Source organism: Anoplopoma fimbria, chromosome 18 (assembly GCF_027596085.1).
Source record: "Anoplopoma fimbria isolate UVic2021 breed Golden Eagle Sablefish chromosome 18, Afim_UVic_2022, whole genome shotgun sequence".
Taxonomy (NCBI): Eukaryota; Metazoa; Chordata; class Actinopteri; order Perciformes; family Anoplopomatidae; genus Anoplopoma; species Anoplopoma fimbria.
The window spans coordinates 2,616,135-2,678,302 of NC_072466.1; the positions used below are offsets into that span (position 1 = coordinate 2,616,135).

General features: G+C 39.2%; 6 protein-coding genes across 8 annotated transcripts; 3 read left to right on the forward strand and 3 right to left on the reverse strand.

The window, feature by feature from the left end:
* The first annotated feature begins 3,221 nt into the window (after positions 1-3,221).
* atf3 (activating transcription factor 3) lies at positions 3,222-10,106 on the forward strand. Its single transcript, XM_054618560.1, has 4 exons — positions 3,222-3,322; positions 6,496-6,754; positions 6,848-6,955; positions 7,352-10,106. The coding sequence occupies exons 2-4, from the start codon at positions 6,497-6,499 to the stop codon at positions 7,655-7,657; spliced, it is 672 nt and encodes a 223-aa protein (XP_054474535.1). The 5' UTR covers positions 3,222-3,322; position 6,496; the 3' UTR covers positions 7,658-10,106.
* An 11,129-nt stretch (positions 10,107-21,235) lies between these two features.
* batf3 (basic leucine zipper transcription factor, ATF-like 3) lies at positions 21,236-23,842 on the reverse strand. The gene is made up of 5 exons (XM_054619040.1): positions 23,806-23,842; positions 23,254-23,330; positions 22,699-22,803; positions 21,786-21,830; positions 21,236-21,679 (listed from the first exon to the last, which is right to left on the reverse strand). Exons 1-5 carry the CDS (start codon positions 23,840-23,842, stop codon positions 21,545-21,547), a joined length of 399 nt encoding a protein of 132 aa, XP_054475015.1. The 3' UTR covers positions 21,236-21,544.
* Positions 23,843-23,902: 60 nt separating this feature from the next.
* nsl1 (NSL1 component of MIS12 kinetochore complex) lies at positions 23,903-27,360 on the reverse strand. The gene is made up of 6 exons (XM_054618754.1): positions 27,133-27,360; positions 26,155-26,227; positions 25,894-26,027; positions 25,496-25,550; positions 24,869-24,936; positions 23,903-24,776 (listed from the first exon to the last, which is right to left on the reverse strand). The coding sequence occupies exons 1-6, from the start codon at positions 27,319-27,321 to the stop codon at positions 24,528-24,530; spliced, it is 768 nt and encodes a 255-aa protein (XP_054474729.1). The 5' UTR covers positions 27,322-27,360; the 3' UTR covers positions 23,903-24,527.
* Positions 27,361-27,441: 81 nt separating this feature from the next.
* Positions 27,442-33,462, forward strand: tatdn3 (TatD DNase domain containing 3). 3 transcript variants are annotated; one of them, XM_054618496.1, is made up of 10 exons: positions 27,442-27,588; positions 28,358-28,390; positions 28,671-28,744; positions 29,320-29,404; positions 30,286-30,348; positions 31,555-31,664; positions 32,001-32,056; positions 32,139-32,251; positions 33,104-33,211; positions 33,307-33,462. In XM_054618496.1, exons 1-10 carry the CDS (start codon positions 27,532-27,534, stop codon positions 33,448-33,450), a joined length of 843 nt encoding a protein of 280 aa, XP_054474471.1. In that variant the 5' UTR covers positions 27,442-27,531; the 3' UTR covers positions 33,451-33,462. The 3 variants fall into 3 exon arrangements, with proteins under 3 accessions (XP_054474471.1, XP_054474474.1, XP_054474472.1); XM_054618499.1 differs by having other exon boundaries at positions 33,131-33,211; XM_054618497.1 differs by having other exon boundaries at positions 27,442-27,574.
* Positions 33,463-34,746: 1,284 nt separating this feature from the next.
* Positions 34,747-35,420, reverse strand: LOC129107116 (spermatogenesis-associated protein 45-like). The gene has a single exon (XM_054618500.1). It carries the CDS (start codon positions 35,069-35,071, stop codon positions 34,763-34,765), a length of 309 nt encoding a protein of 102 aa, XP_054474475.1. The 5' UTR covers positions 35,072-35,420; the 3' UTR covers positions 34,747-34,762.
* A 2,064-nt stretch (positions 35,421-37,484) lies between these two features.
* On the forward strand, positions 37,485-51,206 carry flvcr1 (FLVCR heme transporter 1). Its single transcript, XM_054618611.1, has 10 exons — positions 37,485-38,223; positions 40,062-40,206; positions 41,797-41,937; positions 42,423-42,490; positions 43,813-43,916; positions 45,182-45,292; positions 46,512-46,617; positions 46,793-46,904; positions 47,013-47,080; positions 48,742-51,206. Exons 1-10 carry the CDS (start codon positions 37,561-37,563, stop codon positions 48,904-48,906), a joined length of 1,683 nt encoding a protein of 560 aa, XP_054474586.1. The 5' UTR covers positions 37,485-37,560; the 3' UTR covers positions 48,907-51,206.
* Positions 51,207-62,168: the final 10,962 nt, after the last annotated feature.

Here is a 62,168-nt window from a genome sequence, read left to right on the forward strand (position 1 = left end):
GATGGATTAGTAACAGTGTTTACGGCTCTAGCTGCTGTCTGGTATGATGCATGACGTCCCAACACACAGAATGTGGAGGATCTCCGGAATGGAAAGTCACACACACACACACACACACACACACACACACACACACACACACACACACACACACACACACACACACACACACACACACACACACACACACACACACACACACACACACTGATGGGAGAGGTGGAAGTTTCTACATCAGTCATGTCATAAAGTCATATTTCCTGTTGTACAATTCATTTCGAGTAAAGCCCTCATGATACCAACATATAGAGGGTTGAATTTGACATTTCACAATTTCTAAACTCCTTTAAGAACGTCTGAAAACTGGATTTAGTGAAAGTGAAAGAAGAAGGCAGAAGAAACTGGAAGTTTCTAGATTACAGCAGTCAGAGGCTTCGAGCTGGAAATGACAGGAAATGAGTGATGAGGAAAGAAATGAAAGAGGAAAGAGCTCTGCTATTCATCTGCCAATACACTTGTTACTACTTGTTCTAGCTCATATCAGGGTGTCTGTTCTTGTAAAGGTGATACTGTATAATGTAACATAATGTCTGAACACAAAACACATTTAAGCACAATCGCTGTTCTATATGGAAGATAACAAACCAACTTACAATTTGTTAAAGGTTATTCTATTGGCAATTTACGTTTGTTAAGGCAAGACACCTCTTCTTTTACTGGTCAATTTCAGATCTTGGTCTATTTTACTTCCATTTAATGTCGTCTTTCAGATTATTTTTTACTACTTTGTCTATTTGTGTCTTTAGATTTCTCCCAAATTCACCATAAGTTACCTTTAGATAATGCCCAATTTGCATATTTAAACATAGCATTGTACTACAAAACAATATCATGTCAATGTAAGTTATCAACTGGGGAAGTTTCATGGTGATATGTTTTATCCTAATCACCTGTTTCACTAAAACAAAAACAACTAACAAACGGACAAGGTTCTAAAATGTAGAACAACATCTATAAATAAATAAATAATGGAATAAGTGACATTGCAGTTTACGTACTACTACTAGTACTGCTGCTACTGACAGTCATAATAAAGTCACCACCAACAGAACTACTACTACTGGTAGTAGTTACTAACAGTACATGTCACACTTGTAGTACTATAACTAGTACTGCTGCTGTACTAGTTGTAGTAGTCGTGTATTTTTAGGTTAGAAACTCCTCTCAAGAAATCCCTGTCTGTCTCAGTAAATGAGATCAACCGATTAAGACCAATTAAGACACACAAGAGTAGTAGATTAAAGTAAAGCCACTCCAGCGCTACCACATGTTTCGGACCGCCATCGGATCATGAGCAGCTTCTGTACAGCCGAGTTCATTTAGGAAGAAAACATGCAGGACAATATTGTCTTTACCCACCAGCTGATCTTCAGGATGATGTCACCTCGTGGGAATGATACCTTCACCTTATGAATTAAGGGAAAACAGCCGATAACGCTCCATCCATCTGCCTGTTTCTCTGTCTAAACTCATAGTTTTATACCAAGCAGATGAGATGTAAGCCCAGAATAAATAACCCGTGTGTCATTCAGCCTGACTCGTTAGTGAGGAATGTCTGGAATGTAAATCCACGTCCGTGTGGAAACGGGGAGAAGGGATGGAGACGAGGTTATGGACTTATTTAGTAGAAATCTGACTGGTTTTATTTAGGTTTTTTAAGGTTGTTCTTATATATAAAGAGGTATTTATTCATCTTAGTTTTGAGTGTGAGGTCGGAGGGGGTGAGTAAGAAACGCTGAGGTAATGAGAGAAAGAAGAAGGATGACAGGGAGAGGAGGAAAGGACTAGAAAAAGTTATGAAGAGGGAGTACAGATGATAAAGTGGAGAGAAGGAAAGAGGGATAGTGATGGACATGAAAAGACAGATGAAAGAAAGAAAGGAAGAGATAGAAGAGGGGGGACGAAAGGAATTAAAAAATAGAGAGAGATAGAAATAAGGAAATGAGGGAGGAAGGAAAAGAGGAGACAGATAATAGAGAGAGAGGAAAAGGAAAGGAAGTAAAAGAACACAACGGGAAAGGAAATTAGGACAAAAAGGAGGAAGGAGGTTGAGGGATGGAAGGAAGTAAGGAAAAGGAGAGGAGACGAGGAGAGGTGGACGATGATAGGACAAGAAAAAAAGAAAGAGAGGATGGACGATGATAGGACAAGAAAAAAAGAAAGAGGAATGGATGGAAAGGAGAGGAGAGGAAGAGAGGGAGGGAGGAAGAGTAAAAAGAAAAACACAGGGTAGGGAAGGAGGAAGAAAGGAGGAAGGAGATGAAGGGACAAGAGAATAGGAAAGAGGGATGAAGAGGTAGGCTATAAGGAAAGAGGGATGAAGAGGTAGGCTATAAGGAAAGAGGGATGAAGAGGTAGGCTATAAGGAAAGAGGGATGAAGAGGTAGGCTATAAGGAAAGAGGGATGAAGAGGTAGGCTATAAGGAAAGAGGGAAGTTATCCTAATAAGAGGGGATGAAAAGACTGAGGAGATGAAGGAAGGAAGCAAAAGGAGAGAATGACAGATGAAAGGAAGTAAAAGAACAACCGGAACGGAGGAAAGGAAAGGAAGAGGAAGAGAGGGAGGGAGGACGAGTAAAAAGAGAAACACAGGGTAGGGAAGGAGGAAGAAAGGAGGAAGGAGATGAAGGGACAAGAGAATAGGAAAGAGAATAGGAAAGAGGGATGAAGAGGTAGGCTATAAGGAAAGAGGGATGAAGAGGTAGGCTATAAGGAAAGAAGTTATCCTAATAGGAGGGGATGAAACGACTGAGGAGATGAAGGAAGGAAGCAAACGGAGAGAATGAACGGAAGGAAAGGAAAGGAAGAGGTAGAAAAGAGAATGAAAAGAAAGAAGTATTCCACATCGAAGAGACGGGAGGAAGAGGAAAAGACTGAGGAAGCATAAAGAGAGGGATGAGGAAGAGGAGGAGGAGGAGGAGGAGGAGGAGGGGAAGCCTGCCCTGTTATGGCTGAGCAGCTCGGGGTAGCTCGATTGCATCATCGCAGTATAAGCTGTCTATAAATAGGCTGACGTCACCCTGCTCTCCCTCCTCCCTCCTCCTCCTCCTCCTCTTCCTCCTCTCGTACAGCATTCCTGGTTGCGTCACCGCGTCACCGGCTCCTCCTCTCGGCCTATAAAGCTCCAGTGATGCAACGCAGCGGCCACAAGCGCAACTTTACGCAGGAAGAGGAAGAAAGAGACTGAAGAGGCTTCACACAGCTCTGGTTTTACCCCGGAGTCAAGCTCACCTGATCCCCGGGACACCCAGAGACCAGACAGGTAGGACGGACCCCTGCTCACCTGGGGGGAGACCCGGGATTGGAGGTGGAGAGGCCGGGGTGTGCGCGTCAGAGGACCGGTGCCATCCTGGGACACTTCACCCAAAAACTTATAAAGTTGTTTCTACTTGTGCTTGAATGAAAACAGAGAGGAGGACATGTGTGTAGTTTAGATTTAAGTTGGAATTAATGATTATAAAGCTGGTTATATTTTATATATATAATAATTTTAAAAACTTCTTCTACTTGTGCTTAAATGAAAACAGAGATGAGGACATGTTTGTAGTTTAGATTTAAGTTGTATTTAATGATTATAAAGCTGGTTATATGTTAAATAGTTTATATATAATAATAATTTTAAAAACTTCTAAAGTTGTTTCTACTTGTGCTTAAATGAAAACAGAGAGGAGGACATTTTGTAGTTTATTTAAGTTGTAATTAATGATTATAAAGCTGGTTATATTTAATATTTTATATATATAATCATTTTAAAAACTTCTAAAGTTGTTTCTACTTGTGCTTGAATGAAAACAGAGAGGAGGACATGTGTGTAGTTTAGATTTAAGTTGTAATTAATGATTATAAAGCTGGTTATATTTTAAATATTTTATATAATAATAATTTTAAAAACTTCTAAAGTTGTTTCTACTTGTGCTTAAATGAAAACAGAGAGTTGGACATGTTGTAGTTTAGATTTAAGTTGTAATTAATGATTATAAAGCTTTTAAATATTTTATATATTTTATATATATAATCATTTTAAAAACTTCTAAAGTTGTTTCTACTTGTGCTTAAATGAAAACAGAGAGGAGGACATGTTTGTAGTTTAGATTTAAGTTGGAATTAATGATTATAAAGCTGGTTATATTTTAAATATTTTATATATATAATAATTTTAAAAACTTCTAAAGTTGTTTCTACTTGTGCTTGAATGAAAACAGAGGAGTTGGACATGTGTGTAGTTTAGATTTAAGTTGTAATTAGTGATTATAAAGCTGGTTATATTTTTTAATATTTTATATATAATAATAGTTTTAAAAACTTCTAAAGTTGTTTCTACTTGTGCTTAAATGAAAACAGAGAGGAGGACATGTGTGTAGTTTAGATTTAAGTTGGAATTAATGATTATAAAGCTGGTTATATTTAATATTTTATATATATAATCATTTTAAAAACTTCTAAAGTTGTTTCTACTTGTGCTTAAATGAAAACAGAGAGGAGGACATGTGTGTAGTTTAGATTTAAGTTGTAATTAATGATTATAAAGCTGGTTATATTTAATATATAATAATAATAGTTTTAAAAACTTATAAAGTTGTTTCTACTTGTGCTTAAATGAAAACAGAGAGGAGGACATGTGTGTAGTTTAGATTTAAGTTGGAATTAATGATTATAAAGCTGGTTATATTTTAATATTTTATATATATAATCATTTTAAAAACTTCTAAAGTTGTTTCTACTTGTGCTTAAATGAAAACAGAGAGGAGGACATGTGTGTAGTTTAGATTTAAGTTGTAATTAATGATTATAAAGCTGGTTATATTTTAAATATTTTATATATTTTATATATAATAATCATTTTAAAAACTTCTAAAGTTGTTTCTACTTGTGCTTAAATGAAAACAGAGAGGAGGACATGTTTGTAGTTTAGATTTAAGTTGTAATTAATGATTATAAAGCTGGTTATATTTTAAATATTTTATATATATAATCATTTTAAAAACTTCTAAAGTTGTTTCTACTTGTGCTTAAATGAAAACAGAGAGGAGGACATGTGTGTAGTTTAGATTTAAGTTGTAATTAATGATTATAAAGCTGGTTATATTTTAAATATTTTAATATTTTATATATAATAATAATTTTAAAAACTTCTAAAGTTGTTTCTACTTGTGCTTGAATGAAAACAGAGAGTTGGACATGTGTGTAGTTTAGATTTAAGTTGGAATTAATGATTATAAAGCTGGTTATATTTTAAATATTTTATATATTTTATATATATAATCATTTTAAAAACTTCTAAAGTTGTTTCTACTTGTGCTTAAATGAAAACAGAGAGGAGGACATGTGTGTAGTTTAGATTTAAGTTGTAATTAGTGATTATAAAGCTGGTTATATTTTAAATATTTTATATATAATAATCATTTTAAACACTTTTGAGCAGAGTTGAGCCTGATGTGATTGTCTGCTTGGTTTTCAGTTCATACATAGTGATAATGATGATAATAAAGAAATTAAATTAACAAAAAGAATAATTAAAATAACAATAATAAAACAGGTTATAAGGGGGTTTGCGATTTATATATTTTGCGAGTTAGAGTTAAGTTTATTTTTATTTTAAACGTACGAATGATGACAGATATTCAGAGGTTTATGGGAAATAACTGTATTTATTCTCGGACGTGTTTTTTTAAATGATAACCTTTATAAATATATAGCAAAACCGGAGAAACATGGATATGAAAAGACAAAAAACTTGCTAAACGAACTGCGAATCAGTTGCAATGTTACATTAAGTCGCAAATCAATAATAATAACTTACCATGACCTATAATAATAACAACAGAGTGCCTTATTATGACACCTTATGGGAATATTATAGGGAGAATAAGCTGTTTTAACTTTACTTTTACTCTATGAATGTGTTTGTTTTGATCTAACAGCTGATAATCATTTTATCATACTTCTCCATGAGTCACTCCTCTGTTTAGATAACACATGAATGATTCTCTTTAATGTTTCTTTGAACAAATATGTGTTTAAGTTGGGTGGGTCTCCATTAAGGCTCGTTTGTTATTCACTCCTCCTTCTCTATGTTGCATCAGATAACACGCACACTTTGTTTATATGATATACTTGTTGTGCAATATTTAAGTGCTCTGTCATTATTACTAAAATAAATATCACTCTAAGTTATAAACAAGTGCCCTAAACATGCTTTAATGTATTTTAATTATCCTGTAATATCACTGCAGCAACTTTATGTGTGTTTGTGCAGCTTGATATTGAGATAAACTGAGTTTTATTGCATTTTATTGATTCATTTTATGACTATAATATCTTTATAGGCACTTAATATAGAGGTTATTGTAACTTTTTTTTGTTAGTTGTATTGCTCTGGTGACTTTGACCGGCATGATAATAATCTGTTGCCTCTTGATGTTTGTTTTTGTCCAGAATGATGCTGCAGCACCCGGGTCCCTCGCTGGCTGACATCAGCTGCTCCGCCCTGGTTCCCTGCCTCTCCCCGCCGGGCTCGCTCACCCTGGACGACTTCACCAACTTCACGCCCATCGTGAAGGAGGAGCTGCGTCTGGCCATCCAGTCCAAGCGTCTGTCCAACGGGCTCAGCGTTGACATGAGCTCAGACGGAGCCAGCTCCAGCTCAGACCGGGCCTCGGTGTACCACCCTGATGGATCTGCAGTCAAGAGAGAGGTGAGGTGGAGATGCGGGAAAAAAAGCTTCAGAGTGGTGTCATGTGTGGCTTTTTGACTTTTTCAAATATTGACATTTTATCTCTGGTTTAAGGTCACACCTCAGGAGTACGAGAGGAGGAAGAGACGGAGGGAGAGGAACAAAGTCGCTGCTGCCAAGTGCCGCAACAAGAAGAAGGAGAAGACGGAGACTCTGCAGCAGGTAGTTTTCAACTTCTATGGAATTTACAAAAAGAAAACTGAACTTTTACATCAGTTTTTTCATAGAAACGCACAGCTTTGTTTGGCAATTTCCTACTACAAAAATACCTGGTTATAAATTGTCTGGCTCAAGGAGAAGAAACATGTTAATATTATAATATGGGATTTAAAAAAACAAACATTAATCATCCCAAATTTCAACAATAAGTATTTAAAGAGGAAAGACTTTTAGCCGTTCAATGTGCCAGCTTTCTGTTTTTGTGACTCCGCTCTTAGAAATGTTTTTATTTAACTGCCTAAAGTAGAAAGAAGCTCCCCTAACAAAGCTGTAACCTCCAACATAAAAGCACAACATTAATTTATTTGCCCTTTCTCCCTCCGTCTCTCTCTCCTGCAGGAGTCAGAGAAGCTGGAGAGCGTCAACAGCGACCTGAAGGCTCAGATCGAGGATCTGAAGCAGCAGAAGCAGCAGCTGGTCTACATGCTCAACCTGCACCGACCCACCTGCATTGTCCGAGCCCAGAACGGCCAGACCCCCGAGGACGAGAGGAACCTCTTCATCCAACACATCAAGGAGAGCACCCTGCAGCTCCACAACATCACCTCCTCCACCACCACCTCCTCATCGTCCACATCCATCTCCACGCTGTCGCCTCTCGACGGGGGACTTCTGACCCTCGATCACATCCACTGTCACCTATGAGCGACCGGCTGCCACTTTTCTAAGACTTGCAATGCCGCCAATCGATGCAGCACAGAATGTCAGAGAGGACTTACAGTCCGAGAAGGACAAGTGACTCTTCATAAACGCCATTCTGGATGACTCCTCGGTCTCATTCACTGTCCACAACGCTGCTAGAGAGACCTCAGAGAGACATGTATTACGTTTTTTCTTTGTTTTTAAACATTACAAACAGTCATGGCCAAGGACAATGCCAAAGCACTAAAAAAAACATCTCTTTTTCATTTTTATTTACTGTTATTTTGAATAGAAGAAAGTTAGATTTTTGTACCAAAGTGTGATTTCAAGGTGATCAAGGCACATGATTTAAAAGTTCACACGAAACAAAAGTAGATCGTAGTAAAGAGTAGTAGTATATCGACTGTCTGAGTGTGTTTTGAGCTGCAAGACTTTTAAAAAAAGACTTTGTTGTTTGTGCTTAGTGTATGGAAAATTGTATATTTATTTAGTATCTACTGTATAACATGTCATTGCCGTATCAACCCTGTCTGCTTGTCCTTTATACAACGTGAACTACTAAATTTGCTGCTACTACTAACCACTCAGGACCTGTGCTATTCTCTAGAAGTTCAGGCTGTTTGCTATCAGGGCAGCAATAGCAATTACAAAAGTGAAATGTACTTTGCAGGCAGGGCTTTAAAATGATGCACTTAATAAAAAAGCATAGTAAAAAAAATTACAATATGATCCTCTATGCAGATGATACCTTACTTTTCCAAACAAGTTCAAATTTGCTGGCTAGCAAAATTGTCCCAAAAAATATAAAACTGTATAGTATTTCACAATAACACTTTATTTTATCACTGCGTTCCCTCTTAAGGTACATAGAACTAGCGTTGATTTATAAATCTTCCTTGACGATGAAGCTCCAGAAGTACAAGTTTTATGTTGATTTCTAGAAACATACAATTTTTTCCCTCCCAGATACCGATTTCGATACCTGAACTTGCATATTGGCTGATACCAACTACCGATTCGATACCAGAGCTCTAAAAACAAAAATCATGATGATGTTATAATTCACCTTCGCCCAAAAACATTTGTTTTACTGTATAGCGCTTGAACGCATCATAATGTCATTTTAATGCAACCTCCGTACAATAGCTGGGCCGCTCAGCTGGCTGCTAACAGCTAACGTTAACTAGCTCTCCTCCTGCCAATTTCAACATGGCTTTGTTGTTCAGAATGTAGCATCATCAGGGAAAAAATAGGGTGAACAAGAGTGTTTAACCGCAGGTGATCAGATAGCGAGTAATGTGTTGTTGTTGTTCCCGTGTTTATTGTAAATGAGCTGATACGTGATATGATAACGTGATATGGATTGGTTTGGTTTGGTACTGGTCAATGCGGAGGCGTTTCTGATACTGGTATTGGCATCTTTTGTTTTGGAATATTGTATGGACTGTGCGTTAATTCTGTGCTACTGTATGTAAACACTGGATGCCTCGTTTTGAAAACCAAAAAAAGATTGTTTATTTTCTAAAATGTATTTTTATTAACAAGATTTGGTTTGGAAGTTGTGTTCGCTTGATATCGTTAGCTAGGTATTGGAAGTGTTCATCAGTCAGCTTTGGGCTGGACCTTCAACGCGCCTGACTCTGAAGATATGCACGATGACGTGAGATGTTATGCGGCGTGTTGCAAACTTTATCAGTAGCCAGGCTTCAAGTCACTGCCAAATAATTCCCCAATCCTTCCGCTCCCCTTTTCTTTCTGTGATCTGGTTTTAAACTAGGTTTAGGAGCATTTTTTCTTGTCGATTGGTAATCATAGCTTCAACCTAAAGTGTCCAAACATCTGCGAACAAGACGCTGAAACCCTCTTCTCAGCTCACACGTCAAAAGGGAAACTCTGCTTATCAAGTATTTCAATAATCGTCAGTAAGCCTGACTGAGCATTGAACATCCTGTTAGCATCATTAGCTTCTAAGGTTATCTTAAAAGGTTTGTCACTGTTGGGGAAATATCGTCAGTTCATAATAAAAGAGTAATAATTTATGCAGCACATTAATATCACGTCGATGACTGAAGTTTTATGTTTGCGTGGTAGAAGAAGGTTTCCATCGTCTGTCGTGTGTTATAAAAGCAGAGAACTTGAGAGTAACACGGTTAAAGGGACGCCGGCGTTCATAGTGTGTTTGTTGTTTTTGTGGTTCCATGTCCTGTCATGGCTAGATAGCTAATAAGCACTGAGTTTCATGCGTATGTATTCTATTGTGCCTTCTTCTACTGGAGGCTGTCTTTGTTCGTTTGTTTTGCAGCCACTCGACTGTTGGAGCATCGTGGCCTAAATGAATGATACCGTAGGCTGTCAAGTACAATAGCACTGCTACTACCAATGTGTACTTCCATCTTTGTGATCTGTCAACTTTTGTTTTTGATACTTTGTTAATTAAAAATATGTATTGCAAATGTAACCGTGGATGGTCTTGTTGTTTTTTTGTGGGGGAAATAGTCACATTGCTTTAAAAGGATATTATTCCATTTGATTCAAATGGTAAATAGTCGTTGACCCACAACTATTCTGTTGATGAATAGAAATGTTTAGTGCTAATTAATGCTGTCAAGCTAGAGTACTGATTGAGTATACTGATTTCATGTAACAATTTACATTAAGGGGAGACACTACAGGCGAAAACATTGTTTTTCATGCACTCATCAATTTTGAGATAATGGTCGCTTTTGCTTCAATAATATGTCTTCTTTCAGACTAGTGGTGTATGGGTCAAATACAAACTGACCTTTCACCTAAAGGAGACTGGAGTTCGTTCCCCATGTGAAACAGGAAGTCAACATTGATTTATTTTTCACACAACGTACGTACTTCATTAACGTTACTTCCAGGGTTATTTAACTTTCTTCCCCTAAACCTAACTCAGTAGTTTTGTTGCCTTAACCTAACTAAGTATTTCAAAATCTTTTTCTAAACCTAACTCAGTAGTTTTGTTGCCTTAACCTAACTAAGTTGTTTACTGTGAAGAAGAAATTTTACTTTGAAAAGTCTGTACCCATGTAACGAGCAGAAAAGAACAAGTGTTGCCGGACTTTTGTAGGAAAACGAACCAAAACGAATTAGGAGTAACTTTTCATAGGATATCATATGAACTGCTGTATGAGTAAACGTTGCATAATTTGTCCACGTTTATACACACACTCCAGACAGGGAAGCTGCTGTAAGAGGAAATAAACCTTTATTTGGGCGGGTCATCCCTTCAGGCGCTTCGTGTAGAAAAGTTCATAACAGAGACATGAGTTCACCTCATAAACGTTAGTCCTGCAAGTGAGCTCAGAGCAGCTGTGTTTGTGCTGCAGAGAGAGAGAAGACTGGACATCAGCTGATCAAAGAGAGAGAGGGACGCTATGACCGAATCTGAGTTATCTGTGAAGATAAGCTGAGAAATACTGTTCAAAGAGCAACAAACCCACCAAGACAAACTAATATCAACACTGGATATACAACTTAAACTCTAAGTGGCCAAAAATAGTCAACCACTCTTCAATGTGAAGAGGGTTAGCTTTAAACTTTAAGGATATGACCTATATATATATGTTTGCAGTTGTCAAGACTCTGCAGGTTTTTGAAATTAGACACAAATGCAATCATTTGTCAAATGGAATTTAATAAATACCTACAATTTTGAGGTCCTTGTAGTATGAGTATTTCCTTTTTATGCATTCTTAAAACTTTCAGAGTGAAATAATGTACTTTTTACTACATTACTTTTATTTGATACCTTTAGATACTCAATACTTTTCAGATATTATTAAAACTGAATATAAATCAGTTAATGAATTAGGTGTTTTAAATAAAATTAAACTAAAATTAGCTCCAGCTGCAACATTAACATCATGAACACTTTAATGCATCAATGATCATAATCAAATAATATATAAGTGGCTTTCTGCATACTTTTGGCCCTTAAAGTATATTTTGATGCTAATACTTATACTCAATTAATTTGAATGCAGGACTTTTACTCCTAACAGAGTCGATTTAAAGTGTTGTACTTCAAAGTACTAAAATAACTTTTTCTTCAGATTTGTACTGGGAATTAAAATGGTTGAAAATATGATAAGCTTCGTGCAAATTTCCAGTTATTTACAGATTTACCACATCCTAAATGAGTGAGGTTCACCATGATGGTACAACTATGCATGAGGTTCTGACAATCCCACTAAACTTGATGCAAGTCAGTTTAATTCAATTATTTGTGACATTTAACGAATTCTCGAATTGCACAACCAACTAATGGGCCTGAAGCAGTAAACTCCACCCTCCTGCCTCACTGACATTTTAACAAACAATGAGAATAACGTGATCCAGGTTCGTCGGTTTCAGCTTGAAAGGTTACATCTGGTGCGGTTTCACCCCGCCCGTCTAGAATGAAAATGTGATGCAAGCAAACACAATAAAATATGGCATTACGGTTTGATAATGTACAGCTGTTAACAAGTATTTCTATAATTCTTTTGGCTGGCCGACCCTGGATAGCACACCATCTTTGGTTTAAGTCCTTGCAGATATCAAGCCCTAAAACTTCATTTAAACATACGTTAAAGAAAATCTAAGCGTTCAAGGAGTCAAAAATAAGTGCAAAGTTTACTACATAATGTGGGTAGGATCCATTCAGCCATGTGAGAGTGTGGGCGGTGTTGATTGCTGGAGGGAAGTGTTTCAACCTGCTTCGGTATTGTTTGATACACGACTGGTATGTTAATTACAACTTATGACATACCCATTTATCATATCCCCCTCAGCTCTCCTTTGGTTTCCTCCTTTACCTCTTCTCTCAGATCAGCCCAGTCCCGAGGGAAAAGTTGACATTGGATGTTCTGCAAACCCTGAATACATTGCATGTGGGTGTTTTTGCATTCAGTGAGAGAAAGTAACGTAGAACAAAGAGAGACTGTCATAGTGGGTCAAACAAACACAGGGCCCGCACCCAGAACACCACTGTTTAGGTCCTGTGTGTGAAACTAGAAGTAAACGTTGATTTTACGCTTATTTCGTGACTTGACGTAAGAAATTCCGCTAAGAGTGGTTGGTAAGTATTTACGCTAGTTAGGTTGTTACTCCACGTTGTTAGGCTACGTTGTAACGCTACGTCGTAGGCAGCAAACCAAGTAGTTTTCACATCTTTATTCACGTGTTATTGTGCGTTTCTGAAAGTGTGATACGAGGCTTATATGAATCAAATTTTTGGTTCCGAAACGTCAACATTAGTTAGATTGTTATTAAAAATATTGGACTCCCAAAGTTGACATTTGTAGCAGGGCTATTGTATAAGAAAATGGTTGTGATTTTGGCTAATGCTAACCATTACGATAACAAGGCTGCTCACTTATATTTATTTTATTGGAATGTTTTTATTGAAAGGGAATATCCTTGAATACAGATGCATGTTCATTTGCTCTTGTTCTATCTAGCAAAAGGATTACTTAAAATTGGATTTGATATTTCATCTGATTATGCTTTCAGAGGTGAGCCAAGGTTCAGCTGTCTTTCCTGCAGGCTTTAATTAAAAGGTTTGATGGGACCGCCCTGAGCAGAAGCATTGGTGGTGTGAACAGGATCTGACACGAAGGAGTTTGTGATGCAAATGTGACTTGTTTATCAGAATCTTTGTTTATCATTTCCTCTGAGAAATCCTCCTGAAACACAACAGTCAGTCTCTCTTTTTCTGGTATGCAGTCACGGGGAGTGTTGCTTAACTCTCAAATGCAGATTTTTAGAATTGAAATCATACATTTGCATCTTAAAAAAGCTCAATTCAATATCTTTGCGCATTCAAAGCAATGGTGGAGAAAGCTTTCAGATCTTTTACTTTGTATTTTATGTGAAAATACTATGTTACAAGCAAAAGTCCTGCATTTAAAATGTTCCTCAATTAAAAGTATGTAAGAGTAGCAGTCTCCATTCATCTTAGCTGAATGTAACAGTCCCCTGAGTTGACTGGAGGGTTATTCAGGTCACCTGTTGAGCAAGACTTGATGCATTTCACCTCTCGGCCAATCAGGAAGAGTCGTCCTTTTCTTCAGGGTTTAGGTGAGGTGAAGAACTGAACATTCAGCCAGAAACTCTGGTCTTTAGGCATTTTAAAGACTTCTTTGTTGTCTTAACTTTTCTGATTGAGGGAGCTTTTATGAAACTTAGCTGGAGGGAATGTTAAAGAACACCTTGACATTAGGTTACATGCGTCACAACGATAAGTTAAAGGAGACATATCATGCTCACTTTGAGGTTCACACTTGGATTTGAGGTTTCTACTAGAACATGGTTGCCTATTCTAATGGAAAAAGAAAACCTTTTTTCCCCATATGGTCTGAATTACCTGTATTCCACCTCTCTCTAAAACACTTTGTTTTAAAACCTGTCTCTTTAAGCTCAGTCTCAAAAACTCAAATATTTGTATTTATAACACCTTTGCAAAGGTATTTTCCAAGCCGTGGGTGGAGATCCTGAGATGGGCTTGGTGTATTCTAATGAACTTGCAGGCTTTATTTAGTTTATTTGTTTATTGCTTTATTTCCATTGAAACGCTAACATGTCTTTATTATCAAAGAGGCGTTCTAATATTAGTGAAGGGGAATTCTTTCGTTATTACTAGGAAGGCATTTCTTCACTGTGAAGGCACTTGTTAGATTTGTTTCTCGAAGTATTTCCTTATAATGTGTTCTGAACTGGTTCTCAGGCTTCTTTTTGATCAGGGGGAATTTGGGAAAACTGGTAAAACCACATGATTAAAACCAGAATCTTTTATTTTGTTAATGTAATCATGCAGAAAAAATATCCCCTGTGACTGTTAGATATTATATGATAAGATTATTATTATTACTCATGCATTAATATAAAGCAGCTAATGATCATGTATAAACTGGGTTGTTTAACTCAAAATGAGGCCATGTTGTTGTTGTTGTTGTTGTTGTAAGTGTAATTCAAGTAAAGTACAACTACGGGAGATCAGTACTAATTGTACTTATATCGACGTTACACAAACAGTGGTCTATCACTAAACTATATCAAACAGTTTACAGAGTGGGTTTATATTTGTTCTTTTCATTTCATTTTTTCATAAGCTCTTTGTGAAGAAGTCCAGTCTGTTTTCACTTGAAGCAGAAGCAGAAGTGGGAAGTTTCAACACCGCTCAGTGACACAGAACAGGGCAGCTTATTCTCGGGTCAGCTCGGGGTCACGAGTTGAGGTCGCTGATAGTTGCTCTCTAACCAGGTTAAGTTCCAGGAAGTGGTCACTGACTTTCGATCCCATTGATTAAGCACCAGGATGTTTCCTGCTGGGTTTGTCTTCTTTTCGCTAGAGTGAAACCTGAAATCTTTTTTTGTGCCGTGGCCTGAACGGCTGTTGGCCAATATGGTGCCAAAGTACATAGTGGAGGGGAGGGGGGAAGATGCTTTGCCACTGAGGGGAAAAACTGATGCAACTCAGTCACAAGTGGAGGCAGGGTGACTGATGCAACAGCGGTGTCATAATCTTTGACATCCTGTGTGGTGGGGTCAAAGGTCACAGCTCAACACACAGGCACATTTGGTATTATTATCAGATAACCAGATCACAGAGCACTGGTGCTCTGTGTCTGATACCGACGCACAAAGCACCCTTTATTGTCTGTATGTGACACCCTGGACTTTCAATGTAAACCCATCTGTGTCATAACTAGACCTAGGGCAACAGGAAGAAGTACACTCATGCTTTTATTGTGAAAGCTAAAATTGAGAGATCTTTACTGGTGACGTTAGGCAGGCTGTTCTCATACAGCATTCCTATGAAAACGAATGTGCTCAAAATCACTTTGTATGTAATCCAAGAAATTGTGAAGCAGGATGTGTCAAAACTGCAAAACCCCACACAGGACAGGTGGCAGTTGAGGTGAATCGGTCAAAGAAAAAATGTTTTCATGTAAAACGAGAAGTCAAAGTTTATTTATTCGTCATGTAACTTCAGTACTTAAGTAACGCAACTTCCTTAGTCATTTTAACCCAAAAGATGACCTTTTTCTTAAACCTAACTAAGTATTTCACAATCTATTCCTTAATGTAACACACAGATGTAGTTTTGTTGCTTAAATCTAACGAAGTTGTTTCCTTTAAAAACTGATATTTATTTTGAAAAGACTGTATACATGTAACTAGTGGAAATTAATACATGTTTCTGGACTTTCGTAGGAAAACGCACAAAAAAGAAAAAAAATTTGTAAGATATCATGCAAACTGTTGGATGAGGAGACGATGCGTCACGTATGAAGTGATGCTACGCCTCATCCTTAGCTTAAGTTACATTTAATGCACACTTGTTTTTTTTAACCCTAACTTCGTAGTTTCGACGCCTAAATATAACGTAAATGTTTCACAACATAAACGACATGTATCAACATTAACCGGCAACGTTTCTCAATGCTAACCACATGCGAAACTCCAGCTGTGAGACACGACGCAAAAGGCTGCCGGCATTATATTGACGCTGGAGGCTTCTGCACAAGCGGCAAAATATGATGAATTATGATGAAAACACGTTGAATTATCTGATAAGACTAATACCGTTCAGTTCCTAAACAATCCGGTTTTAATTGCAATACATATTTCTTCAAAAAGGCGGCTTGTCCTATTCCCTTAAAAGACAAATATACATAACAGAGTACACTGATTGTGAGGAACAAAACATTTACAGGGAAAAAGCCTATGGGTCCACTGGGTATGACACATGAGAACTGCTTACTCACATACGGACACATTAACAGAGTACAAGGAACAAATAAATCTGTTTAAGGAAGTTGCACTGAACTAAATAGAAAGCACAAGATAAATGAAGCATTAGCAAACTGTAAGCATGATGCATATGCTTAGAATTAAATAAATGTACGAGTTTAACAACTATCATGTGATGTCACCAGTATTCATCAATTTCTTTAGAACTTTTCAAACCAAAGAAAGGCCGTTAAAGACACGAGGAAGTAAAATAGGGCAGGAGAAATATAAGCGGGAAGAACAATTGGAGACAAGATAAGTGAAAACAAGGGACAAAGTACAAAGTAGGAGCAATAATAACAACAACAGCACAAGGAAGTTAACCTACTATGAGATTCTAAAGAGCTCCTAAAATAGAAAAGGGACTCCGATGGGGAAAACCGATCATCTCAGTTAAAGAGAAAGATGTTGTCTGGAGGTTGTATTTGCATTTCTGTCTCTTTTGTCTGATAGAGGTAACAAGGACAAGTTATTGTGCAGGTAAGAAATGCACATGTGGTTAACAGAACAGCATATTACCTGTCAAAGAGACTTGTTTCCCAACCAACTAATAAAATTGATGTGCTCATCAATTAACATGCAAAACCACTATGACGCAACATGACTTGACAGATCTTGTTTGCTTTGCTGGAGAAACTCAAATGAACCCTGCTGCTTTATTTTTGATATTCTACCGATGTTGCTTCACCTTAAAAGCCTCCAGAAAACCACTGGGAAAACTTTTATAGTGAAGGAGCAACACGGAATATAAGATTAAATAATCACATGGAGATCTAAACATTTGAGGAAGTGGATTAGTCTTTAAATATTACAGAAAGGTAAAAAAAAGAAAAGGTAAAATAAGCAACAAGCAAGGCGTTTTTATAGGTTTTCAAAACTTCTGAATAAATCTATCTTGAATTTTCTTATAAATCCAACCAGCTGTTTCAATTTAAGAATGTAAAGTCAAAACCTGCCTACATTTCAGATGTTTTAATACCATTATTTCCTTCCCGATACCAATGCATTAAAAACAAAATATACAGTTTGTCGCTAAAACATCTCCTTTTAAAACTGTATTTATTCCAGTTTCTCACCAAGATTACATTTTACAAGATGACATGTGAACACATCATGATAACTTTACAATTTACTTTTGCCTAATACTAATTTTCACGGAAGGGAGCTTGAACGCGTCATAATGTAACTCAATGCAACCTCCGTTAACGTTAGCGGTTAGCTCCGTTAATAAGCCAAACAGGACTGTGCTGCTAATGCTAACTAGCTCTCCTTCTAATTTCAACACTCAACACAGACTTTTTGTTCACGATGTAGAAAACTAGGCTGCACAAGAGTGTTAAAGAGTGTTAAACCACACATTTTCAATGCAGGACTTTAACTTTCACAGTGTGGTATAAGAACTTTTACATCAGTAAAGTATCTGAATACTTCCTCCACCGCTGCTCAAACCCAACATAAATGCAACATTTAAGACAACATCTTGCATCACAACATTCAGTAAAGACGTTTTCTATTAACGTATTCAGTAGTAGAGTTCCTGAGAAGAGGCAGCTTTAACTTCCATGAAGATAATCTTCGATAACTGGTCAGTACAACTCGAGACAGGACGAAATAAGGAGTGCCAGGAAAATTAACTACATTAAAAGTATTTGTATCTGTGACACTCATCGCAAACCTCATAAAAACCTTGAGTTCTCTTCCAGTGAAGTTAATCTGAATCCACTTGGAAATTCAGTTGAAGTGTGTGCGTGTGTGTGTGTGTGTGTGTGTGTGTGTGTGTGTGTGTGTGTGTGTGTGTGTGTGTGTGTGTGTGTGTGTGTGTGTGTGTGTGTAAGGGGGATGGGAAGTGTGTTGCGGTGTATGAATTGATAAAGGATTGTATTTGCTCAGAGATAATTCATTGCTTCAGTGTTGCAATAGGATGAATTTTGTTCAGCAAAGTTTTACCTTTAGCGTCCTTGATGGTCAGCATTGCGTAAATCCGCTCATCACGGGGTGTCCACATGGGCCCTGTGCAGACCGACGGCTAATTTGTTGTGACATGTGCGATCTAGTAGTAGTTTAGCAATCTGGGTTTTGGTGCAAGTGCAATTTTCAGCTACTGTTGACGACACTTGTATGTGTTAATTTGAAGGTTTTTGCAACAAAGAGACACAAACTGACTACAAACTGACTACAAACAGACACAAAATGACCACAAACGGACACAAAATGACCACAAAATAGACAAAAAAAGAAGAAAAAAAACAACAACAAAGAGACACTAATGACGACCAGGAGACAAATGACCACAAAGGGAAATAACAAGACTAAAAAGGGACATTAAATGACATCAAAGAGAAACAAAATGGCCTCAAAATGACCACAAAGAGAGTTAGAAAGTGAGGCCTTTTGCATAGCTGGGAAACAACCACAAAATGACAACAAAGAGACACAAAGCGCCCACAAATGGACATAAAAAGAACACAAATGGCCTCAAAATGACCACAAGTAGACTTAAAAGGTGAAGCCTTTTGCATGTCTGAGCCCAGGGCTCCATTGTCTCATGATCTGCATATGTGCGTCACCTGGGTCCACCTGAGCTCCAGCTCCGGCTCCTGAGGCAACGGGGCCGCACCTCGTTCAGAGCTCTGTCTGAACGAAGCCTCGAATACTTAAAGTACTGAAAGATGTTATCTCATCTCTGATGTTAGTATTTCATTTTCTACCACAGAAATGTCCAAGAAATGAATTTGAATTTCACTAGAAGTCAGTCAATATGGGTGTGTGTGTGTGTGTGTGTGCTAAGGACAAATGCTGTATCCCTGTCCAGGCATGTGTGGTGGTGGGTGGGAGGCGAGTATCTATGAATTAGAAGTGTTCCTTTCATTGTGTGAGTGAGTGTGAGTGTGTGTATAATTGCGTTTGCTTACAGTGTGTACAGTGGAAGCTGTCTGTGCAGGCCTTCTTACTGTATTCCTCAGAACCACTCTGACAAGTCCGCTCCTTCCTGAATCTGCAGTGTTCCCTGGGTTGCTAAGCGACCTGTGTTGACATGACTGTGGTGAATTTTGGTTACTCATTTAGAAACTGATCTGAGCTCAGTTGTCACAGTGACCGCGGCGCCGGTTTCCTGCGGAAGTCTATGAGGGTGTTTGAAGGAGTGAAACCCAAATACGGTTTTCCACAAAACTCAGCGTTTGTTGAAACCGCAGACTGGATGAGACGTGGATGAAGTCTCTGTGATGTCAGCCAGAGGCTTCTGAAGTGCAAAAAGAAACTAAGCTCAAAGTTGGCGGTGCCAGCTGAGAGACAATGTCCCTCTAATCCAGGTTCTCATGAAAGAAACTGGATCAAATAAGTCCATTTTGTTTAAAAAACAGATGTGAAGACAGGTTTGCGTAACCTGTTGCAGCTCTGGCTGGCTGTAGATTATGGCAGGAAAAACTTGTTTTTTTGCACACGCTATTCATATCTGTGAATAAATGTTTTGCAGTTTGACTAATTAAAACTGACAATTGCATGTGACACATAATTGCCTTATGATTTTACAGATCCCCTTAAAGGCTTTCAGGGGGTCTTAAATGTCAATCAAGGGACCTCGAAACTCGTCATTCTCCCGTATTTCTCACACGGGTTAAAACTCCAGTGAAAAACAGTCATTCACCATGAAGAACACGCCTCTTCCTTTCTTCTCTCCTCTGCTCTGTCGGATCAGTGTGTAGAAAAAGAGTCTGTCTAGTATTCAAGGATTTAGGCAAGTTTCATGGACATAATAGTTTCTGATATGCTGTTAAAAACTTGTGCATATCGGCCACTAGGATGGATTCCCGAATCAACGGTACAAGCAGCCTCATGATACATCAGATATTTGACTAAAGCTGGCATGAACAGTGATACTATCTCTAGAGACCTGCTGTAAACTTGTTTATTTCTCCTCTAAAGTTCGTCCTTTTAACATGGAGGTCAATGGGAGATCTACTTGCTTTTGGAGCCATTTGAGGGACTACATTTTCTGCCGTTGGCTTCATTCCTATACTTTGTTTTAACATGCTTGGTAGAAGCGGACGGGTGGAGTTAGACAAACCAGGGCAGTTGGATTATGTTTTAGTCACAGAGAAGTAGACAGACTCAACTCTTCTGTGCTTTATAGTCATTTTTATAAAGTTTTGTTATGACATTTTCACCCAAGGTGTGTGTATCCGGTTAGAGAAGCCCCACCCATCTGGCATTCACCAAGGTGAATAAATAAACAAAGGCACCAGGCTTTTCAAAAATCACTCCAGTTTTTCCAGAAGTCTGTTCAGACGTCATCAACATCTTCGACGTCGAGACAAAGTTTCAATTGACCTCCGCATGGAAGAGGAAGGAAAAATATGACGAAGAAACCAGGGGGAGACAAAGTCTGATGTGATTGTGGTCTTATTATATGGAAGTGTTCCTCTCAGTGAGCGTCCTCTAACGTAACCAAACCACAGCGTTATTTGCTGATGCAAACACACAGAGATTCAGAGTTCATGGATCCTCTCTGTGACCTCAACGTGACCTCGAGAGCTTCGGTAAAAATGAGGAAACATTCCTGGGGCTCTACGATGTTTGGGAAATATTGCCGGAAGCTTACGACACACGAGAGGGTTTTTTGTAGTTTTCATACATCAGTTGTCATACATAGAATATCTGAGTTATATAAACTAGTACATGATAATAATATTCAAAATGACTATAAAGTGATTTTTTTATCAGTTTAATTTTGTCAAATTAAACACTTTTTATTGATATTTATGGAGAGATCGGTGAAAATGTTGTTCTTTGTTACAGCTGAATAGAATAAAAGTCACTCGAAGTAATTCTACAAATAAAGTTTCAAATTACATTTAAAAATATGAACTTTTACTTTTTTTTTTATCTGCGAGCTGAAAGAAGAAAACATCAATATCAGTAATGTGAATGAACTGTACATATTTACATTATGGACACGAGCTGCTGCATAAAACGTTTAACCACTAGAGGACACATGAGATTATGGGGTCATCTCACAGTGAGCAGCGCCCTCTACTGGTCTTACTGGTGCATTACACCAAGAGCAGCTTCAGATGGATTACATGTTGCCTCAGACTGACTGAGCCTCCATACAGTCAGGCTGCAGGCTGGACGAGGTAAAGGAGCAGTGCATGATGGGACAGAAGCGCTCGTGGGCCATGAGAGTCTCTGAGAGAAGACGCTGCTCCTCAGACAGAGAATCCACCTGAAGACGAACCCACACACATTTCATTACTGTCACTATAGTGTAGATGTGATCTTCTTTTTGTGTTCATGTATAAAATAAAATGTGCAGTCGTTAATTATTATACCTCTCTCCTCAGCTTCCTGTTCCTCTGCTCCAGCAGCTCACAGGCCTGGGGGAGAGGAGAGAAGGGAGGAAGGAGAGGAGAGAGGAAGAGGGAGAAATGATGAAGTTGGGTTTTCATTATGTTACATTTAGTGCAGAAACACTGGTGATACTTGACTTCATGCGTTCCCTACATTAAAGCCAGGGTAGGTAATGTGTATTTGGTTTTGTTGTGTTTGTTGAGTTCTAACGATAGCCATGTTGTTTGTTTTAATGATGCTACTTTTATTAGAGAAGAGTTATCAAACTGGGCTGAGTTTTAATGTTGGATCCTTTTTTAACTCTAGCTTTAGGCCTTTACGCACCGTAAGCATCTTTTCGTTGCGATTCATTTGCAGGTATGTTTTCATACTGATGTTTTCGGCGTGCATACTCTCACACAAAAAGTTGATATTACGCAGCGAAAAAGGGACATGATTGATTTAGAACACATAAAAGCATCAGCCCAATCAAGTTGTGCCTATAATTAACATGGAGGCTCCGTAGTCTGAACCAAGGAGGCAAACTTTATTACTTCTTTCCACAGGCTATATCCACTCCTTTCACAATAAAAGCCCCAGACACATAACATTCTCAGGCAGGTGTTTCGCATTTTCTTGCTGTTAATTCATCTTGCAACCCACCAAGTTACATTACCAGTAATGAGTACAGTAACAACTGTTGTATAATGACTTCAAACTTCTTTATAGATTTAGTTACCCCTAAACGTAGGTCTTATAAATCAAGATATAACTATAAGCAACCATTTGAAGCAGTGAGGGACACACAAAGTCCTTACTGTCAAGGTCTACACACACACACACACACACACACACGCACACACACACACACACACACACACACACACACACACACACACACACACACACACACACCTCATGCAGATGGTCAGCTCTCTGTGTTTGTCTCTTCCTGCTCTTCTGGGCTGCAACTCTGTTCTTCTCTCTCCTCTTCAACTTCCTGTCTCCATCCTCTGAACCCTGAAGGCACACACACACAATATATATATATATAAATATATATATATATATAAATATATATATGTGATTAATAATAAGAAAAGTTCAATTCCTAGTCTTATTCATTCCATTGGCAGGTCACGTGTGCAGTTCTTTATTCCAACAATATATTTTTGAAGATTGCTTCATTTGTAATTTCCTTTTCATTTAACAGCCATTATTTAAATCTGAGGCCTCATAGAGAATCATTTCTAAACATCCTCCTCTTTCTCACAAACTTGATTCTGCTTCCTATTGTGCCAAGAGATCACCCTGTAGCCAGACGATGTTGCTTTAAATGTTTGCCAGCACAACCTTGACCTATGACCCCCCCCTTTAAGATTAGCAGCAGGCTGCAGCAGAAAAAGAGAGCAGGTCCCTATAACGTTAAGACGCCACAGACACAACAACACAGCATCAGTGTGAGCTCACCTCACACCCTCCACAGAGGAAGGCTTTCCTGTCGTTCTGAGGAGATCTGCAGGAAGAGTCACCGTCTGACATCACAGCTTTTTTTTTTTTTTTTTTTTTTTTTTTTAAAGTTACATTAAATAAAATTAAAAAAAACGAGAGGATGTCCTGCACAGCGGCTCCGTCAGAAAACTAAAAAGCTGTTTGTGGACTGGACATTGGGGTCTAGAGAAGTTAAAACAAGCTGGGCTGCGGTTTCACTTCAGCTTTCTTTTACACTTTTCGTTTCCTCTGGCGCTTTAGAAGAAGCAGCAGCAGCGGAGGCAGTTCAGATAAGTCACATGGTTTCCTTTCATGCCTCATATCTACCAGATCTACCATCCTGTAGATACACACCTGTGCAGAGGTTGCCGACCTTTTTTCTTTCTTGAAGCCACGCCTACTCTTTAGCAAAGAAAGGTTAAGCCCCTTAAGATAAGAACAAATCCTTGAACGAAGTCCTCAATTTGAATAAAGTGATTCAGCGTATTAAATGAGTTATGAATAAAGAGGCAGCGTCCTGATGGATTTTACTTTTGGACACACGTTGGAAACAATCCTTCGCAGCCATCCGACGCTGTGCACAAATACCAGCTTTAAACAGAATGTGGACTTTTATTTTTGACAAACAATTTATATACAGACTTTTGAAAAAAGTATCCAGTTAAGTGTGTTGTTATGATTTTTGTTATGCATGCAAATCGAATTTTGAGCAGACAAATCCCAGCGCACCATTTTGGTCTTTGGGAGGCCTCAGACTAAAGGTTAAGATATCACTGCACTACAGCAGATTCACACCATATGTGTATTAGTCCCATATAAATAGTTATTATTTCATAAACCCTGATACATTTAAAGAAAGATGTATAGGTGTAAAAAAGCACACAAAAACAGGATAGATGTAAATGTGTAAAAGGGACTGATCCAATATAAACAGAGTAACAAGAGGAGTTTTAGGATTTCATCTGATTCAGTTTAGTCCTAAAGAATATTACTTAACTTTGTTTCAGTGGTAGAAAAAAACTTTTACTTAAAATGTAAGACATTTGTTATGCTCTTTCAATACTCAGCCCATTAACAGTCCTCTTTGTTTACGGGAAATCATAGTAATGTTTCACTATAAAAAATATGTGAGACTCCACGTTTAAAATGACTAAACCTCAAGAAGAGTCATTTTAACCGCTGCTTTCTATTGTTTAAAAAAGAAATCATATTAGTCCGTCTCCTCTGGCGTGTGGTGGTGGAAGCAGGAAGTGTCACTCTGGTTCACTCTCTCCCACTGGTTTCTTACTGAGAGGCACATAACAGTCTGCAGCAGCCGCCTCCTCTACGGCTCTCTTGATTGGCTGCCTGCTCCTCGCGGCTCCGCCCTCGGGAGGCGGCGGCGCGTCCGATTGGCCGTCCAAACCGAAGACTTCTCTGTGGATCTCCAGAGTGGCGTGACTCGGCTTCATGTTGAGGATCTCACAGAGGCCTTCGGCTTGTTTCTGCAGAGTGTTGATTGACTAGAAGAGAAGTAAATAAATAAATGCATCAATAAAGCTTCTATGCATCCGTTCATGTATTAAATGATGGTGTGTTCAGGTGTGTGCGCTACCTTTATGACCTGGATGGCCTGTTTCACCATCACAGGAGCTGCTGCTGACAAGTCGTTCATGATGCTCTCTGGTGAAAACGAACACGAGAACAGCAACGTTAACTGTGGCTGGTTTGTTTTACATCAAAACATATGCAGAATCACATTAAATAATCAGGCTAATAACCTCAAAACAATGAATCGTGTTTGACTCTTATGCATAACCATACATGGGATAAAACTCAATTTAAAAAAAAAACTGCAGTTGTGTTTCATATATCAAAGTCTACTGAAAGTGATGCATTCAGGTGTTTCAGTTCATATAGGTGTTTTCAAATGTCCAGCTATAAGAGAAGTAGCTCTTCCTGACTATCAGACAGGAAGAAAATGTATCTGATGCAATAGGAGAGGGTGCACAGAATTTAAAATGCTTTAAACCAGAGGAAAAAAAGTACAAACAGCAACACTAAATATGAATATTTAATCACTTTGCTTGCTTTGTGGACGCGTCAACAAAACAAAGACATTGCTGCACATCTTTCTGTTGATCTCTCATTACTCCTCAAATATCTTTGTCCTCAGAACCTTAAAGAACACTAACACTCAAATTAGAAATGTGTGTGTATTAAGTGATTAAAAGGGAACAACCTTGACCCGGATCTTTGAGCACCTCTTGAGGTTTGACTGCGAGCTCGTACAGCCCCTGAAAAACAAACGGCAGACGACAGATGAGTGGAAACATCTGCTCTGGATGGTGAACAGCGATTGCATTTCCTGTTTCAATAGTTGTTGTTTCTTTGTGTATTTAAACCTTGGACCATATGGATAACTTTTCAGGGATAATTAAGTTAAACCCGTCTTGTTAAAATACATTTAAAAGGTTTTATCACCGATCGTTATGTAATCGATACTAAATCAAATGATGCACATCTGTTTTTTGGAGCTGGGACTGTGCAGATTTCCCTCCCACTCAGCTGTGTTTATTTTATGAAACTTTCTGCACATTTATCCGCCCTGAATGAAGTTAAAGCTTCTGTGGAACCCACCATGAGTTTACGCTCAGCTTTGAGCGAGTGGACCACGTGAGGCAGGATCTTTTTCGGGTACGTGCGGCGCCGCCTGGTGGTCTCGACTATGGTGTCGTCCAGCAGGCTCTCCAGATCCAGGGCCTCATCCTCCGCTGGGTGGTGGAGGGAGAGGAGAAACAGGAATTATTAAATAGGAATTCATTTTAAACAACATCAACATTATTAACTGATTAAGGATGTTATGTAAACCTGATTTTTAGAGTTTACAGTGTGAATCACCTTCAGCATCAGGTGCCTCCTCCCAAGGCTGTCCGTTCACCAACACGTTGTCCTGAACAGCTGCCTCAAAGTTCTGCAGCGGAACAAATACTTATACTTTATACTTACTCAACAAACAATAAAGCAAAGTGTCCATAACACATTATGAACTGTATCTAGGCATCATTTTTTATTATTGATGAATCTGCTGATTATTCTTTCTTAAATTCATAATCATACAATGATGGAAAATAGTTCTAAAGCTCAAAGTGATGCCATCAAATGTCTTGTTTTGACGAACCAAGAGCCTGAAATCCTCAGATGTTCAGGTTACTACCGAGGCAAACAGCTCGTTTTGAGAGGCTGAAAATTGGGAATATTTAATAGATTTGCTTAAAAGGTATGTTTTATCTCCTCCCCAAATATTCTTTATCAGTACACTGATTATCATACAGGAATTAGTGCTATCAACTATTCTTTTGTCATTTACTTTAAGTACATTTATATGTTTGATTGATTTCAAGTTAATCCAATTTAAAATGTCTAGTTTTCACTTTCAGAACACTTTAACCTTCTTAACAAGTATTTTTACCTGAAATAATGATTTGAATGAATGCATTGAGAAGAAATCCCCCCACAAAACTTCTAAACCCTTTTTAGTGAGCAACATTTCAACTGTTTACTGTCTCATATAAAGTTCATTTATTTAATGAAATAAAGAGCTGTTCTCTCACATCTTTAAGCCGAATTCATCAATGCAACTGACCAAACACAAATGGGTCATTTATTGTGTTTTTGCATGTTTCTATGATTGTTTACAGCAAATCAAACATTAAATTAAAGGTTTTTTTAATGGAGTCTGGTGTTGAATGCACCAAAGAGCCACAGAACCCTCCACTCATCGGTGTGCTGATGCCTGACAGGCTCAGTGTGATGGTCAGTGGATTACATGAATGCTCAGGTGGTAACATGAGGATGTAAACACACAGGAGGACGCACCGCCAGCAGCTCCTGCAGTAAAACGCGCTTCGTCTCTTCTGGGACTTCCGGCTGTCCGTCAAGCACCGTCTTCAGAACGTCTTTATATTTACTGATCTGCTCCGTTACTTGTCTCCTGGACGTCACCTGAACTCTGAACTCCTCATTTGTTCCATCGCTGGGTAAGAGTTCAGTCTCCAAAGGCTCCATCTTTACCGCCAACTTGTTTTTTTTTTTTTTTGACGCAAACCGGAAACACATGTGTGACCTCCTGGTCCGTCTCTCTATGTGGTCCCCCGAGCAACAAAGCTAGAGGCGCAGAAACGTTCCGCCTGGTATGTTTCGAAAGCAAAAATGGAGAAATGTCGCAGTTTTTCTGCATAGTTTGCGCTTCTAGCTCTTTTTATTTATATTGTATCAATGGAGGATGGCTTTGTGGACTGTCACTGTCACATATCAGCCTGTGAGTTTGAAGAGGTAAGCTCTAAGTTATTTAAATAACCTAAACAAACAGCCTTTATTACATCCGCTGTAGGCTGCTGATAAGTAACTACAGCATGTGTGGACATTACACATATCATAAAAGCTGTTTGTACAGAACCAGTCAAAAGGTTGTTCACACCTTCTCATTCAACTACTGTGAAGAATCTAAAATATAAAACATATTCTGGTTTGTTGAGCATTTGTTTGTTTACCACATAATTCCATATGTGTTCCTTCATAGTTTGGATGTCTTCAATATTAATCTACAATGTAGAAAAAAATAAAGAAAAAACATTGAATGAGAAAAATAAAGAATATAAAAACCATTGAATGAGAAGGTGTGTCATATATATATATATATATATATATATAAAAATATATATATATATATATAGGATTTTTATATTCTAAAGGCTCTTTATATATACACACCTTCTCATTCAATGGTTTTTCTTTATTTCTTTATTGATTTTTTTTCTACATTGTAGATTAATATTCAAGACATCCAAACTATGAAGGAACACATATGGAATTATGTGGTAAACAAATAAATGCTCAACAAACCAGAATATGTTTTATATTTTAGATTCTTCAAAGCAGTTGAAACTTTTGACTGGTGCTGTACACAATAACATGTTCGCCTCCGCTCACTGTTCACACAGTCTGTTACAGTTAGAAGCTACAGTCTTTCTTAAATAGTTAGATTTTTGTTAATATAATATTTGTGTCTGACCAATGTGTAAACTTCTTTTTGTCTTTCTAGGATCTGGAGGATGTGATCCAGAGGAGCAGAGAGGTCAGTTTAGTTTGTATGGTCAAAACAATGGAAATTCACCATGCACACACACACACACACACACACACACACACACACACACACACACACACACACACACACACACACACACACACACACACACACACACACATGATAGTAACATGATGAATTTGAAGCCATGCTGAGTTATTGACCTCTGAAGGAAAATGTGACAAAAGACATTCAAGTGTGTGTGTGTGTGTGTGTGTGTGTGTGTGTGTGTGTGTGTGTGTGTGTGTGTGTGTGTGTGTGTGTGTAGGCCGGGGTTAAGACTCTGGTCGCCGTTACAGAAGAAGTCGGAGAGTTTGACAGAGTTCTCCAGCTGCAGGAACGGTGTGTATGCCTTCAGTGTTATGTCATAAATTCTAATAAACCTGTATAATAAAGTGTGCTTTATAGAGAAAGGAATGACTGCATAAAAATACCAAGATAAAAGACTGGCAGCAATTTAGTTCATTTTATAACACTTTGATAATCCAGAGGTGAAGTTATAAAACTATTATGAAAACAAATAAGGGAGTAGAGATGCAAACTACAGATATGTAGGAGCTCATTAAACATGACATCATAGTGCAAAACATATAGAAAGGAAATGAAGACAACAAATGTGTTCAAGGTAAATAAACAATAAAAAGATATTCAGATGTAATGCATACAATAATTGTTCTCTGTGGTCTAACAACCTCATATTCTGCTTGGTCATTTAATTTTACATTTGATTCATAAGCTAATGTGTTTAGCACTTTCACTGGTACTTTTCAGGGTAACTGCACTTGTCAGATCAATGTAGTCAAAAGTAAACTAAATGTAAAGAAGAGCGATGTTCCCGTTGTCCCGTACAGCTGCTCCCAGCTGGACCACATTGTGTTTGTTATTCAGGCGGTTACAGTTGAATCTTCCTCTCACAGTTATCCGGATCTGGTGGCTCCATGTTTCGGCCTCCATCCTCTGCAGGGCGGCGAGGGCCCCGAGCGGCGCAGCGTGAAGCCTCAGGTAACAAAACAGTCTGCAGCTCACCCGTCTGAGGAACACAGGAGGTGAGACAGAGGCCTCTGGAGGAGATGAGGATGTATTTATTTTTCCTTTTAGGACATTATGGAAAGTACAAAATATAACGACATAAACTTTGGCCTTTCTGGATGTAGAAATAGGGAGTTGCTCCACATAAAGTCAAAGTTTCATTAAGACTTTCACAACTTAAAAACACTTTTGCTTTCGTCTTTCATAACTTTAAATCTGTAAATAAAACATGCACAAGTCAAACAATGTCTGATCATTTTAAAGGAAAATATGCAACAATTTCCTAAAAGACAATATAGAGACTGATAAAACAATAATCACCCTCTCACTCGGAAGAACCGGAGGTTGCTCCGTGTTTATAAGCGATGAGGAAGCGAAAGCAAGAGTGTCTGAAATTTAAAAACTTCATATTTTATGATATCCTGATACCAAGCATAAGCAGCACAGCCCTTAAGAAGCATGCAGTAGAGATAGGCCTCTGAAAAATACCAGACATCTTGAGGAGGGAAACTGATTTTCAATCAGATTGTTATGTCTAAATGCTTCCTGATAACGTTTCAGTTCCTGCTGCAAGAAAATGTGCAGAAAACCCAAACGAGTATCTGATTACAGTTCCAGGAAGTAAAACAAAACAAGAGTTAAAGGGAGTTAAGAGGCAAATTGTCCTTTCATTATGTTTTTTTGCTTTTCATTCCTGAAAATAACTATTCTCTCTTTCTTTATCTACTCTCCTAACTTCTGTGATGCACTTTCCAAACATGACAGCCTGTCGTGTGTTAATGCTGCTTCTGGATTAAATCAATTAACAAAATATCTTGAATCGGGTTTAAAGGAAACTTCCTATTTTTCCTCAGGATCTGGATGCTGCCCTGCCTCAGTTCTACAAACACAGAGAACGCCTCGTCGCTATTGGAGAGGTAGATCCCACACACACACACACACACACACACACACACACACACACACACACACACACACACACACACACACACACACACACACACACACACACACACACACACACACACACACGAGGGCTGCACATCTATGGGCTTAATGATAATCACTGTTATTGTCTATTGGATTAGTTGTGAAGCCCACACACACACACACACACACACACACACACACACACACACACACACACACACACACACACACACACGCTAGTTTGTACTTCTATACCTGTTGCACCAGAGCTGAAAAAAACATTCCTCAGCTCCTTACTGCCACTTTAATCAAACTCTTCTTCTAATCTTGAACCCAAACTGAAGTCTTAACCCTCAAACAGCCCTTCAGAAGAATGAGTACAAAGTGTCCTGACTGTCAAGGTCGAAAACATGTGGACCCCACAAAGATATGAAGCCGCACACACACACACACACACACACACACACACACACACACACACACACACACACACACACACACACACACACACACACACACACACACACACACACACACACACCACCATTTTACACACACTGCTAAAACGTCTCACATGTTCATCAACACACGCTCGTTGACGGATCCTGACTTTAATGGTGAAGTAAAGCAGATTAAAGCAGTTAAAACTCCTAATCTTCCCTGTGAGGAAAGGTCAGCCACAATCCACCTCATGCACTTACACACACACACACACACACACACCCTTGACTCTGCAGCTGCCTGTGGAGGAATGTGTGTGTTTGTGGGAGCAGATTTCAGGCACCACAGGGCTCAGATCAACAGTCCCACACGGACTCCTGTCTCCATAAATGTTATTTTAGCGGATCGGGTTTGAGGCTCAGCGAGACCCGCCCCCCTTTGACTGCTGTGAGAAGCAGCGGTGGAATGAAACTAAGTTTATTTTGCTCAAGTACTTTACTTTAGTCCAAATATTTAGATTTTCTGCCACCTTCTATACCTCCTCCACGACACATGAACTACACTGCGACACATAAATATTGTACTTTTTACTCTACTACATCTTTTTCCTCATCCATCTAACAAGTAAACATTTGAGAACCTTGTCATTGTAATATAACAAGAATAATTCCACAGCTCTTATGCGGCTCTCAAAGTTTCCAAATGGCTTCTGGGACACGATGAGTGACATCATCGTCTGCTTTTGTCTCCAGATCGGTTTAGACTTCACGCCGTGGTGTTCTCCATCTCAGCAGGACAGAGACGACCAGATGTGTGTCTTCATTAAACAGCTTCACGTCGCCAAAGAGCTGGACCTCCCCGTGTGAGCAGCACAGTAGAGCAGAATAACAAACTCTTTTCTTCTCTAGTTCGTTGGCTGTGCTGCTGCTGAGCCAAAGAGGTTGATTTGACTTCATTTGAATTTAAATTTGCATAGAAACACGTGATTCCACAACTCGGCAAACTTGTTTTCATGCTGATTATACAAGCACTCATTGTTGAACAGGTATGCGTGAGTGAATATTATAATAACGCAATAAATTAAAACTCATACTTCCAAAAAAATCACAAATTACACGTTGATAAAATCCACCAGTTTTCTACTTTTCTCTCTTATTGTGAAATAAATGAATGACTCTTCTTCCCGTTTTCTGCACAGGAACGTCCACTCCCGATCAGCTGCTAAGGTCGCCATAGAGACCATGAGAGAACAAGGTGTGTTTCCTGATTCATTTCCCTTATTTTATACATAATACATAAGACATTTGGAGGTAACGATCGTCTGCTTTTCCGTCAGGTATCAGTCGAGCTCTGCTTCATAACTTTGCGGGGAAGCCGTCGGTCGCTCTGGAAGGCGTGAAGGCCGGTTACCTTTTCTCCTTCCCACCCGCCGTCTGCAGGAACCAACAGGTAGGCCTGAGCTCACACGTCTGCTGGGTTTGATACGTTTTTAAAAGAAAACAGATTTATTTTACAAGCCGTAAGGAAAGAAAAACATTTAACAAACTGTCAGAGATTGTTTCATAAATAAGTTAAAGCCGTAGACTTCACATCTTTTAAATCAGAATATGTTGTCTGATCCCTGTCTGTCACACCACCTCGATCATAAATGGAAAAGTCCTGACTTTAAAAATGATCTCTAGAAGAGACTGGGAACCCAGAAATAAGTGCAAACATCATCAAAATGTTCTTTGGTCTTATCGGAAACAAAATCCATAAAACCTAAGCTGAACTTTGGTCCATCTGCAGTCGTATAAAAATGTACAGACAAGGTACGGTATGTTCTCTCTGACATGTGATGCACTATGGGTAAAAAGAAACCACTTCATTTAAAGAATACAGGTTATTTAGCAATACTAGAGTAGGAGACAACATGTGGAGTTATAATCTTAGTTATAGTGCTAGTTTTTATTAGTGGATGGAAAGTTGAACTAGAAGAGCTCTTATTGTGAAAGTCTTACTCATACTAGTACTGCTTACTAGCAGAAGAGGTTGTTGTACTTAGTAGTGCGTAGTATTAGAAGGTGGTTCTCCCCATAATAGTAGCAGCAATATTACGAGTAGTTGCAGCATATTGTACCTTAAATATGTCGTAATAACAATGTATTGTGTTGTCACCACAGTATTACAGTTATTTATAAACATTTAATGTTTTATGTTAGAATAAGTTTTAAATGAAGAGTGACAATAGTCGTAAAAAAAAGGGATATTCCTATAACTGGAGGATATTAAGGCCTAATGACTCCGTCCATCATAATGAAGACAACAGATTTGTATATCACCATCCAGAGGGACAAACTGATCAAGCAGATCCCGCTGGAACACATCTGTCTGGAGACGGACTCTCCTGCACTGGGGCTCGACAAGCATGTGAGTTTCAAATGTTTAAATCTCATCACGTTCAGACACTTCAACACAGCTGTGTCTCTTCTCCAGATGTTTTTTAATCTCTTTCTGTCTCCCAGGAGAGAAACGAGCCCCGTAACATCGTTCTGTCCTGCCGGTACATCGCTGACGTCAAAGGTGTGTCGCCGGAAACCGTTCAGCTCATCACCGCAGAAAACGCACACAGACTTTTCCCAAAAGTTAAAGCTAACATGCCGTACTAACGTTTCTGAAACGGCCTGAGGGTGGCGCCAGAGGCAACTTAAAGTTACCACGAGGAACTTTGAACTGGTGATGAATCAGAGGGCTCCGGCGGGAAGAGGAAAGCTCTGCTCCCGGCAGCAGCAGCGCCTCCTCTTCCTCCTCCTCCTCCTCCTCCTCCACCACGCTGCTGGAGACCCAGGCCGTATTTCTGGACCCGCTGGAGAAAAGGGAGGCAACAATAGATCCAGAACCAGGACTGAGGGGGGCAGACTGTCAGACCCTGCTGCAGTAAAGTGAGAGGTTTTCTAAAGGGACTCTGGTGCTCAGAAACACTACCACTTTAGGCCACAGGGACCGCCAAAGTCAACACAAAATGAGACTTCCTCCTGTTAACTTTAACTAAAAAATGCATTTTAAGCACATAACCTAAAATGTTGCTGATGATAGCGTGTTAGCATGAAATCATTTGCATTTAGCTCAGTGTACAGCAAGGGCTCACAGGGATCGAGACATTTGTGTTTTTGAGGCATTTTAATGAAACAAAGTGAGGCATGAGTGGAACTTTAGACCTGCTGGTGGCTCAAAATACAGAAAAGTCATTAATAATTCAATGACCATGGACGGCTGCCGTTCTAATACTGGATGAGATTTTTCACTCTGGACCAAAGTTCATTACATTAGTCATGTTACACAGGAAGATACATACTAGTTGATTCTTTTTTTAAAAGACAGGTGGAAACAAATACAAACAAGGCAAAGATGAAAACTCCTGTAACTCTTATGAATAGATCCTGTATTATGATGCATTCTGGACATTGAACATTGAAGTTTCTTCAGGCCCCGTGTGTGTGTTTGTTGACGCCTACACCAGGTGTGATTGACCTGGAGAAGAAGAACAAAGGCATAAGAGACAAATAATGTTGTTATTATAATATTAATACAAGATCCGTACAGTTTATATAAACAAATTAATTATAAATGATGTGCATTACTACTGGTTGATTTCCAAAGAGTACCATACTTTAGGAAATTTGGAAATATTGGATCTTTAAATTATTATCAATAAATGTTTTTGCACTAAATTCCCAAATTACACTCAAGATAATAAATGTGTAACACCAAGATAGCCAGATGGTGAGGGTCCTAACCCATAAATAAATAAATAAACACTAACTCCAATGTCTGTTCTTCCAAATAACAGTCTTAGCAATTACATAAATACATTAAACAGTTAAAGTTCTGTCATGAACTGATGCTACTATCACAATGTAAAACTCCATTAATCAAGATATTAACTCCCTCCAGGCCCTCACAACTTCTTAGAGATGTTAATTATGGAATATAACATGTTTGCACTGAAGACCTTCCCATGATGTCAGTGACACCTCCAGGCTTCTTACTGCTCTCTCTGAAGTGTCTTCTCTCCAGGAGCTGGGAGGGGGGCTGCAGCTCTCTGCGGGCCGACCTTGGCTGCTGTCCGGCGGTCATGGCGGTGAGGAGGACCGGGCTGGTCTGCAGGTGGCTCTGGTAGTGTCTCCTCTGGGTCAGCTCCCAGGACTGCTGGGGGTTCACCTCCACCTGACACCACGTCTCCCTCCGCAGGTTGAGCTCCAGGAGAGCCCGCTGCTCAGCTCCAGACATCCTGGGAGGATTTTTTATTTTTTTATTTATTTATTTATTCCTTCTTGCTATAAATTATCCAAAGTGTAGTCAGTCTGTGAGGCTCCTTTCCATAACAAAGAGGAACCTGATGAAGAAGAGCATCCATAGATATGTTATGTGTGTAAGGATGAGCTACTCTGCTGAGAGTTTAAAACACATGAGGAGGTTCTGTCTCATAAACTTACATTTTTGAAAAACATTGATATATTTTTTTGTGTCTTGATTGTTTTATCAAACACACTAGCTTTAAAAAAAACAGACTAGGTTTAAAAACTCAATCATTTCTTTAAGAGAAATCAATTTCTGTACAATACACTTAATATGAATAAAAAGCTATCCATTGCATTGAATTGCATTGTCAATATATTTGCTCTCAAACCTGTTCTGTTTGTTTGCATAATACAGACACAACCCCATAATAACCCCATTTCTTAAATGACAGGATTCATCTCACTGTGCACTAAGAGCAATGTGCTCTTTTTTCTGCCTCCTCATGGTGCTTTGAAAAAGAGACAGAGTGAGAGCTCCTCATTCACAGAGGTTATTTGATCCTCCTGAGAAAGACCTACTTACAACAAAGGGATTTAGACTGCAAGATATATATATATATATATATATATATATATATATATATATATATATATATAATATATATATAAATATATATATATATATGTAAGGTCTAGGAAACATTTTTCTTTTATAAAAGATTCACATATTGGTAATTAAAATAATAAAGTTATTAATTATACCCCTTTATCCCTATTCTACTGATATATATATATATATATAGTAGTATATTCTACTGATATATATATAATAATTAAAAAATATATATATATAATAATTAAAAAATATATATAATAATTTAAAAAAAGAATAATGATTAAAAAAAAATTAATAAAATAATCTGCAGTCCTATTATACTGATATATATATATATATATATCAGTATAATATATATCAGATCCTATATATATATATATATATATATATATATATATCAGTAGAATAGGACTGAGTGCTGGAGTTGGCCTCAGCAAACAGTCCCCTGCATAATATACAAAGAAATATAGTCAAAAACGTTAGAAAGAAAGAATAAATACACCATCTCTGCACCGCATTTGACTCTAAAAATCTCCCTGTTGAGATTAATGAGTTCAATTAAAAAAGAAAGTAACAGTCAGCAGCTACTGAGCACCATAAATAAAGGTAGTGAAACTTTGCAGACCAACTGAACACCAACTTAAACTCTTGTTTTTGCTGAAGTCCAATGGTTTAACTTCTCCTCTGCTGTGATGTAGAAGTGTACTCCAGGTCACTGTGACATCAATAACACAAACCAGTTAAAATACTAATTCCCAGCCTGATATTCTGCCTTTCTTTAATGTTGGATCTGTTGAAACAATGCACATTTGTGTACAATAAGTGTGAGTTTCCTGTGGGATTAGACCTGTACCTGCAGTGGAGTCCCACTCGGTCAAAGGATGATCAGGATTAGAGGATAACAGGCTGAGCACATGGTCTGACTGATTCAGAGTAACAGGACCAAGCAGCAGGTTACAAGTCCAGAACACAGGGGTTAACATGTGTCATTTATTGTAATGTTCATTGCACAGGTTTTGGTTTATTCTTTGTTCAGACTAGTGGAAAGTGGCATCACATTAAGGTGTTTATTTCACTGCTTTGTCTATTTGCAGCTGTAGGTTTCTCTTAAACTCACCACTAGGGGATGCCTCATTTGCATATTCTAACAGGAAATAATTGCCTTATTATAACTGGGGACGTTTCATGGTGATATTTATGAATGAAATATTGCATTATCTGCCCCTTTATTGTTTTACATTCACATATAAGCATGTGTGACAACAAACGACGATCATGAGCTCAAACTGAGATAAAATATATATTTAATGTTTATGTATTTAGGCCTAAAACAAAAAAAAAATGCATGGTGACATTATTATATAAATCATGTGTCACAATATGATAAAAGACATGCATTTAATAAAAATAATAATGCATTTATAAAAGTGCAGTACAGTGTTATAACACCAGCTAACCACAGAGCAAACGGAAGGAAAGATGGTGATTAAACTGAATTATTACCATGAATGTTTTATTAATAATTACATTATGTGGGGTTGTAACTTCTCTGCACAAGCTGTGCAAGCTTCTCTTTTATTGATATATGAATATATTTATTTATATACACGCAGGCATACTGTGAGCTGTTGCTGCTTTCCTATTGGCTCATCAGAACTCATGCGACATCTTGTGCTGAACAAAAGATAGAGGAACCAATTCACAGAGAGAGAGAGAGAGAGAGGAACCGGATGTTCTCTGGAGTACTTAGTTCCTAAATGTATCCATTCTAAGTGCGCCGGTTCCATCCTCTCTCTCTGCAGAACATCCTCCCTGCAGAACCACACCAAGAGGAGGAGGAAGAGGAGGAAGAGGGAGGTATTATGGTGGCTGGAGAGCTGGTCCAGGAGCATGTGCGTCCAGACACAGGAGCACTTGGAGATGTGGAGCTCGGAAGAAGGTCTCCAGAACCAGAACTTTACGCACAGCCGACCCATGGAGAGGTTCCGACCCATGGAGAGAGGAGAGACAAGGAGCTGCTGCAGGAGGAGAGAGAGGCGATGCTGCCCAATGGAGGAGGAGGAGGAGGAGGAGGAGAGGAGCTGGAGACCAGGCTGTACCGACGCAGGTTCGCAGTCCTCACAGTGTTCAGCCTGTCCTCCCTGGTCAACGCCTTCCAGTGGATCCAGTACAGCATCATCACCAATGTCTTCACGCACTACTACCAGGTGGCCAATGACAAGGTGGACCTGCTCTCCATCGTCTACATGCTGGTGTATGTGCCTCTCATCTTCCCGGCCACCTGGCTGCTGGACAGGAAGGGTCTCCGGCTCACGGCCCTGCTGGGAGCCGGACTCAACTGCGCCGGTGCCTGGATGAAGTGCGCCAGTGTGAGTCCGGAGCGGTTCGGGGTCACCGTGGCGGCGCAGGTGGTCTGCTCCGTGGCGCAGGTGTTCATCCTCGGCCTGCCGTCCAGAGTCGCCTCGGTGTGGTTCGGGCCCGGGGAGGTCTCCACTGCGTGTGCAGGGGCCGTGCTGGGGAACCAGGTGGGTGGGGGGGGGTGGGGGTGGGTGTGTGGGTGTGTGTGTGTGAGTGTGTGTGTGTGTGTGTGTGTGTGTGTGTGTGTGTGTGTGTGTGTGTGTGTGTGTCAGTGTGTGTGGTGTGTGTGTGTGTGTGTGTGTGTGTGTGTGAGTGTGTGTGTGTGTGTGTGTGTGTGTGTGTGTGTGTGTGTGTGTGTGTGTGTGTGTGTGTGTGTGTGTGTGTGTGTGTGTGTGTGGGTGTGTGTGTGTGTGAGTGTGTGTGTGTGTGTGTGTGGGTGTGTGTGTGTGTGTGTGTGTGTGTGTGTGTGTGTGTCAGTGTGTGTGTGTGTGTTTGTGTGTGTGGTGGGTGAGGGTGTGTGGGTTGTGTGTGTGTGTGTGGGTGTGTGTGAGTGTGTGTGTGTGTGTGTGTGTGTGTGTGTGTGTGTGTGTGTGTGTGTGTGTGTGTGTGTGTGAGTGTGTGGTGTGTGTGTGTGTGGGGGGGTGAGTGTGTGTGTGTGTGTGTGTGTGGGTGTGTGAGTGTGTGTTTGTGAGTGTGAGTGTGTGTGTGTGTGTGTGTGTGTGTGTGTGAGTGTGTGTGTTTGTGTGTGTGTGTGTTTGTGTGTGTGTGTGTGTGTGTGTGTGTGTGTGTGTGTGTGTGTGTGTGTGTGTGTGTGTGTGTGTGTGTGTGAGTGTAGTGTGTGTGTGTGTGTGTTTGTGAGTGGGTGTGTGTGTGTGAGTGTGTGTGTGAGTGTGTGTGTGTGAGTGTGTGGAGTGTGTGTCTGCTAAATGACTGTAATGTAATGTAAGTGTGTGTGTGTGTGTGTGTGTGTCAGTGTGTGTGTGTGGGTGTGTGTGTGGGAGTGTGTGTGTGTGTGTGTGTGTGTGTGTGTGTGTGTGTGTGTGTGTGTGTGTGTGTGTGTGTGTGTGAGTGTGTGTGTGAGTGTGTGAATGTGTGTGAGTGTGCTACACATTATTTATAGGGCTATTATTAACAATGTGTTTAAGGTCCGTCATTGAGTGGAATAGTAGAGTCATGGAAGAATTGGATAGGAGGTGAAGAGAGATCAGCAGACAGTGGTGGAGTGTAACTAAGTACAGTACAATACATTACATTACATTACAGTCATTACATTATACAGTACAGTACATTAACATTACATTACAGTACATTTGACAGTCATTTAGAAGACGCTTTTATCCAAAGCGACTTACAATAAGTGTATTCAACATATTCAACCTTACCTTTGAGGTACTTCCTTCCTATGTATCTTACTTTATACTTCTACTCCACTAGATTTATACATAATTAATAAGTTATTATGTATTATTATAGATTATGATGCCCAGCAGTAAAGTAACGGGAATGATCTCCACCTTTACCAGCTGCAACATCAACGTGATGTATAGTGCATTAATAATTATAATATAATATATATTGTTCTGTAAAATTTGTGTTTTTACTTGTTGTGCTTTAAGTTTACTTCAATGCTAATACTTTTGTATTTTTAAATACATTTTTGAATGCAGGACTTCAGCGTGGTATTGCCACTTTTCCTTCAGTATAATATATGAGTATTACTTACAGCGCTGTCTGCCAGCAGAATAGAAGAGTAGAATAGAAAAGAGTTGTGGAAGAAAAAATTGAGTAAATCAATCAATCAATTTAAATACAATAGAAGATAATGAAATAAACAGAATGTTATCACCAAACCTTCAATTTAAATGTGTAATATGATAACACACTGCATAAAAACAACAGTAGAGTTAGTAAACATGTCTCTCTCTCTCTCTCTCTCTCTCTCTCTCTCTCTCTCTCTCTCTCTCTCTCTCTCTCTCTATGTCTCTCTATGTCTCTCGCCCCCTAGTTAGGAACAGCCATAGGTTTCCTGCTGCCTCCGGTTTTGGTTCCCAACACGCCCGATGACGTTGAACTTATGGGTCACAACATCAGCATCATGTTCTACGGCACCGCTGCTGTGTCCACCGTGCTCTTCATCCTCACTGTTATAGGTACGCACACACACACACACACACACACACACACACACACACACACACACACACACACACACACACACACACACACACACACACAACAGCCTTCCGTGCATTAAAGCTAGGGTGGGTATTAATTAATTAATTTCTTTACTGTAATATTTGGCAAAACTGTCCTAATAGCCAGTCAGCTATATGTAGGTGAAGTGCTCTGAGAATAGCCTTCCGTGCATTAACTTTGTGCCGCCGTCTGCTCCAGTTGCTGCTTATTTGTGGTTCTTTTACCTCAAAGTCACATGAGGTGACCACAGGAACAACTGCACAACAGATGTGTGTGTTTGTGTGCTTGTTCCTGCACTCATGAGGACCCAGATGTCCTCACAAGGATGGAAGATATTCCAGACATTTTGCCGCTCCTTAAATCTGTAAGTGACCAGTTCAGGATTAAGACTTGAGTTACGGATTCAATTTAGAATAGGATTCGGTTCAGGGTTAAGGAAAGACCTGAGGTTAAGTGTTCTGGTTCTATGTGTCAACACTGCATTGTGTTTTGGAGAGGAAGAGGGTGGGGTTGGTGGTGGGTGGAGAGGGTAATGTGGTTGTTTTAGATGGGCACCATCACCTTCTGGTTTGACATGACAATATGCAAACATGTTGAAACAGAGGATTTCAGTTTGAACCAGCAGGTCAAACGCAAAGAAACCCTCTGAGCTCAACACAGGAGTTACAGGAGAAGGTCAGTGTCTCCTCCTCCTCCTCCTCCTCCTCCTCCTCCTCCTCCTCCTACACCGACACCACACTGCTGGAGACCCAGGCCGTATTGCTGGACCCGCTGGAGGGAAGGGAGGCACAGGAGAACCAGAACCAGGACTGAGCGGGTCAGACTGTCAGACCCTGCTGCAGTAAAACGAGAGGTTTTCTAAAGGGAGTCTGGTGTTTAGAAACAATACCGCTTTTGTCCACAGGGACCGCCAAAACGTCTGGTAACTTTGCTTCCGGTACCCAGCAACTTTAGAAACCTCATGCATTTAACATCTTTTAGCCTATATTTAAAAGTTAAAGGTGTGCACTTTAAGAGAACAAGTGAGAGACTAAATCTATGAAGAATGTTGTGCTCTTTAATTTAAACAATTGAATCATATCATTGGTTGATGAGAAAAATGTTGTATTACTTTCAGAGATCAAAACACTTGGTAATGAAAGTCCCCATTACTCAATAATGAACAGTTCTCTGTATTAACTCGGAGGAATAATCGTGTCTGTCTTAAAGAAAAAAGGTTACAATAAAGTATTTCTGGGGATTAAGTTATGATTATATTTTTACTAAAGCAGACTAGAGAATAATGCAACCTGCTTTGTACACTTAACCAAGCCAAGTGATTATTTATAGTACTTTCTCTTGTTCAATATGGGCGTTAAAGCACACATTAATAACCATGAAACACTCCACAGACACTGAACTCCAGACTGCAGAGTGCAACAGATCGCTATGGAAACAGGCTTCTAGGACCCAGTACTTAAATGATCAGGAACTTCCTGGTAGAAATGCAGCTTCAGAGGCTTTAGAGTAAGCTAACCCAAACTGTCTCTTATGTGTCCCTACAGTGATTAAGGACCGCCCCCCCCTCCCTCCCAGTCACGCCCAGGCCGTCCTACCAAGCTCCCCCACCGAAGATTACTCCTACAAACAGTCCATCGTGAACCTGATGAAGAATAAAGCGTTTGTGTTCCTGCTCATCAGCTACGGTGGGTGTGTGGAGAGACGTTCATGGGGGGCCACGTTAAGGCCCTCTGTCTGCCTCTAGAACCTCACGGCACATGCTGAGTCACGTGATTCCTCCACAGCTCGCCGGGTTCATAAATGATCCGTCACACTGTCGGGCTGACTTTTTCCTTCTGCATCTCACAGGCCGACTTTAAAGAAAAGGGCTTGGCCATATTTAATGTCATGTACTTTATTGAGCTGCAGGCGTAATGACTCGCACTCTGTAACTCGGCAACAGCCAATCAGGGACGCAGACACTCGCAGACAATTTCCTGACAAAGACAGACACAGTTGTATAAGGGAACAAATGTACTCTCTATAATAATCATAATGCATGAGTCCGTGTCAGAGAACCACAGTAAAGCCTGTTGCTGTTTTTTGCATTTTGAATTAGATTTGAAAACATTAAAACATATTAATCATGTTTAAATCAGCTTATAGACTCTTTGTTTCTGTTTGTCTGCAGGTATAATGACTGGTTCCTTCTACTCTGTCTCAACACTACTCAACCAGATGATCTTGGCCTGCTATGCGGTAAAAAGAACGAGCGAATGAAAACAAACAGCTTAATCTTGTGCTGTTGTATCTATGATTGGGAATAGGGCTGCTCCTTCTGAGTGGATTAACGGACTAATTGGTCGTTTTGGTCTCAGACGACAAAGACTTATTTTCCCATTAGTCGTTTATTTATGATTATTTCATGCTGAATGAGAAGTTTTCAAAAAACTTCTCTGATAAACACAAGATTTAAAGTGGTGCTTTTCTGCGATTCTCAAAGAATTTCTTTGGTAAAGGACAGCTCAAATCATTTTTATGGCATCAAAAATCTTAATTTAAGTTCCATTTTTATTCTTATTCCAGAGTTTTTAAACTCGTTGGTCCAGAGAGAATAACTGGAATATGAGATGGATTGTGATCTGCAGCCGTTGGAAACAGGAACCAACAACAAAGCAACAGCACAACACACACAAGTCCTGGCATGACTGCAGATACAAATCAAACGGACATAAAACAAGATAAATAAATCTATCTGTGTCGAATGCTGCAGATCTTCTCTCAACCAGTTAAACAACTTTTCCACCATTTACCTGTTTTATTTTATTTATTTAGATTTTCCTTTTTATGTTTAGAATGTACATAAAGAAGAAACTGGACGGAAAGACAGACAGAGAGAGAAAGAGAGTTATTGAGAGAGAGAAGAACAAAGAAATGTCTGATGGCTTTGATGAGACATGAGCTTATTGTCTGAGTTCATTAGCTGTGTTCACGCATGCCTGCTGCCCACCACAACACACACACACACACACACACACACACACACACACACGCACACACACACACACACACACACACACACACACACACACACACACACACACACACACACACACACACACACACACACACACACACAAAGCAGACCGACATAGATAAAGACTGATTCACTCTCATACACTTTCTCACACACGCACACACTGACTGACGAACGGAAAGGCTGGTTCAGTTTCTGCTTTTCTTAGCAATTCACACTATCCCTGTCACACACACACACACACACACACACACACACACACACACACACACACACACACACACACACACACACACACACACACACTTAGAGATGTTCACCCTTGCATGAACTTATAAAACTCTCTCAGATGACTTAACGGCCCTCTCCCACCTAGAAGAACTGTAAATCCCTGACCCCCCCTCGAATCACCATATACACAACTTACAGAACATGTGACCGTCTCATAGTCCATCTGTAAGATTTGACGAGTTTAAAGCTGCACAAGAAGCTTTTTAGTCAGCTGTTTGTTCCCTCATTAATATATCTCCTCTCCTCTCCTCAGAACTCGGAGTTGAATGCTGGGAGAATCGGTTTGACTCTGGTTGTTGCTGGGATGGGCGGCTCCATCCTGTGTGGCGTGTGGCTGGACCACACCAAGACATACAAGTAGGCAACACGGGCACACACACTTTCCCCTACTGTTCGTTTAAGGCTGCCGTCTCACGGAATTTATAAAGCATCATGTTATACCACAGACTGTTTATAAGAAGTGGACGTCGTCATCGTGAGGTCACCTGTTGGGTTTGTTGGACTGCGGTTTTGAAGCCTCAGAATTCAGCCTTTTGGCCGTCGCCATCTTGTTTTTTTGCACTCGAGAAGATGAGGAGACATTTTTAGGAAACTAAAATGTTACAATTAACTTTTATGAACTGAAATCAAACTGTGAAAGGGTTAAAGCTTTAACACAAAAACATACACAACTCCCAGAGCGGACAACGCTGTGGTAGCGTCCTGTCAATCAGTGTGAAGCCCCGCCCTAAAGCATACTCTGCTTTATGGTCTGTTTGACTCTAAATGGAGCATCATTTACTAAATGAACATCATGCTGTATTGAAGAAGACTTGAAACTAGAGATTGAGACCATAAACTCATGTTTACAATGTTTACTGAGGGAATAAATCAAGAGAGAAGTAGAGTCATTTTCTCATAGACTTCTATACAACCAGAGGAGTCGCCCCCTGGTGGACAGGAGAGAGAATGCAGCTTTAAGACATGAAGCATTGGCTTCAGTTTTCAGAACCGGAGGTTGCCGCCTGTGTTATACACACAGAATGTATATAAGAAGTGAACATAGTCATCGTGACGTCACCTATTGGCATTCCAGTTCATCCCAAAGGTGTTGTATGGTATTCACGTCGACCTCAGTGTCTGCAAAAACATTTCTTTATGGAGCTTGATTTGTTCAGGACACTGTAATTGTAACAAAGGAAAGGGTCTAATTAGTAGTTTATCATTGATTGCCGTAGCTTTAATATTTCTCTTCATTGGAGCTAAGGGACCTAGAGCCTTGAAAAGGTGACCCAGAATGGCGTGTCCACATACTTTTGGCCATGTAGTGAAATATAAGAGTCATGTAAGATGCTTGTGTGAGAATGAAACAAGTCGTCCAGCTTGGAGGGTAGATGAGGTGAAATGAAACCTGAGACACCGAAGATGAAGGGAGCTAAGTGAAGATAAATCCTGACCCACCCAGACATGTTGGAGACAGGACATTCTAGCTCTGCAAGCAAAGTTTAATGAGCCGTCATAGTTTTTTTTAGATAAAATCAAAAGAAATGGAATTACGTTCATCCATAGAATACCAACTGATAGGTGACTGAAATACTGTCAATCACTGTAGTGAAATAACACTGCCATGTGGTGTTTTACAGGATGACGACGCTGATCGTGTACGGCCTGTCGTTTCTGGGCATGGTGGTCTTCACCTTCACCCTGAAGCTCAACAACATCATTCTGGTCTTCTTCACGGCTGGAGCTCTGGGGTACGACTGGAACCAAGTCACTGAATTTATACATTTTCTTCACGTTGTGTGTGTGCACGTTAGATAGATACTTCATGTCTCCAGGCTGCTCGTGTCGTATTACCCCAGTTTGACCTTGAAAGCAGGGCGACCTTGTAAACCATCTCCAGTTACGTCAGAGGGCTCATAAAGACCAAAGACACTGCTTAGCATTCCTTCACACTTTATGTTCATAAACAGCATTGACCTTCACATGGAGATGTCTACAATGCAAGTATTTATAACAGGAGTTTGGAGCTGTGTGACAGTTTGTAAACAGATGTTTTTATGTAGTTTTCTGTTAAACTCAGCCCCCATTTACTTATATTTAGTAAAGATTTTTCCATTTTTATCTCCGCCAGGAAGATCATGTGATCAGTTGTGTTTGTGTGTGTGTTCGCCAGTGAGTGTGCACCTCCTTATCTGTCCACGGCTAATCTTGCATTCTCACCTTTTATTGCCTGTTTTATACTGCCATTGACTACCTGCTGACTCCTAGATAGTAGTGATCTCCAACCACCCATCTGCTATTCTAAAAATTCATATATATATATATATATATATAAATATGAATACATGTAAAAAATATGAATAATCTCAAAGGGAATAGAACAGAGGAGAAAAAAAAATCAGTTTGCTGGAAGATCTGAATAATTAGCCCAAAATTTGAATATAAAGCATCTAAATGAATTGCTGTTTTAGTAAATTATCAACAAACAAAACTACATTCATAGGTAAAATATATCTACACATCCAGATGTTTAAATGTATGATTATAGAGCTGCTAAAACAGATTGTCCCTTGTTTTTCTTTCCCCCCAAAAATGCTGGGATTCAAACTGTTAACTGTATCTTTAACCCTCTTTAACCGTTAGGCTGCATCACTCTACAGTTTCTTTCTAATCCCACAACTACTCAATCCTGCTCTCAAAACAAATAGTCCTGAAACAGGGTGTCAGTTCTGTCTCTTTATCTCAATTTGTTGTAGGTTCAAACACACCTGCTGTAGGTACCAAGCAGGTGTGTTTACATATAAATATAAATACATCAAAGTCCACATTTACAAGTCGCATTGGAATTACATTTCAAAACCCCTCCATATCGGATTTGTCAAAATCACATGACGGGTGTTTTAACAAGTAAATAAAATTGTCATACTACAACACAGACAATAATATTTCCGTTTAAACTTATTGTTCCAGGTTCTTCATGACGGGTTACCTTCCTCTGGGCTTTGAGTTCGGAGTGGAGATCACCTACCCAGAGTCTGAAGGAACGTCGTCAGGACTCCTCAATGCTTTTGCTCAGGTATCACCAAGGTTCTCCAAAGTGTCCTTAAGGTTCTACATGCAGAACTCTCACATCCACTAACCATGCATTTGTATGTGTGTGTGTGTGTGTGTGTGTGTGTGTGTGTGTGTGTGTGTGTGTGTGTGTGTGTGTGTGTGTGTGTGTGTGTGTGTGTGTGTGTGTGTGTGTGCAGATGTTTGGGATCATATTCACTCTGATTCAGGGCAAACTGATCACAAACTACAATCCCCTGATTGGAAATATCTTCCTCTGCGCCTGGATCTTCCTGGGAATACTGCTCACTGGTAGGCTGCATGTGTGTGTGTGTGTGTGTGTGTGGAAATGTGTGTGTTCATCTGTGCATGTCAAACAGATGTATATCAGATGTAATATTTCCTTGTTTTATGTTTCAGCCTTAATTAAGTCAGAACTGAAAAGACACAATGTCAACATGGAGGCGGACAAGGATCACATGAAAGCAGTGAGTACACACACACACACACACACACACACACACACACACACACACACACACACACACACACACACACACACACACACACACACTCACACAGAGGTTTGACAGCAGACCACTTTCTTTGCACTGAAACATCCCCAGAAAAACATTCAGGGAAGTGAAAGTGTTGATGCCATTTTCATGACTAGAAATAGATTGTGGAAACTTTCATCTTCAGAAGCGTTTCCCTCAGAGCTACAGACAAAACATAGCAGTTTGTCACAGGAACAGTTACTTCCTGTTAGATGCGATCTGTAGGCTACTTGTAGTTTTCAGAACACGTCCGGATTTATTTACATTTGTTTGTAAATATATATTTCTGTGGAAATGTGCATGTATCTGGCATTGTGTTCTTTTCTTTCATTCTTCTCACGTCTGCCTTGTTGAACACTTTGCTGCTAAGCGTTATATAAATAAGCTTTATAATAACCAACCACACAAGATATGTTTTTAGATTAAACTTTTATTGCACAACATTAGACCGGTAGCCAACAATCTAGTGTTAATGAAGAAAATTAGAGCCAATCAGCTCTTCAGTTGTGCGACAGCAAGGTGTTTCCCATCATGCTCTGGGTCATACAGACAGTGGAGAACTGTCTCGACATCGTGTGGTTATTGTTGCCCACGTGTGCATGACAGATCAGCAGGACTGTTTCATCTCCAACGAGCCCTTTAACAGAGAACATCTGATCCATGATGTTCCCTGCTTTCTGTATCTTTGTATATCGGGTGACTTTCTGGATGATGGATTTCCTTCTGCATGCCTTTGTACATTTTCTCCTCCTTAACGTCTCTCATCCCGTCTTTCATCCGCATCCCGCCGGAGTGCCCTTTAGAGAGGACAGCACTTAGTCTGAATGTCTCTTTGTTCAGTATTTCTCCTCTCAGTGGCGTCCCATAGCGTGACCTTCTGACGAGACAGATTCTTGAACCCTCCTCTACTTTCTCTGAACAGATTCTCCATTCACTTTGGACATTAAGTCTCTTGAAGTTTCTGTTCAGGCGTATAAGCTTTCCTCGACACAAACAAAGCTATAAAACTTTATTTGGCTCTCACCTCGCTACCAGCTGATTATCTCTCTAATGATTTGTGAAGGTGCCTTACGAAGCACCCTTCAGACAAGCCAGAGCATTAAATCTGTTTCTGTTTCTGGACAACGGGTCTGAGTCACCGCTGAACTCATCAACTCATCCTCTCCCTTCCCTTCATCCCTAGCTCAGAGGTTTACAAATGAGGCTCTGGCTTCCCTGAGAGATCACTCTATCAAGTTTGACGTTTGAGACTGTGAGCTAGAAAAATGAACATCTCACATTTAGGTTTTGAGATTTTAGTTTTTGAAATGGATCACAAGCACTGCCTCATTTCACAGGGTCTTAAGAAACAAAACACCCACTCACAGATAAAGGGTATCCTTATTTATTATAGGTACACTAAAAACATGTCTCAGTTAGAAGCCATAATAAGCCAAAACTAACATCTGCATTTAGTCTGAGGTTGCTGATCATTTTAGGAAGAGCAGTTTGTCCAATTAAGTTCATATTTAATTAATAAGCGTCCTCTTAGCCTCATCAAGGTAATTACTGCTCCATTGAAATGTTTGAAATTTTTTATTTTTTTTGCCAAGCTCCATGATGCCAAGTCTAATCAAGCACGGACACGATCGTCAGTGGATTTACCAGCAGGGGGGCCACCAACGGGGCACAGAGGGCCAACGTTACCAGTCCAAACCTGCAGTGGGATCCTGGTCTCATCCTCCAATACACTTGCAAAGAAGATTACCTCCAATTGACTGAACTTTGGCTTTCATTATGGAGAGGTAGTTGTGTATTATATATAAAAAAAAGAAAAAAAAAAGCAGGCAACGTCATGCAGAAGATGCTCCAGTGCACTTTTCAAAGAAAAACAAGCTTCCAATTCCTACATCGCCATCAAAAGGTCGGCTGTAGTTGAGATGAAATACTCCAGGTGACGTTTTCATGTTTTGGAGTCTTGTCTGGAGTTTTGTCTGTGAGGAAGAACTAGAGAGCCATTCTGTTTGGTTTTGTACTGAGGCCACTGCACACTGCACACACTGCACAGGGCCAACGTCACCTGAGTTTACTTGAATTTGACTTCTTCATGCTCTGGACTGAAGTTGTGAAACACACTGTAAATGTTCATTTGATGTCTTGTTTTACGTACGACAGAAGTTATGTGGAACGAGTCAACACACCTGAAACCTGGTTTGAAGCTGCCTACGACAGGAAAAGAAGACATGAATCATGTTTTTTCTTCTGTCATGCTGCATGCATATCAGACACGCCAAGTAGCAGATAAATCATTTTGCATCTCCGTTACACTGGCCAGACTTTGTCATAAATGGTATGATAGTAAGTCTGAGGAGGTCTCGACTATTAGAGGTTTTTATTTGCACCTTTTTCCTTTTGACATTGGTTTACATGTTGATGTTGCTCTTTATTTGCTTGAATCCATAAAAAGCTGGAGTTTGCGCAAAAGAGTAAAATGTGTAGAAGAATTGTATTTGGGTTTTTGTTTACTGGGGTGCATCCCTGTGCTTTCCCCTCTTTTTCTTCCCTAAACTCACCACAAAGGGAGTAAAGGTCATTTAAAACGGCTTATTTGCTATGAAGGTGCTCTGACATAACACTATGCTTATGATTAAGATACTGACATTTGAGAAATAACCATCTGCAGTAGTAAAATACAACATGTGTTGTATCTGTCTGGCTTGTAAAATGTCCTCCCTGCACAAACCACAACGGACCAAACAAATATAAACAGTTTAGTGCACAATAAGAAAAAGCACGCACAACTACAGGCTTTACACCTACAGGTGTGATTGCAGATGAGTTTTTAATGTTGACCTCTGTTTATTACACCATGTAAGTCACAGCTGAGGGACGGGAGGACAGCGCCATCTAGTGGGTTTTCTTTAGTAGAAACAAAGAAAGCAAAGTGGACAGCAGAAGCACAAAAGAGTTCAATTGTTTTTCTAACAGAAAAAGATGCTAATTTAATCAATCTGTCTGATTGATTTTTTGTCGTAGAAAAGAATTCTGTTCATTTCGTAGCTTTCTTTAACCATTTGTACCTAAAAGTATACTTCATTTTTAGTTTGGTTGAATAAAAGTTGTCAACTCTTTAGTTTAAAAATAGATGCAAAATGAGTAATTAGTCTATTTGAAGTTGTTTATTTGACACATCTGACAGAACAGATAACGGCAAACTCAATTATTTTTGGTAAATGTGTTTTATTTATCTTTAACCCTTTTAAAAATGCAAAAAACCTGAAAAACAACCAGACTTTTATTTTTTTGGCTCCACATTTAGACTTTTATTTTTTGATTAAAAGGCAGCAGTTCCCCCTAATGGGATATTGTCATCTCCACACCAACAAGCTTCATGTCAACAAGTTCGCAACAATTTAAAATGAATCGTCAAAGAAACTATTAAATAATGGTACTTGGCAATGCCATGTTATTGCTATGAGTTATCTCGGGGCCTGATGGAGAATATTATCAAGTATTGACTATATGACATCAGCAGAGAAGCTTTTTGCTTATTTTGTGAGAACATACATTTAATACTTTTCTTAATGTTCGTTCAACATGGTCGCATGTTTCTCCAAACCACGATTAAATCTACTGTTTCTCTATTTATTTGGTTTTCTATTTTCAAGCCTTATTAATCTATTTTTAATGTGTGTCACAAATAAATACGATTAAAAAAGGCTTGGTTATTTCCTAAAGCACACAACACTTGTAAGCAGGTTCAATCCATTGTTGATTTGTTGACAATAAGAAAATGGAGAATATCATCAGCCTTATCCTTTAATCCTCCATGTATACTGACCCAAAACTGTAGTAGAGATACTTGCATTTGTGCTGATTGTTGCACTAAATGTATATAAGTATTTATAAATGTTTCATTGATCTGTGAAGCTGCTGTTGGGTTTTATGTCATTTTTTTAAGCAATCCAAACAATGTGGGATGTATAATTTTGTTTGCTTGTCATAAATACTGGATCACATTATACGCAGATGACATTACTCTGAACATTTCTGTTAGAATCAAAAGACACTGGGTGGAATCACAACAATAAAAGCATTTTACTCCAGTACTCTCCAATGATTTACTGCAATGTCTTTCCTCTTGAAGTATGCTCAACAATGGCATAGCGGTATAGTGGTTAGCATTGTCAATATAGGTGGAGACAGCTGAAGGATTAAATGCCTTTCCATAAGTATCTTTAAATCTTTTGGATATTGTCAAAACAAATGCTTTTAATGTTTTGTGCAGCAAAAGCAACCATGTTCTTCAAACCTTTACATTTTGGAGACATAACCTTTAACCTGAGAATGACATGCTAACAACTTGATATAGTAGAATATGCCATGTGTGTTTAAACATAAAACGATCTCAGGTTTCTCAGATCTTACCTGCAACCATTACAAATGTGGAAGAATTTCTAAAATGACATTAACGGCCTAAGTAAATCAAATGAAGGAAGTAAAATGCTGCAAATAATGTTTACTCATTGTGCCTAGATGCAGATGATAACATAATGAATGTTTAAGCATTACCGACACACACACACAGCTTCCTCAGAAATGCTGGGACTTAAATTTCACTGAGAGAAATAAACCAGTGTGCTTTTTTAAGACTTTAGCATAAACTGCCTGATGACACATGGTGGTGCTCTAAGGCTGCACACACAGACACCTATACTGAAATAATCTCCCATGTATTGTTTGGATAATTTTGAGAGGCTGGGGAGAGACTGATTTTGGAGACTTAACATTTGATTTGTATTTAAGGAACCGCATAAACTGGTTTAAGTCCTATTTATCAGATTGTTTTCAGTTTGTTAATGTCATCAATTAATCTTGATAATCCTAATTACCTTATATATGCTTCCTTTGGGGATTCTTATTAGTAAAACTCTAACTTCCATTGTTATGCAGACGATACCCAATTTTATCTATAGATCAAGCCAGACGAAACCAACCAGTTAGCTTAACTCTAAGCATGCCTTAAGGCAACACATTCTCACTCCTAACTCATTAAATACTGACCCTTTGTTAGTGGCTCCAGCTTCAAACTATAACCGTCTACGTACCCCTCTAGTGTCATCTCTGGACGTGGCAGAGGCGGCGTCAGTTTCCACTCGGTACATGAAAAGTGTGTTTTCAAAATAATCTTCAGTCTTCACAGAAAGTTGTGTTTAGGCATCAAGAGTGTAGATGATGTTAACTTGACCAACGACCCACATGACTAATGAGTGGCGTGACAAAACAGCAGTCCTGTGTTTGTTTGACTCATCAACCTCAGTTTGTGGACTTTCTCACTCTTTATATTAGTCATCGGTTGCTATGACTGTCTAATAATGACACCCTTTGGTTTACATTGGAGTTACTTGAAAGCATAATGATGCTAAAGGATGTCTTTGGATGTCGGTATCCGAAGCCAAGTGGCACTGACCAACCGCATGTATTGATGAGTTGGGAGTTATTGTTACTATTGTTGCTGCTGTGTATCTCTATCGCTCTCTCAAGTTGCTACACGTAAAAGGGGATTTTTTCCTTGCCGCTGTCACTCCAAAGCATGCTCACGGGGTAATATTGGGTCTCCGTAAATGAAAGAGTATGGTCTAGACCTGCTCTATTTGAATAGTATCATTACTGCTCTTGAGTTGGGGCGCTATGTGAATAAAGTTGACTTTAAATTGGCCTGACTTGAGGCTGTGTCACAAGTGTTTTTACACAGAAACTCATCCACAGGAAGGCAGTTTCATCATCAGCTACAGCTAAGTATGAGACACAAAAAGCCTCACAGAGCACATTTGTTTCCAGAGAGCAAACAGAGAATGGTTCGACTGGCGTTAATCCTGATTTCTGTGCTTCAGTTTAAAGGTAACTGCTCTGATTTACTTTTGTTGTTTAAATGTTATCTTTTTTACAAAATGTACATTATCATTATTATCATTATTGCCTGGAAATATTTAAACCAGTACAGAAAACAAAAATAACTATTTTTTATTTTTTTTCTCAATCGTAAACTGATGAATTCTGCCAATAACATAAAGAGAATACAAGTGTTTTGAAATTAATAGAATAATGTAGTCTATTAAAAAAAAGTCTGTAAAATGTGTGGTGCACTGTACTATAACAGTTTCACCCGACAGTCGAACATAAAGCCAAACGTGCTATTTCCTCCCGCTACTAAAAACTACAATGCCCAGCTGTTTGAGGAAATAGCTGTGCCTCTTCAAAAAGGATGTGACATGTTTTCAAAGATTTACTGCTTCAGTAGGAACCAATAAGCTTTGGGGCTGAGAGCCACAGTAGGGATGTTGAAGAAACTGAGAGACCAACATATCATTTATTTTTTAAACCTTTTAAGGGAAAGTCAGAGGGATATCGACAAAGTTCAATTTCTAAATAAGAATAAGTCGGCCTTTGATCAGACAGGTTTTCACTGGGTTTTCTCTCACATTAATCTGACAATATGCTCACACAATCTCGTTTAAATATTCATTGCTTGATAAAACATGCAAAATCTAAAATGCTACAACAGAATGTATTGGTTTATATACAGTCTATGTGTACACTAAAAAAGGGACGGTGACATCCAATGGCGTTAAGCGAGAGTTTGATAAGATTGCGCAACCTTTATGGCCTGTAAAAAAAGACACAGTAGTTGGAGTGTATAAGAAGAAAAATAAAAGACAATTAGAGCAATACATTATTTATTAAAGAATCTCAAATATAAACTTCAGATAAAATAATTTAAAACAAGTGAAGAAATAAAGTCAGGTCAGAAAAAAGCACTGATAGAACATCCAAGTAAAATTCTCAAAACTTGTAATAAATACTTTGAAGTGCGAACATATCAGCTCAGTATCAAGTATCAATCAAATTGTAAATTCAGCAACATGTGCTTTCTTTCAGTCCATCTGACTGAATATTCAGTTTGTGTTTTATCTGAATGCATGTAACCTGTATACTTGCACAATGATAAATGTCTATATACAAAATATAACATCAAACAAGTTTTCCAGAAAATCCTCAATGAAAACATTAACATTTCTTTAATGGAGCAGTGTGACATTTTGGGAAATGTGCTTATTTGCTTTTATCTTAAATGCTCATGCCTATACATTAAATATGGAACTAAAGCCAGAAGAAAAGTTAGCTTAACATAGCTTAATGACTGGAAACAGGTGACAACAGCTGGACTGTCCATAAGTAGCTATATCCGCCTACCAGTGTGTCTATCTTGTTTTATTTTATCATTTAATAAATTGTGGTTACACATCAAACTATTTCTCGGGATGGGGCGGCAGTTTCCTAAGATAAGATAAGATAAGATAAGATAAGATAAGATAAGATAAGATAAGATAAGATAAGATAAGATAAGATAATCCTTTATTAGTCCCACAGCGGGGAAATTTGCAAGATTACAGCAGCAGAGAGGATAATGCAAGTAAAAAACAAAATCAAAACAAGTATTATAAATAAGTAAATAGGTAATAACAAAGTAAAGAATAATAAATAAGTCAAAAGAAAATTAAAAATCCACAATAACTAAAATATCATATAAACAGACAGAATAATCATATATTCCTGGAGGCTTATCGTCACAGAGGTTGCCAGGCAACCACTAGTGTAATTATGATTGACTGTGTGTTTCAACAATAAAACTTTTTCTTGTAATGTAAAAAAATCATCAAAGTTATTATCCAAATATAAACTGTATTCAGATAATTGATTGTGTAAATTGTCAGTAACAAAAAAAAGGTGTACAGTTTTTTTCCAGCATGTATCAACGCAAAATGAATCTACAGACTACCTGGAGAAGATGCCGTTCTGCCCTGTTCCACAGCAACCGACTATGACCCAACATGCTCCATCGTTTCTTGGTTTTACGACAGAGATCTATCTGAGACTCTCCCTGAGGTTGAGAATGGAAATGTCATTCACAGGGTCACTGCTGAGGATGTCGGTCTCTACACCTGCCGGCTGGGGAGGAGAGATAGTGAGGGAGTATATCTCATTGTTCTTACAAGTGAGTCCTTAAAAAAGCCACTGATATTATTTTGTTTAAAAACCTTATTCACTTATTATAATGTTCTCTTTCTGCCTCCCGGCTTCTGAGCCAATGCTGTAAAAAGGGAAGTCATGACGTTCAGCCTTCAACTATTAACTCTCTCTCACTCTCACTCTAAACATGAGCTCATGAGTCTACAGACAAAACACGGCATCCTAGCAAGGGTGATAATATATATCACCGTGTATATATATATATATATATATATATATATATATATATATATTAAAATGCATTATTATTATAATATGTATAATCCTTATCTGAACTTCATTCGCTCTCTTTCTTTGTCTGGACAGCCAGCCGGGAGTTCTGCATTTGCAAATGTAAACATTATTTATTGCATAAACAAGCTCCCACTTTGTGAATTCATCCTAAAAGTGCCACCACAACGACTGCTGCAGGGATGATGTATTTTCCCTCCATAAAAATCTAGTGGAACTTTCCGCTGGATTATTGAACATTGACGAAATTGAACTCAAACAAATGTTTATGTTACTACACTTTTTATTCAGCAAGATAATCTTCACAAATGAACACCACTTTTATGATTTTTTAAGCTTTAATGCAATTGGCAGAAGTAAAAATCTAATGCTAGGCTATAAACTAACTGGTCGCACCTTAAAATGCAGCACACTAATTATACGTAATAAGCCGTGCATTATATCAAATTGGACCAAAACTTCACAAAGGTCACATGAGCGCGACTATAAACAACGAGGCTGTGGAGGTCGACTGGTCGGCATGATGACCTGATGTAGTCTTGATAGCTGCCACAGGTAGGATATTTAGTGGCATATTTTATGACCTAGAACAACACGAACAAAGTCTCTGAAGCTTGTTTGAACCACAGACTTTACTTCAGGCATCTAACTAGACACACATTGACTTTGAGACAAGGGAACCTAAAGTTCAAAAGGGTTTTAGGAATCATTCCTGCAGCTCAGCTGAACTCAGTAAAACAATTATGACTGAAGGTGAACAGAAACTTGTCAGGGTTTTGTAGTTGCTAACTTTCTTTCATTTCCTCTCAGTCTCTCCATCTCCACCAGACGCAGATCCAAAGAGGGACGGCGAAGTCACATTAGAGTGCACTCTGTGGAGATACATCGACCTCTTTCACTGTCGACAGAACAGCCTCCGCTGGGTGGATGAGACGGGAACCGAGCTGCTAGTCTGACTGTGAAGCGTCAGAGCGGCCACACCAGGAGATACACCTGTCAGTTTGTTGATCAGAACCGTGTGGAGATAGAGGCTGAATACACACCTGACTTCACAGGTGATATAACCTCTGATCCGGGTGAGACAACATGTAACCTAACAGATACAAAGTTTTGCCTCCTGGTTTCTCAAATGTTGGAGCTTTTGTTCTGCAGGATCTTTAATATTGTTCTAATTGACTGACTGACATGTGTTGAACAGATTCCACAGGTCGGTCTCCTCTGAGCCCCGTCATGTTGGCTCTACGTATTGGAGGACTGATTCTGATGATTGGAATCACCGTTGTTATCTTCAGAAACAGATGTGAGGAAATCCACTTCATAATTTGGTAAAACTGGTTCAGATAAATCTTAAATTTAGGATTTTAAATGCTACTTTGTTATTCATATTTCCTCCAGGCAACATGAAACCACTTGATGATGAGGACAAAGTGAGTAAAATCTAAAATAATAAGTTACTTTTTCATTAATGTCTGTGACCACAGAGGCTGCAGTCGCTCTGGTTCTTTCCCTTGTACAATTTTTCGTGAATCTTTTGTGTTTTGTGTCACAGGTAGATAATGATGGCGACGGCGTCCAGTACGAAAACGTGGAGCCACTTCCTGCTACTGCTCGAGTGCGCTGATTAACAACTTCAGCTCAACAGAAAGTCAAATAGCAACAGGCGTTTCAAAGAGGGCGTAACCTATAAGCACTGTTGCTGTGCTATTTCTATACGTTGATGAAGCTACTGTAATATTCACCATAGCTGCATTGCTTTTTTATATTCTAATGAGGCTACTGCAGTTTACTCTTTGGCTTTACTGTGTTATCGTCACTGATGAAGTTATTGTAACATGCACTGTGGCTGTGCAGTGCTGTTTTCATATTCTGATGATGCTACTGTAATATGCAGTGGTGGTTGCTTATTGCTGTTAAATAATAGTTTGAATGAACTACTGTAATAAATCATCAAACATAAAAGTTTTGAAATTGTCACTTATGAATGGAGGCAAACAATACCACTGGTTGCATGGGAAAACACACACACATCCCTTTTTATTTCATAGAAATCCACCCAAACTGCATCCCTGAATGATAACAGTGTAATACTGTAAGCTACTGTGATAAATGCACCGTGGCTGTGCAGTGCTGGTGAACGATATGTTGATGGAACTATTGTTATTTGCACTGTCCCTGTGCAGTGTTTTTTTCATATTCTGATGAAGCTATTGTCAAAGTGATGTGCAGTTTTATTTTCAAGTTTTGTTCCCACTGACTATTTATCAGGTCCAAACTTTGTCCAGTGTTTTGGTTTTACCTGCAAAACTGATGACATTTCCATCATCCTAGTCATTTGTGTTTCCTGCTTATGATGGCGTGCTAACACGCTAAACTAAGACGAGTTAGCATTTAGCTCAAAGCACCACGTGCTCACAGAGCTGCCAGCATTGACTGTCGTCTCTTCGTCTTGTTATTCTGCGGTTGGCTTTGTACCAAACATGACACTTCCTCCTTTGATTACAACATGGAAATGACAAAATGGACAATGACAACATTTCCATCACTCTGTATGGTGAGCAACATAGAGATAAGAAATAGTCATTCCAAGTAATGGATGACCCGCTCTAACACCTTAGCCACATCAGCTCTGAACAACAATAACACAGTTTATCATTTCAGACCCTGGTTAATATTAGGCATCTATAGTCTTCCTTTAATGTCTCTGTCTTGACTTTGGCCTTTGGCTGAATAAAACCCTCATCAAACCCTTTGAATGACTCAACAAAAACAACCACCGTCCAGCTAAAAAAAAGGATTAAGTTTCCAGCATCTTAACATTTGAAGATACAAAGTTTACACCTGGAAAGATTATATAACCTGCAGGGTGATGAATGAAGGTAGAAACTGCTATGTGTTCACTTTGAGGAAAACGTACTTAAAATGTACCTTCAATAATTTTAAACTGTGTATCCGTTCAATTTGAGTCATTCTGCTAAAGAAGTATATTTAACTTGTAGGGTCATTATCTTTCTCAGTAAGTCAACCACAAAAAGGAAACAGCATCATCACACACAGATCTGTAGCAGAGAAGAAGGAAAGACACACACGACGTCTGCTGATAAAGAATGGACACCAAAGGTTTACTGGGATTAATCCTTACTTTTGTGCTTCAGTTTCAAGGTAAACCTGTTTATTATTCAAACGTTAACCATCATTTTACAGAAATGTGAGATTTGTATTAGATTAAAATAAAGGCTAGTGTGAAAACTTCTACCAGGAACAAGCCTACATCGAGAGGCCCTTTTGATGAGCTTTGATGAGAGCTGTAAAAATGAGCCAACGGTTGTCTGAGACAAGAGTCTGTTATTATTTTATATGAAATGTATATTCAATTTATGTATATGCAGATGTGAAGGACAGAAAAGTTGACAAGTGTAATGATCAAATGTCAGTTTGCTCTTTGTTCTGTGTTACATTATAACTTAAAGAAGTTAGTACAGTGTACAGAATAATACAAGTGCACAAGAAACAAAAACACTAACATCAGATGTGCAGATTTGATTTGATCTGACTAAACATTTGTCTTTTCATATTGTCTGAGTTGTAGATACATAAATGATAATTACTGTCTCCATGCAGATGATTTTATTTGTAATGTCTCATTTTACAGAATATGTGTTCTTTTCTCTCCAGCGGTTATCAGTAGAACGGACACCTCTCTCTTCTTCAGGAGTGGAGAGGATGCCGTTCTGCGGTGTGTCAATGCATCACTCGCTGGTCCAACATGCTCCTTGGTTTCATGGCTTTACAGCATAAATCAATATCATGGATTCCCTTTAGTTGAGAATGGAATTGTTGCAAGTAGCTCAGCCCAAGCGTCCAGGCTGAGTTTGGACACAGAGTGCTCTTTGGTCATTCAGAACATCACAGCTCAGGATGTTGGTCACTACACCTGTCGACAGGGGAGGGACTTTAATCTGGATGAACATATATTTACAAACGTTCTGACTAGTGAGTGTCATTTCCATGAAAAGTAATTTCACAAGACGACATGTGTACGGCCCCTAACTCACTTGTTTCCTCTCAGTCTCTCCATCTCCACCAGACGCTGATCCAAAGAGGGACGGTGAAGTCACATTAGAGTGCACTCTGTGGAGATACATCGACCTCTTTCACTGTCCTCAGAACAGCCTCCGCTGGGTGGATGAGACGGGATCTGTGCTGCTTGATGAAGGCGTCGGTGACAGTTTCCTCGGACAGACGAAATGTGTCTCTGTTCTGACTGTGAAGCGTCAGAGCGGCCACACCAGGAGATACACCTGCCAGTTTGTTGATCAGAACCATGTGGAGATAAAGGCTGAATACACACCTGACTTCACAGGTGATATAACCTCTGATCCGGGTGAGACAACATGTAGCCTAACAGATACAAAGCTTTGCCTCCTGGTTTCTCAAATGTTGGAGCTTTTGTTCTGCAGGATCTTTAATATTGTTCTAATTGACTGACTGACATGTGTTGAACAGATTCCACAGGTCGGTCTCCTCTGAGCCCCGTCATGTTGGCTCTACGTATTGGAGGACTGATTCTGATGATTGGAATCACCGTTGTTATCTTCAGAAACAGATGTGAGGAAATCCACTTCATAATTTGGTAAAACTGGTTAATATAAATCTTAAATTTAGGATTTTAAATGCTACTTTTTTATTCATATTTCCTCCAGGCAACATGAAACCACTTGATGATGAGGACAAAGTGAGTAAAATCTAAAATAATAAGTTACTTTTTCATTAATGTCTGTGACCACAGAGGCTGCAGTCGCTCTGGTTCTTTCCCTTGTACAATTTTTCGTGAATCTTTTGTGTTTTGTGTCACAGGTAGATAATGATGGCGACGGCGTCCAGTACGAAAACGTGGAACCACTTCCTGCTACTGCTCGAGTGCGCTGATTAACAACTTCAGCTCAACAGAAAGTCAAATAGCATCAGGCGTTTCACACCTGTGATCATAGCTTTGAGTTGAAACGATATATTCAAAAACATTACTCACACGTTTTACACCTTAAGTGATTTAGTCCATTTATGTCAGAAATTCTCTGTTCCAACAACAAGAAGTGTCATGTAACTCTTCTTCTCATCAGTCATTTCACTGGAGGTGCAGAGAAATATCACATACTTTGCATTCACATTTAGCTAACAGCTTTTATTTTTTGGTACATCTACTTTGTACTACAGCCTCCACGTTCTCATCAACTCTTTTTTTTACAGCAGCGGCAGACAGCTCCTCTTTAAACCTGCTCAGCAGCAAACAGCAGACATAGTTAGCTGATAAACAAAGTGGAGTCTAGCAGCTTAAGAGACCCATATTTCCCTCAGGAGCTGGTGGAGACCAAAAATAGAGCTAAAAGAGAGCGAATGTTACATTCAACAGATGGAAACAACTTGGTGGGAGGCCGGTCTGCTGTTTGTGTAAATGCAGAATGCCACTATTTCCTTTGCTTTATCCACTGTACAAAATAAGATGTATTTCATGTCAATGCATTTTTTGACCTCAAAGAAGCTACATAAATTGATAAATTGAGCTTCAAATGATTTTGAATGATTGTACTGTCTTTCTCCATTTGATTTCTGTTGAAGAAAACACTTTCTTTTACTGTTTTTTTTTCTCAAATAAATGTGCTGATATCTGATATCAGTCCTATTAACCATCCGTATTAATGTTCAGCCTGAGTTTTTCTTAATATTATTGATTCAGCATTTGTGAAGTAGCTCTGTGTCCCCAGTGATTTGCCTAATTTAAAAGGACATTGTTATGAAAATGATTGTGTAGCTATAACTAATAGATCAGCAAAGTTAATCACCAATATTTCCAATATCCAACAAAAACCTTAGCTGTGGTTAATGGTGACACTGAATCTTTTCACAATACACTGAGTATCGAGAGGAGAATGATAATTATGTAGGTTTTTGGTATGACTGTGTCCATATATTTTGTGTTATAACTGAGGAGGACTGAGAAGCTAAGCAGCAGGTGAGTGGCTTCAGAGGGATAACTAACTGATATAACTGTCGCTGTGCAGTGCTGTTAACTAATACTTTTTTTTAAGCTACTGTAATAAATGCACTGTGGCTGTTCAGGCTTTCCCTATTCTGATGAATCAAATATTATATATATACTCTGGCTGTACAGTGCTGATGAACGATATGTTCATTAAGCTATTGTAATATCCACTGAGGCTGTGCAGTGTTCTTTTTATATTGGGATGAAGCTAGTGTAATATGCACTTTGTTTTTACTGTGCTCGTCACGCCCCCTGACTCATCTCCTGCCTCTGTTAGGAGGAGAGCTGTCTGTCTGTGGTTCAGGTCTGCCACGCCCCCTTCCAGTGCCTGAAGCACCCACAGCTGAGGGTCCTCAGGCCGTCAGTGGAGCTGCATATAAACCTCAGGATCCAGTGCTTCTGCCCTCTCTTTGGCTCTTTGCCTGTGAGCTGGTTGTTTGTTGCTGTAGTGAGCATCGATACTGTGTAAACTGTGTTCATATTGTTACCCCCTGTTTTGTGCTGGTCAGTTGGTGGGGAGGTTTGTTAGAAACCAGTCTAGGTTATTATGGGGAGATGTGTAGGGGTTCTCTGCCATTTAAGTTGTTGATTCTATTTTCTGCAGTTTTCTTATCAGCTAGGGAGCTCAGTATTGTGTTTTGTTGGTTTCTGTAGGAACGTTGAGTTTCTTATTTCCTAGAT

What these genes read in the sequence shown, in the direction of transcription:
- atf3 (XM_054618560.1), top strand. Translation starts at nt 6,497, where the DNA reads ATGATGCTGCAGCACCCGGGTCCCTCGCTGGCTGACATCAGCTGCTCC. An exon ending in GATCTGCAGTCAAGAGAGAG is followed by an intron (nt 6,755 to 6,847) that starts GTGAGGTGGAGA and finishes CTCTGGTTTAAG; the next exon opens with GTCACACCTCAGGAGTACGA. An exon ending in AGACGGAGACTCTGCAGCAG is followed by an intron (nt 6,956 to 7,351) that starts GTAGTTTTCAAC and finishes TCTCTCCTGCAG; the next exon opens with GAGTCAGAGAAGCTGGAGAG.
- batf3 (XM_054619040.1), bottom strand. Translation starts at nt 23,842, where the DNA reads ATGGCTGCGAAGGATTGTTTCCAACGTGTGTCCAAAA. An exon ending in TTTCCAACGTGTGTCCAAAA is followed by an intron (nt 23,331 to 23,805) that starts GTAAAATCCATC and finishes AAAAAAAAAAAG; the next exon opens with CTGTGATGTCAGACGGTGAC. An exon ending in ACAGGAAGCTGAGGAGAGAG is followed by an intron (nt 21,680 to 21,785) that starts GTATAATAATTA and finishes GTTCGTCTTCAG; the next exon opens with GTGGATTCTCTGTCTGAGGA.
- nsl1 (XM_054618754.1), bottom strand. Translation starts at nt 27,321, where the DNA reads ATGGAGCCTTTGGAGACTGAACTCTTACCCAGCGATGGAACAAATGAG. An exon ending in TACTGCAGGAGCTGCTGGCG is followed by an intron (nt 26,228 to 27,132) that starts GTGCGTCCTCCT and finishes GTTCCGCTGCAG; the next exon opens with AACTTTGAGGCAGCTGTTCA. An exon ending in GCTCAAAGATCCGGGTCAAG is followed by an intron (nt 24,937 to 25,495) that starts GTTGTTCCCTTT and finishes CGTTTTCACCAG; the next exon opens with AGAGCATCATGAACGACTTG.
- tatdn3 (XM_054618496.1), top strand. Translation starts at nt 27,532, where the DNA reads ATGGAGGATGGCTTTGTGGACTGTCACTGTCACATATCAGCCTGTGAG. An exon ending in TGATCCAGAGGAGCAGAGAG is followed by an intron (nt 28,391 to 28,670) that starts GTCAGTTTAGTT and finishes GTGTGTGTGTAG; the next exon opens with GCCGGGGTTAAGACTCTGGT. An exon ending in GTTCTCCAGCTGCAGGAACG is followed by an intron (nt 28,745 to 29,319) that starts GTGTGTATGCCT and finishes TTCCTCTCACAG; the next exon opens with TTATCCGGATCTGGTGGCTC.
- LOC129107116 (XM_054618500.1), bottom strand. Translation starts at nt 35,071, where the DNA reads ATGTCTGGAGCTGAGCAGCGGGCTCTCCTGGAGCTCAACCTGCGGAGG.
- flvcr1 (XM_054618611.1), top strand. Translation starts at nt 37,561, where the DNA reads ATGGTGGCTGGAGAGCTGGTCCAGGAGCATGTGCGTCCAGACACAGGA. An exon ending in GGGCCGTGCTGGGGAACCAG is followed by an intron (nt 38,224 to 40,061) that starts GTGGGTGGGGGG and finishes CTCGCCCCCTAG; the next exon opens with TTAGGAACAGCCATAGGTTT. An exon ending in TGATCTTGGCCTGCTATGCG is followed by an intron (nt 42,491 to 43,812) that starts GTAAAAAGAACG and finishes TCCTCTCCTCAG; the next exon opens with AACTCGGAGTTGAATGCTGG.